Source organism: Gossypium raimondii, chromosome 8, assembly GCF_025698545.1.
Source record: "Gossypium raimondii isolate GPD5lz chromosome 8, ASM2569854v1, whole genome shotgun sequence".
NCBI classification, from domain to species: domain Eukaryota; kingdom Viridiplantae; phylum Streptophyta; class Magnoliopsida; order Malvales; family Malvaceae; genus Gossypium; species Gossypium raimondii.
The window spans coordinates 53,882,069-53,954,157 of NC_068572.1; the positions used below are offsets into that span (position 1 = coordinate 53,882,069).

General features: G+C 34.1%; 5 protein-coding genes and 1 pseudogene across 12 annotated transcripts; 3 read left to right on the forward strand and 3 right to left on the reverse strand.

Moving 5' to 3' along the window:
• The first annotated feature begins 30,172 nt into the window (after positions 1-30,172).
• LOC105792149 (geraniol 8-hydroxylase-like) lies at positions 30,173-32,003 on the forward strand (annotated as a pseudogene).
• A 336-nt stretch (positions 32,004-32,339) lies between these two features.
• On the reverse strand, positions 32,340-35,410 carry LOC105792150 (copper chaperone for superoxide dismutase, chloroplastic/cytosolic). Of its 2 annotated transcripts, none has more exons than XM_012620563.2 (6): positions 35,031-35,406; positions 34,887-34,913; positions 34,666-34,738; positions 34,421-34,555; positions 33,447-33,670; positions 32,340-32,792 (listed from the first exon to the last, which is right to left on the reverse strand). In XM_012620563.2, the coding sequence occupies exons 1-6, from the start codon at positions 35,298-35,300 to the stop codon at positions 32,529-32,531; spliced, it is 993 nt and encodes a 330-aa protein (XP_012476017.1). In that variant the 5' UTR covers positions 35,301-35,406; the 3' UTR covers positions 32,340-32,528. The 2 variants fall into 2 exon arrangements, with proteins under 2 accessions (XP_012476017.1, XP_052490887.1); XM_052634927.1 differs by having other exon boundaries at positions 32,537-32,788; positions 35,031-35,410.
• Positions 35,411-38,206: 2,796 nt separating this feature from the next.
• Positions 38,207-40,918, forward strand: LOC105792152 (subtilisin-like protease). Its single transcript, XM_052634880.1, has one exon. The coding sequence runs from the start codon at positions 38,207-38,209 to the stop codon at positions 40,415-40,417; it is 2,211 nt and encodes a 736-aa protein (XP_052490840.1). The 3' UTR covers positions 40,418-40,918.
• Positions 40,919-41,021: 103 nt separating this feature from the next.
• Positions 41,022-43,407, forward strand: LOC128043070 (subtilisin-like protease 4). The gene is given in 4 exon segments (XM_052634881.1): positions 41,022-41,026; positions 41,378-42,642; positions 42,645-43,022; positions 43,025-43,407. Coding segments are annotated over 4 exon segments (2,031 nt in total).
• A 1,121-nt stretch (positions 43,408-44,528) lies between these two features.
• Positions 44,529-49,320, reverse strand: LOC105792151 (uncharacterized). 7 transcript variants are annotated; one of them, XM_052634978.1, is made up of 10 exons: positions 48,961-49,320; positions 48,113-48,279; positions 47,080-47,273; positions 46,749-47,000; positions 46,562-46,638; positions 46,259-46,482; positions 46,119-46,165; positions 45,605-45,667; positions 44,946-45,004; positions 44,529-44,870 (listed from the first exon to the last, which is right to left on the reverse strand). In XM_052634978.1, exons 2-10 carry the CDS (start codon positions 48,201-48,203, stop codon positions 44,810-44,812), a joined length of 1,068 nt encoding a protein of 355 aa, XP_052490938.1. In that variant the 5' UTR covers positions 48,204-48,279; positions 48,961-49,320; the 3' UTR covers positions 44,529-44,809. The 7 variants fall into 7 exon arrangements, with proteins under 7 accessions (XP_052490938.1, XP_012476027.1, XP_052490936.1 ...); XM_012620573.2 differs by having other exon boundaries at positions 45,611-45,667; positions 48,961-49,319; XM_052634976.1 differs by having other exon boundaries at positions 44,529-44,886; positions 46,119-46,482.
• A 2,840-nt stretch (positions 49,321-52,160) lies between these two features.
• LOC105792153 (anthocyanin synthase) lies at positions 52,161-53,540 on the reverse strand. The gene is made up of 2 exons (XM_012620574.2): positions 52,966-53,540; positions 52,161-52,888 (listed from the first exon to the last, which is right to left on the reverse strand). The coding sequence occupies exons 1-2, from the start codon at positions 53,466-53,468 to the stop codon at positions 52,327-52,329; spliced, it is 1,065 nt and encodes a 354-aa protein (XP_012476028.1). The 5' UTR covers positions 53,469-53,540; the 3' UTR covers positions 52,161-52,326.
• Positions 53,541-72,089: the final 18,549 nt, after the last annotated feature.

Below are 72,089 nucleotides of genomic sequence, written 5' to 3' on the forward strand. Positions count from 1 at the left end.
AACCTAGCGTGCTAAGTGCCGGTGAATCTATTTAAGTTATGTGAGAATATGCAATTGATATATTTATGATTTTGATTATATGAAATTGATGAATACATAAACATTCAGATTTTACATGCTTGGTGAGTATTCACCTACATTCGGTTTTGCATTGGTTAAATATAATTGTATGCTTTCGGTATATATATAATTAATAAAAGCATATGTATATTAAGTATATGCGATTTTGAATTTATAATTACGTATGGTGATATGCGGTTGTTAAATATATATATATTGAGCCTATGTGTTTGATAATTATTTATGTATGCATTTGAGGTATATATATAAATGTGCTCATTTATATATATATATGAAGAATATGTATATATATTCGAATGTAGGTATTAGCTATGCATTCAGTATAAATTTATAATGAGTATATATATATATATATATATATATATATATACACACAAAACGATTATATAATGTGATTGGTATATATGTGTATGAGTAATTATATGCATATGATAAGTACATATGTGCATTCTGGATGTATGCAGTAATAAAGATGCATACACATTCGGTTATAAAATTGTTAAACATATGTTTATATATATGAAATCGGATATTTATGTTAAAATGTTTATACATTAGATTGTTATTTTAAATTGTTGACAATTATGCGTATGTATACTTGTCTATAGACATTTGTTAATGAAATGGTGTTTGTGAATTCATTAAGTGTACCAGAAATTTTATAATTTATATATGTATATATATATTTATGGTTATGTTATAGACTTACTAAGCTATAAAAGCTTACTTTGTTTACTTATGTCTTCCTATTTTATAGACTTAAAGATCAAGCTTCAAGCTCGGGATCGTCAAGAAGTTCATTACCCTATCTATTATCTCGGTATTTAAAATATTTAAATTCTAACTATGGCATGTATAGACTAGATAATTAGATAAATGTTTTGAAGGTCGTATTTTGTTGTATTGTATATGATTATAATAGTCATACTAAAATGGTTTATCATCTTATGGATTTGCTAGTTTGCAATATCTTTATTAGTTAGATTTTAATGTCTTTGTTTTTTCTTAAAAATGGTTGGAAGGAGAAGTTTAAAATTTTGCATTTTGTTTTATAATAGACCAAGCTTATTATATTTAAATATATATATTTAATATATATGTATTGAATTTGAGATGGTTGTGTTTGTTCAGTAATGCCTCGTAACCCTAATTCGATGACAAATATGGGTAAGGGGTGTTACATCCTATTTGAATCATTCCTTTTATATTCATATCAGCATTTCGTATAGAGGTTATTATGTCAGAAATAGTGTCATTACCCATGGTAAACTAAAATTTTTGTTGCTCCCGAATTTTAATATAAGAAATGTGGTCTTGTTTTTTTTACTTAGTAATGGTATATACGTGAGACACAATCTACTAATTAATCAATGCCATTTAAATACTCTAAATACTCTAACTATACTTGGGTCTCGTCTTATAATACCTCGGGACCTAATGAAACTATTTTAGTGAAATTCAACTGTCTCAATTTCTAGGCGGTCGCATAAAAAATTCGAGTTCCTTTTGGATTTCCTTCTTAATCAATGACAATGGCAACATTGTCATAGTAGGTAAGAATTCTCCCAATTTATGTCCTACCATACGATCCGTTATATAAATGGGCAAATGTTTTTTTCCATTATGGATAGCGATAGTATGGCCGACCATTGTGGGTATAATGGTAGATGCTCTGGACCAAGTTATTATTATTTCTTTTTCCACTTTTATATTAAGCCTTTCGACTTTTTTTAATAAATGATTTGCTACAAAAGGATTTTTTTTTTTACTGAACGCGCCATTTTTTTACTTTAAAAATATAGTTTTTTTTTTGTAAAGATGAAGAACTAATCTCTCATATTTACTCCATCGACGAAGAATCAAATTATCACTATATTTATTCCTTTTTCTACTTCTTCTTCCAAGTGCAGGATAACCCCAAGGGTTGCGGGTTTTTTTCTACCAATTGGAAGCCTCCCTTCACCACTCCCATGGGGATGGTCTACAGGGTTCATAACTACTCCTCTTACTATAAGAAGCTTACCTAGCCAACATTTAGATCCGGATCTACCCAAACTTTTCTGGTTCACCCCAACATTCCCACATGTCCGACTGTTGCTTAGCAGGTTTTAGATATCAAATGGACCTCTCCAGAATGTAATTTTAATATAGTCGTTTTCCCCGGTGCTCTAGCTAATTGTCCACGCCTTCCAAGTGTGATTTCTATGTTATGTTGGTCATCCCTAAAGGCATATCGATTGAAGTAGATTCTTCTTTTTGATCGATCAATCAAAACCCCTTCCCAAATTGTACAAGCTTCTTCCAAAGCATACGGATTTTTGGGTATAGATGATGATATCTATACAGATAGATTCATATAATTCTTATCGTATAATTCTTATATATATATATTATACAATGAAGTACCACATGAGTAGATATATAGGAATCTAAATCTGTCAAACCACTCATGTTATGATCTTCTACATCCTAAGTCTTCTCGTTCTGTCATCTGGCTTATGTTCTTCATGTAGCATTCAGATTGAATAAATCTATGAAATTACATCGATACTTCCAAATATTATGGATAACGTAGGAGACATCTCTATTTTTCCCACAAGGAATCTTTCGAATTACCACTGCTTAGCTTTCAATTCGCCTCTAACCATCAAATGAAATGTGAATAACCTGTCCTCTTCTCTTTGAAACAAAGGGTGCTTCTAGTTCTGTCGGTGCTTAAAACAATTTTGTCTTCTCCATATTACTATATCTCTAGAGTCAATAATTTTACATGAGGAACTACTGAACTCAATCACTTGTTGCCGTTACTCTTTAGTTTTCTGTTAAGGTTTATCCTGTAGAGGTACTCAAATTGGATCAATGATCGATTTTTAAGTTTCATCGTGAACCTAATTGGCTCCTTCCAATTACGTAAATCAATAGTTCAAACCGTACTCAAAGGTAGGCATTTCTCATTTTTATAGGAACTTCTGTACCAGAAACAATGGTATCTCATATTATAACCCCTCTGGGATGTAAAATATATCTCTTCTCACCATCTCCATAGTGTATGAGACAAATGTATGCATTTCGATTAGGGTTGTATTCTATGGTTATGATTCTACCATATATGTCTTTTTCATTTCATCAAAAATCACTTTTACGGTATAGACGCTTATGACCTCCCCCTCTATGCCTTGCGGTAATGATTCCTCTGGCATTATGACCTTTACCACAACGATGCTGTCCATAGATCAAATTATTTCGTGGATTGGATTTCACTTGACTGTCTATGGCTCCATTGTGTGTGCCTGGGGTAGAAGTTTTGTATAAATATATCGCCATGCTATTAAGTATTTTGATTTAAGTTCTTTTCGTTCTAAGAGGTGAATGGAATAACCCAGTTGAAGCGTATTGATCATATGCCTGTAATGCATTGTATGTCCCATAATAGGTCCCATTCTTCTACCCTTTCCGGGGAGTCAATGACTATTCATAGCTATTACCTTGACACCAAAGAAGAGTTCAACCAAATGCTTTACTTCTGTCCTAGTTGATCCTGATTCGACATTAGAAATATATTGATTTTTCACCAATAACCGAATACTTTTGTCTGTAACTACTACATATTTGAATCCATCCTTAAATCTATTTTCTTCCCTATGAGTTCGAGTCTCAACAAGAATGCTAGTTCTTACTGTTCATATATTATGATATGAATATGCCACACCAATTCGTTATGTATAGATGATGAGATTCTATTGATATAGAGCCAATTCCAATAGACTTATTGGAGGGTCCCATTGGTATGCATCCAGTAGGAATTAAACCTACGAATTCGCCAATTATGAGTTGGGCGCTTTAACCATTCAGGCATGGATGCTTAGCGGGGATCCTCGTACATAGTGAATAACCAAAATCCAATTGAAATGAAATCGTTAGGATAAATCAATGCAATTTAGGAGGAATCAATGAAAGGACATCAATTCAAATCCTGGATTTTCGAATTGAGAGAGATCAAGAATTCTTATTATTTCTTAGATTCATGGACCCAATTCAATTCAGTAGGATCTTTCATTCATAATGTTTTCCACCAAGAACGTTTTATAAAACTCTTGGACCCCCGAATTTGGAGTATCCTACTTTCACACAATTCACAAGGTTCAACAAGCAATTGATATTTCACGATCAAGGGTGTAGTACTATTTGTAGTAGCGGCCCTTGTATATCATATTAACAATCGAAATATGGTCGAAATAAAAAATCTCTATTTGACAGGGCTTCTTTCTATACCTATGAATTCCATTAGACCTAGAAATGATACATTGGAAGAATCTTTTGGGTTTTCCAATATCAATAAGTTGATTGTTTCGCTCCTGTATCTTCTAAAAGGAAAAAAATATCTCTGAGAGTTGTTTCCTGGACCTGAAAGAGAGTACTTGGGTTCTCCCAATAACTAAAAAATGTATCATGCCTTAATCTAACCGGGGTTTGCGGTGGTGGAGGAACTGGATCGGAAAAAATAGGGATTCTAGTTATAAGATATCAAAGAGAAAGATATCAAATATCTGGAGTTTCTTTTTGTATATTATATGGATGATTCGATTCGCAAGGACCATGATTGGGAATTGTTTGATCGTCTTTCTCCGAGTAAGAGGCCAAACATAATCAACTTGAACTCGGGACAGCTATTTGAAATCTTATTGAAAGACTGGATTTATTATCTCATGTTTACTTTTCATGAAAAAATACCAATTGAAGTGGAGGGTTTCTTCAAACAACAAGGAGCTGGGTCAACTATTCAATCAAATGATATTGGGCATATTTCCCATCTCTTCTCGAGAGGCAAGTGGGCTATTTCTTTGCAAAATTGTGCTCAAATTTATATGTGGCAATTCCACCAAGACCTCTTCACCAGTTGGGGGAATAATCCACATGAATCGAATTTTTTGAGGAACATACCGAGAGAGAATTGGATTTGGTTAGACAATGTATGGTTGGTAAACAGGGATCGATTTTTTAGCAAGGTATGGAATGTATCGTCAAATATTCAATATGATTCCACAAGATCTAGTTTCGTTCAAGTAACGGATTCTCACCAATTGAAAGGATCTTCTGATCAATCTAGAGATCATTTTTATTCCATTAGTAGTGAGGATTCGAAATATCACACATTGATCAATCAAAGGGAGATTCAACAACTAAAAGAAAGATCAATTCTTTGAGATCCTTCCTTTCTTCAAACGGTATGAACAGAGATAGAATCAGACCGATTCCCTAAGTGCCTTCCTGGATATTCCTCAATGTCCTGGCTATCCACGGAACGTGAGAAGTGGATGAATAATCATATGCTTCCGGAAGAAATCGAAGAATTTCTTGGGAATCCTACAAGATCCATTCGTTTTTTTCTCTGATAGATGGTCAGAACTTCATTTGGGTTCGAACCCTACTGAGAGATCCACTAGAGATCAGAAATTGTTGAAGAAAGAACAAGATGTTTCTTTTGTCCCTTCCAGGGGATCAGAAAATAAAGAAATAGTTAATATATTCAAGATAATTACGTATTTACAAAATACCTTCTCAATTCATCCTATTTAATCAAATCCGGGATGTGATATGGTTCCGAAAGATGAACTGGATAGTTCCAATAAGATTTCTTTCTTGAAAAAAAATTCACTTTTTTATTTATTTCATCTATTCCATGACCAGAATAGGAGGGGCTACACGTTGCACCACGATTTTGAATCAGAAGAGAGATTTCAAGAAATGGCAGATCTATTCACTCTATCAATAACCGAGTCGGATATGGTGTATTATAAGGGATTTGTCTTTTCTATTGATTCCTACGGATTGGATTAAAAACAATTCTTGAATGAGGTATTCAACTCCAGTGATGAATCGAAAAAAAAATCTTTATCGGCTCTACCTCCTATTTTTTGAAATCGTGCTTTGGAATTTTTACATTTTAATTTTCTTAGTTAAAATCTAGTTTTATTAATCATTTTTCTTTCAAAACAAAAGATTTTCCTTCACCAAAGTGTTTTTAATTGAATTTCATAAATATTTTCTTACACAGTCCCTATGGGTACGATAACTTGACATTTACTTGTCACTTTATTACTTGTTGCGATTGTGTACACTTGCACATTTCCACCGTTCCATATATGTATTATTTTTGTTAAAAATAAATTTTTCTGTACTTTTCTATATACTTTGCATAAAATAATTAATCTTGAGTGAATCTTTATAATAAAAGAATTGGGATAAAATATGAAATCTAAATCTTGAAAAGAAGCTAAGTAAAAGAAATAATCTAGTAGTTAAAAATTGCATTAAAATAGAAAAAAGAATTGGAGAAAGGAAAAAATGTATTTTAAAAAAAAATTAATCCAATTCAATTTGATTTTTTATAATTTGATTTTATTTAATTCTTTTAATTTAATTTAATTTAATTTAATTTTAATATACCTCCTCTAGATTTAGACACGTAGCCAACTCTCCAATTTCACTCAGGTGTCTTGATGACTAGTTGTCCTAGATCCCTCGACATCAGCATGGGACCTAGCCTACACGCTCCCCCCTCAAGGGCTTATACTACCCGTCACCTATCCACCCACTCAGCAGGTGTCTCTCTTGATTTAAGGTGTGAACACTCTTAAAGTGTGAACACACTTTTAATGATTATTAGACTCCACCTGAGCGTAACTACCTCGTGTTATCATAACAAAATGGGTCCATGATGCACATCTTGCATGCCTTACACCTCTTACATGACAACTAGCCACATCACACTAGTAGACAAGAGGACCTCCACTATATATACTCACTTAGATGATGAAGAGGGGATCTTTAGCCTCTCCAGCAATCTTAGAGCATCCTTCTTCCCTAGCCTTCTCCTTAAGTTCTCAACTTGTTCTTATCTATTTTTTAATAATATTTTGGTTTTTTTTAAATTTATATGAGCACTGAATAACTTTTTTTTGAATGGCAAATCCAAAAAAAAAAGTACTTCTACATCAAAAAATTATATTCGATAAAATGTTTGGAAAAAAAGTGATATTAGGCGGCCTTGAAAGCTTTTTCATTAGCCAAATCTCTTTCTACGGGAAATTCAAAATGTTTTTTTATGTTTTTTGTTCGACAGATAAATTTGGAGTAATCTGAATTGGTTTAACTCAAATAAGATACAAAGGTTTATATTGTATAAATTTATAGTTTTTTATTTTTTATTTTCAATTTTTATATAATATTTTAATTTTTTAAATTTATGATTATACATTTTAGATTTTTTTTAATTTTTAAACTTTTTTAATTTTTTTTGAATTATTTATATTATATATGATATTTTTACATTTTTAAACAATACATTATATATAATATTTTAAAAAAAGAAGGGTGGTGTGATAAATTCTGATAACGCCACGTGAACAGTCAACTTGGTCAACATTCGATCAATAGTGGTCAACGATGGTCAATGTCGATCAATGGTGATCAATATCGATTAACGTCCAGTCAATGTTATTATTGTAAATAAACCTAAATGTCAGTGGCACGTTTTAATTGGTTGAAAGCTGTCGCATGACACATTTTGATTGGTGCCACGTGGTGACCAATTTTTTTAATGTTAATCATATAAATAATTATGAAAGTGTGTAAAACTACTTTAATTTTTTTTGAATCCCTCTCCTATATTATTATATTATTAATAGATGTCAAAAAAAAGTAAATATTATATAGATATATATCATATATTATTAAAAGCTATGGTATTTTGGTATTTTTTAAATTTTGGTGTGTTTGGAGGTTAAGTATTTTATTATGGTAATGATCTGTTTGTTTTGATTTATTTAATTGCATTTTAATTTAACTTATATTTTATATAATTTAACACTTTTATTCAAATATAATTTATAATTTATTTGTATGCGATATTAAAATATAAACCTTTTAAAAATAATTTTAAAATTATTTAAATCGCAGGCCAAGCCAAATATAAAATAAAACACTAACTTCAATGATTGTTATTTTGAATTGTATATTTTGCTTCTTCAGAAGTTTAATAATACAAAAATAAAAATATATAAATTCAGTGTCTATACTTTTTAAAAATGATTTATCACTTTTAAAAAAATTGGCAATGAACATATATCACAATTTTAATTAAAATTGTATCAATTAATTGATATTTTCACTACTATAGTATAAATCAGATCATATCAATAAAATTATTTACTTGATATTTTTGCAATTATTAATTATAAAATCTTTAATTTTATTTTCAAATTTACATCTATGAAATCACTATGAAAATTGAAAACTTAAACTCTATGAACATCTACAAATCTTTAAAGGATTAATCTCTATGAAATATAAAACGAAATAGAATACCATGATTCCACTAAATAAAAACTAAAGCCTATTATCTTTATCAGTCAATATTTTATAACATACTAGTCCTAATTTATGTCAATGAAATATTCATTAACTTTTTTTCCTTTATTAAACAACTAAGTTGCTTAAATGAAATATTAATTTATGTCAACTAGTTTTCTTAATAGATTTTTTATTAAAAATAGTTATCTTTATTTATTAATAAACAAATATCATGTTATTCAATACATGATTCAATATAAAAACATAATTATATATAGTAAATATATTATTTTTAAATCTTACAAAATTTTTAAAAATATAAAAATTATTTAATAAAATTTAATTAATACATATTATTAACCGTGCATTGCATCGAAAAAATTAATTTATACTATTTTATTATAAAATCCTGGGAAAAATGGTACAATTAAAGTACACCATGTAAATAATAATAGCAATTGACAAAACATTTCTAAAATTTCAAGGAGTTACATCAACAAGCTAAATTGAGCATAAATTTTATCTTCTTTTTTTTTAGCACAGCTCAGCTACCTGTTTAGAATGTTGTAGACCATAGAACTGGCTACTACATAAATTATGAGATTCCATGAAAAACAGCAAATATGTATGAAATTCCAGAAATAGGTATGGTTTTCCTTTTTGTATGCTACCGATATATGTTGAGTATGACTCCTATTTCAGTCAAATTTGAGAAATAATGTTTTAGTTAAACTTTGTTTATTTGTTTCAATCAAACTCTGATTAGTCTAGATTATTTTATTATTATTTGACCTATGAATTTAGCCTATAAATAGGCTCTTCTACAACCTTAGAAAATACACCTTATAGATTAGAACTCATAACACATTTAGAGAATTTTGTGTTTACGTTTTTAGAGTTCTTTATTTTCGGGTTTTCGGGGTTTAGTTTTTATCTTCATCTTTTGTACTTTTCGTTCTTTTTCTGTTATAGTAAAATTATCTTTGCCCGTAGTTTTTTATCCTTTTTGGAGGGGTTTTTCCACGTTAAATTTGTGTGTTCAATTTCTCAATGTATTTTGCTATTTTTTTACTTATTGCTTAATCGGGTCGATCCCAACAAATTGGTATCAGAACAAGTTCAATTTTGATAGATCAACCCATTCAGAGATGGCAGCAACAAGGTTTGAAATTGAGAAGTTCAATGATGAGAAAAATTTCAATCTGTGGCAAGTTCGGATGATGGCAATTCTAGTTCAAACCGACTTGAAAAAGGTTGTTACCAAGAAAAAACCTGAGAATCTAAATAAAACAGAATGGGAAGAACTTGATGAAAAGGCCTTGTCTACAATCCAGTTGTGCCTCGCGAATATGGTGTTGCAAGAGGTATTGATGGAGAAGACCTCATTCGCCTAGTGGAAAAGGTTAGAAACTCTTTATGCGACTAAGTCTCTGGCTAACCGTTTAGTGTTGAAACAACTTCTATTTACATTTCGCATGAACGAACGTGATCTTCTTAGAGATCACATCAATCAATTCATTACTCTTTTAAATGATTTAAAGAACGTTGAGGTTCATATTGACGATGAAGATCAGGCTATGCTATTATTGTGCTCTTTACCCCCTTTATATAAGTCTTTCATGGAGACCCTAATTTATGGCAGAAACAAACTCTCGTTCGAAGATGTAAAGGGTCATTTGTTGAGTGGAGACAAACTTGACAATAAGTTTGGTTTGGATAGTAAGGCAGATAGGCAAGCTTCCATTTTGGTAGCATCAAAGAAATGAGACAAAAGGTGTCATTATTGTAAAATGTTAGGTTACGTCAAAGCATATTGTTATAAGCTGCGAAATAAAAGAGCTGCTGAGAGTAACGAGGAAGATGTAGCTGGTGCTAATTTGGCCAATGAAAGCAGTGCTGATTTCTTGTTAGTGTCAATTAGCAATAACTCCAAGCTCACGTCCGAGTAGATCCTAGATTCGGGATGTTCTTTTCACATGTGTCCCAATAGAGAATGGTTCTCCACATACAGTTCGGTTGAAGGTGGAGTTGTGCGCATGGGAAATGATTCATCTAGTAAGGTAATTGGTATTGGTACTGTTAAAATTAGGATACTTGATGGGACGATTAGGACACTCTCAGATGTCAGGTATGTACCTGATTTATGAAGGAATTTCATCTCCTTGAGTATTTTAGACTTGAAAGGATGCAGAATAAACATCGAGGCGAGCGACATTAAAGTATCTCGTAGAGCTCTCATTTTGTTAAAAGGTAAAAGAACCTGAAGTCTTTATATTTTGGAAGTTTCTACAGTAACCGGTGAAATTGGATGTCCCTTGTCCGTTATAGAGTCGAAGTCAACTCGTTCAGAGCGGAGGCAACTTGGTCATAAGAGGGAAAAAGGTATGACTGTTTCGTTGAAGAAACGTTCTCTTTTGGATGTAGGTTTTGAAAAGTTAGGGCACTGTCTTCATATAAATCAGACTCGGGTTAGTTTTAATTTGGCAATGTACAAGTCGAAGGCTAGAAGTCTTCTAGTTTCAAAGCATAGATTCGACTCAATTAATTCCTTACATAGTTCAAGATAGGCCCGTGGCGGGCTTTGGCAAAGATGGCATTATGGAAATATGAGTCAAGGTGGAGATTTGTTGAGTATGACTCATATTTCAATCAAATTTGAGAAATAATCTTTCAATTAAACTCTGTTTATTTGTTTCAATCAAACTCTGATTAGTCTAGATTATTTTTTTATTATTTGACTTAGGAATTTAGCCTATAAATAGGCTCTTTTACAACCTTAGAAAATACACCCATTAGAGATTAGAACTCATAACACATTTAGAGAATTTTGTATTTATGTTTTGAGGGTTCTTTGTTTTTGGGTTTTTAGGGTTTAATTTTTATCTCCATCTTTTGTACTCTTCGTTCTTTTGCCATTTTATTAAAATTATCTTTCCCCGTGGTTTTTTATCTTCTTTGGAGGGGTATTTCCACGTTAAATATGTGTGTTCAATTTCTCAATTTATTCTGCTTTTTTTTACTTGTTTAATCGGGTCGATCCCAACAATATGCATAAACGAGGAAAACCAACAAATATATAGATTAATATACCCAACATAAATACAAACCTTCACACTTCATATCCACCATATACTTGGTCTGATACCAAAATTAAAGACCCAACTTTTTAGCATGTCAACAAAATACAATAACCATCCAATTCATGCTCATGGAAAGGGGGATCCAATTTATGGGAGAATATTAAATGAATTAGAATAATCAAGATGTTAAATTACAAGGTCAGGCAAGGACCCATGTTCCTACAAGTCCAAGACAGAAAAAATCAGAATTTATAAAGATAATAGGTGTAACGACCCGAAAGTCACTAGTGTTAAAAAGTGTAATTTCAAGATCTCGTTTTTGTAAACAGTACTCATAAATATTTTTATTAAATATTTAAAAAATTATATTAGGAGTGAATTGAATTGCGGTCATGTGATTTTGTCGAATTACTGCTTAATTAGGCTATAAGGACTAAATCGTAAAAATGTCAAAAGTTTAATTTTTAAAGAATCTTTAATTAAACTATGACTAAGGGATTTAAGAAACAATTAAACCACTGCCCTAATGATAGTGGACAGTAGGGAATGTTAATTGATTATTAATGTTATAAAATTTTAACTTAATTAAAGTTTAATCTTAAACTAAGGTTAAAATAAAACAAAATGGAAATACTTGGGTGAGTGGAGAGAAAGAGAAAAACTATATTCTATCCTTCTTCATGCAAACCGAATGGGAAATTAGGGAGAAGGAGGATTCAGCCATTGAAGTGGATTTTTGAAACTTAAATCCGTTAGTATAATTTAGTTTTTTTTTCTAAAATTATGTTTTTGAAATTTTGGGAGCTTGAGTTAGCTGACGCATATAGTATTTTTTGATATTTTTAAAGATTGAGAATGTTTCCATTGAGAAATAGTTGAAGTTTTAGGGGTTAATTTGATAGATCTTAAGTTTAGAGTTGAAAAGGATTAAATTGTAAAGTTAATTGATGGTTTTGTTTAATAGGGACTAAAATTTATAAATTTCAAAATTTGTGGTAGAAATGAGAAATAGGAACTTCAATTAGGACTATAGTGAAATTGGCATAAAAGATTGAGGCTAGATTTGAAAGTTACGTTATCCCCGATTTTAGGGACTAAATTGAATAAAATGCAAAAGTTACATAAATTAGCAATTGAATGTGAAACTAGTTGTATATTGATAATTTTGTAAGCTTGTCTTGATCTGTAGCTAACGTCGACCCGAATTCCTCGAAAAAGAAAGGAAATGGCAAAGTCATCAACGAATAGCTCAGAGTACTGTTTGTATTTCTATAATTCGAACTATCTCAATTGTTTCACTTTTGCATTGCATTGTATGGTAAGTTTATAAGGTGAGTTATAATTTATTCAATGATTTGAAATGATTTGTTATGAATTGGTTGTCTGTGAAAGGACTGAATTGAATAGATTTAAAAATATTAAATATTATTTGAAATGTGGAATTGTAATAATGTTTTGATGAGTATGTTGTTAAATTTGAAAATTATTGATTGGTTGATTGGGACTATGATATGGAAATTGTGAATCGATTATAAATTTGAAAATTATTGATTGGTTGGGTAAAATTCGCATGTCATAGCATAGGAAGAATTCAGGGATATACGACTACGTGTTTTGGAGTGCTAGGTACCCCATATTGTCGATTATACCGATCAATACTAGGCACATCTATTTGTCAGTTTTATTGGCCAGTGTAGGGTGCAACTTATTATTTTCAAATTTATCCGACAGACACTGGGTGTCAAATTGGTGTGTTGGTTGGATCCGCGTACCCGTCTAAGTCTAATTTAGATTAATAATGAAATAAGAATGGGAATTAGAATAATGAAATGTAAAATGAATAGAGTTAAAAGATGGATATGTTCTTTAAATTCATGATGTGGATATTGAGATAAAATGAGATACTTAATGTTTGATATTTCAATTGGTTATGAGATGGAAATGTTATACCTCATACTAGTGCCTTTTGTTATATTAGATAATGAAACAATGAAATAGTAAAAGTTTACATGATAACTTGCATATCATTAATTACTTTTGACTTATGCATTTGAATAAATTATATTAGGTTTTAATGTTAGGATTATAGAAATTTCACTGAGTTCTACTTAGCATACGGTTTTGTTTTTTTTGCGTAGGTTAGGTAATTTTTTATTCGATCGTCAACTTCAGCATCCAACGATAATCCAGAACTCAAGTGTTGTTGATATTTTTATTTTGGTCATGACATGTACCTAAGGTGTCATTTGGTTAAACAATGTTCTATTTTGGATTTTTGTTGGCATTTTGAGAATCATATATATTTATGTGTAGGTGTTGGCAAAGCTCGCATTTAGTGGTGATATTATTGAGTAGCTTAGGCATGTATGTTTATTTGCTTAAATGATGATCTTGTGATGTGCCATGAAATTTGTAATAAAGGTGGATGGTATGCCTATATTGAGATGAAGTAAATTGGTAATATTAGTGCATGCTTATAAGGTTGAATTTGAAATTGCTTGAATGGCTAAATTGATGAAATTTTGTTAGTTGTATTGCGGTGTCTTGGAAGGCATATTAGAATGGATTGAATGTGGTGTTTTGGTTGAATTTGAATTGTTGAATTGAGGTGCTAATTGTGGCATGTTGGTTAGGTACTTAGGTTGATTGTTATAAATGATGTTTGTGGTATAATTTTGATTCTTTTGAATTGGTTGAGAATTGGTATAATGTATTTATTGCTTGTGGCATAAGTAAATTAGGGTTAGAAAGTTTGTTTTGAAAAGTTTCTTCAAGTATACACGGCCAAATACACGGCGTGACACACGGTTGTGTGTCATACACGATCATATGGCACAACCGTGTTGTCTGTATGTTTAAGTTGATTTTTGGTGCAGACGACCACAGTATGTTACACGACTCGGCGACACAACCATGTGACATCTTTTGAATATTTTCACTTTTGACTCACTCGGCATCAATGAGTTACACGATTTGTTTGCACAGTCGTGTGACTCCAACTCCACATAGCTTGCCCACACAGTCTTAGCCTTTCAAACGGTCGTGTGACCCCTTTTTACAGAATTTTCCTATCTTTTTATTTTTGTTTCAATTTGATCCATGATTGATGTTAGGTTAAATTAAAGCTTTCGTAACCTCAATTTAAACCCGAAATTAATTGAATTACATGTTATACTTGATTATATATGGTGAAATGATATATCGTATTGACATTTAGAAGTATGAATGGTATGTAGTTACTTTGTATTTGTTTGTAGCATCCTATTACTCGGGTTCGGCATCCGGACCAGATAAGGGGTGTTACAGTAGGAATAGAGAATAGTAAGATTTGATGAGAAAATATATTAATTAGTGAATTAATTTCTTATTAATATACTATCACCTTAATTAATAGTTAATTAAATGAGTGGTAAAATTTTAGGATATTATGATGAAAACTCTATCATTGCATTATTTAATGCGAAAGCTTATTTGTTTTCTTTTTATTAATTTCAATTTTACTTTCGATATTTTAATTACTTTAAAATCATAATCATAATTATTTACTATAGTAAGACTTTATAATTGTTTAGAAATTAATTTGAATATACTAGAAGTGGATGAGTTGAATATAAGGTAAGTAAATAATATATATTAATCATATATATTTATATTTATTATAAAATATACAAAGTATTAAATAAGTTAATATAGCTTAATTATATTCAACAATTGAAATAAAAATATTATTTATGTTATAAAATAAATACACGTAAGGTAAAGAACAAAGAGAATAGGAGAGCAAAGAGAAAGCGTATTTTATTGATCAATCGAGAATGATTACAATGCTTCATCGAAGTCTCTATTTATAGGCATAAGAAGTATAAAAGAAGTAGAGATCTAATTCTAATAACTATTAGAATTTAAAGTACATTAAAACTTTATCTTGATCATGATGGACATCCACTTAATAAGATATTCATAACACTCCCCATTGGATGTCCATTGGTAGATAATGTGCCTCGTTAAAACCTTATTAGGAAAAACCTTGTGGGATAAAAACCTAATGAAGGAAAAAGAGTACACAATATATAATATGAATAATATGCTGCCTCATTAAAAACTTTACCAGGAAAACCCAATGGGACAAAACATTGATTAAGGGAAAAAGAGTGCAATGCGTATTTACTCTCCCTCATGAAAACATCACATATTTTCTCATATTCTATGTATTCAATCTTGAATAATAGTTTTTCAAATTACTATTTGAATGTATTTTCTAAGTATTTATATTACCATTCTTTTAAAAGTCATGAGTGAGAGAAATTTGGGGAAATATATTTTGATCTCTTGAGGAGATTCAACAATAATCATAACAAACTTTAATCATGATTCTTTTATAAAAACACAAATAGGTATTTGGATCATTTTATAATCCTCCTTCTAGACCTGTCCATGGGTCAGGCCGGGCCAGGTTTGGGCCGAGCCCGGAAAAAATTTTCGGCCCGCCTCCTAGTCCCAGGCCCGACCCGACCCGAAATATAGGCCTAAAATTTTTCCCAGGCCCGGCCTGAAAAAATATCATAAGCCCGGCCCGGCCCATTTTTTAATAAACATTAAAAAACTATTTTAAAAATAATAAAAATAAAAATATTTTAAAAGTATTTTAAAATTAAAAAATAAAAATAAAAATATATATTTATTATATTGGTAGGCCCGGCCAAAAAAGTGGTGCTCGAGGTCTACTGCTTTTTTAAACAGGCCTCGTTTTTTTCCCAAGCCCATATTTTAAGCCTATATTTTTACTCGAACCCTCCCATATTTCGGGCGGGCCGTCGGGCCGGGCCGGGCCGTCCGGCCTATGGACAAGTCTACCTCCTTCAACTACTATTCACTAAGTCAAATTTACCACATATGTTCAAATTATTTCAGTTCATATAAATGAACAATTTCTCAAGAATTTCAATATGCTTCTAGTATTCTAAATCTTTCAAGTATTTTAATATAAACTTTACATTGTATAGTGATTCATAAAAGGTTGTAACAACAACCATTAGGTCGAGTTAAATCTTTTATGGATTGTCAGTTTAATAATATATCTAAAGGTTATTACATCCACCACAAAAGAATATTATATATTTTCATAATCAATGTCAGGGCTTAGCAAAAACATCATCACTACAGCAAAACAGGATTTTAGCGGCGTTTTTTTAGGCCTATAGCGGCACTTTTTAGCACCGCTAACAGTATTTGCAGTGCTTTCAAAAGCACCGCAAAAAATGCTACTATAGATCATGCCGCTAATTTTGGTGGCGTTTTGTCCACATAAACGCCACTAAAGAACATGACCTTTATCGGTGCTTTTATCACAAACGCCGCTAAGGAACATGACCTTTAGCGATGCTTTTAGCAAACGCCGCTAAAGAACATGACCTTTAGCGGCGCTTTTATAGACCTTTATCGGCGCTTTTTTCACAATCGCCACTAAAGAACATGACCTTTAGCGGCACTTTTTATCACAAAGGCTGCTAAATAACATGACCTTTAGCGACGCTTTATTAACAAACACCACTAAAAGTACCGTTCTTTAGCGGCGTTTTTACAATAAACACCACTAACTTTGGTAGATTTATAACATCCAATTTTTATCCATATGCAACCCTTCCTGTAGCATAGAAACCAACCAAAAACAGCAAATCTAAATGATACTTCAAATTCAACGAAAGATATATGATATAAATTGATAAATGAATACAATAATGTTAAAAGTTAAAATGTTAAAAATATTCATACAATAGTCCAAGATGGCGGATTTTGCAACTGCTGAAACATCTTCATCATATTCTGAAGCTGTAGTTGGAGTGCGTCGTACTTTCTGCTCTGCTTCATTTGCAAAACTACTTCATTTTCACCCTCACTGGTTTTATATCTTTAGATATTTGGATTACTAGTCCAAAAACTCCACGAATTTATTTGTACTTGAGTTGTGTCTTTCTATTTTGATCAATTTATTTCATATCTATATTTCTCAATAGATTTATTCAAGATTCACATTTTGTTTCATTATTTCAATAATAATATTGCATGCAAAATCATTTTCGACCACTTTTATTATTCGGTTCCACATTTTCTCGAATTGATATACTTATCGAGATCTCTTATTTTTATTATTTTAAAATTCAGTTTTAGGTACCTGAATCTTTTCTGAATTTTTACTTATTAGTTATGTCTTGGGTCTCTTATGGAGCACCTGCCTCCACTATATGACCATCTAGAAGAATTTTCATTTTTGGAACTGATCAATCTACTATTTGTTCTAATTGATTATCCTATTAGTTATTCTCATTAAGTTTGTAAATACATCTAACAGTTAACTTGTAATGAGTTATCCTTATTGAACTTCTGGTTCAAATTACTCTCCTCCTAACTCATTACAAGTTGTTATTTCTCCACCCCTAATGTCGGGAAAACTATCGAATCAAAATTGTAATCACAAATCATGTCATAATTGAATCTCGAATACATTCAAAACATCTAATAATATAAAGAAACTTGTAATTAATATATATTATAACCTTTCTTTGAGGATTCACTCATCTTTGTGCATTATGGTGAAGCAATTGGAACATATACGCACATACAAAAATTCAAAGATGAGAAATGCTCTTGATCATAAACCAATTGTAATGCGGAGTATTTATAACTTATTAGCTTGATGCATACAATACATAAATCAACGTAATCTCATGTTGAAATAGGAAGTTTAGTTCTCATAAGTAATGGTTTAGACATTAATCAAATGCGTTCAATCAATAATTTCTCTAGACCATTATGCGCATAAATAACAAACTTTTACATAATTTTTTCAAACTCAATCAATAAAAGACTGAGATATAAACTCATCAGTATTAGCAAGATGAATTGTCTTAATTGCATGATCTGAAATTAATTATTTAAACAAGTAATCTTGCAACCGACAAGTTGCAATTTGATAATACATACGTGATTATTTTGTAGATGCATCTACCAAAATCATATAATATCAAAACCATCCACATGATGGATGAATGGGCCCATATTCGTTTCATAAATGCAAGACACTAAATCTCAACTTTAGCTAGTGAGTTTCTAATAATCAATTTTCATTGAGAACAAACAACATATGATAATTCTTTTAAATTAAAGAATCTTCTAGTTCTTTAATGAATGTCCATTTGAATTCTTAATTAATTTTCACATCATATATGATCCAGGATGGTCTACCTAGTCACGTCAAGTAGTAAATGCATTTGTATTAGTAAACTCTTGGTTTACTTTAACATGTGTTTTAATTATACTAAATTGTAACAAATTAATTTTATTATCATTCATTTTACTTTGTATCCACATATAAGTGCTATTGTGACATTTGCTAATGGAAATGTCTAAATCAATGTGAATATTATAATGTCACTAAGTCAACAAAATAAATATAATTTCCAAACAATTATATGCAATATTTGTTTCAGAAGTATGTTAAAATCTTCAAATATCTAAAAAATATTTGCAACTTCAGTGAATCTAACCATAACGTGCTTTAGATAGAATTATCATATTTTATTGTTTATAAATAGATGTTTCACAGTTAAATATTTTGCTTCCAACCCTTTAATGGGGATGATCACAAAAATCACAAAGATTATAAAATAAATATAAATTAATAACCCAATCCTCTCTTTTTCATCCTTTCAAAATAGATATTTATAGCAATAGTGATTTATATGAAATATAATTTTTTCCCGATTCAATATCTCAATATAAGATCCATTATAAATATTTTTAAAACCAATGGATTAACTACCACAAGATATTAATATATTAGCTCTTCTAGAGCTTTCATTAATTTTGTACTATCAAATATTGGAATAATATTTGTTTGTTTTAGTATCAAATAAGATAAATACTTTCTATCTATAATGATAGATTTTATTACTACATTCTCATATCCTTACTCAAAGAATATTAATGAAACAAATTATTTAGGCGTACACCATATATGTGGCCAATAATCTTTCATATCACATTAATTACATAAGTTATCTTTACCCTTTGAAGAATTATCTTGAGAACTCTCATTGTTTTCTTATTTATTACTATGTTCCCACTTTTAGTGGTTCATGATTATATCTTTTATTTTCTTTATGTTTGCATTCACTTCAGAGAATGCAACAAATCTAGTAGTGTAACGCCCCAAAATTTCTAATTTCGTTATTGTGGAACTTTGACACAAATAACTATCAGCTTTAGTGGTTATGTGTTCTGGGAGTGTTTGGGAGGTCCCAAGTTCAAGCTTTAGCTTGGGCAAGTTTTGGTATTTTGAATGAATTAGGCCTTACTCTTGTTCAGTAGACTTTTATTTGATTGTTGGGTAAATTACATCAGAATGGGTCTGCTGGTCTGGTGGTTAAATAGTGTGTTATCATGGTGGAGGTCTTGTGTTCGAATCCCTATGCAGGTAAGGGTATTATTTTTTGCTCAGATTTCGGGATAGAGTTGTGTAATAGGGGGATTTTAAGGGTTATCGAGATTTTATTTTATTTTTTTCTCATAACAGAATTTTGACTCTTTTTTCCAAAACATTCTGCCGTCTATTCTTCTCCCTCTCCTCTTGCCAAAATTCTCTGAGTTTTTTCATCTTTCTCTTCTTTTTCTTCTTCTTGATTTTTCCCAAATCCATTTATTTTCCTTCGTTTTCGCACACAGTTAGTGCTCGCTCAGTTTTGGTAAGTGTTTCTCTTCGTTTCTATCATAAATCTCTTAGCGACTAAAGTGGTAATGTTTTTTCTCTGCAATTTGGGTGTAGAGGGGGGCTCGAACTAGTGAATTTAGTGTTCTCGTCTTAACAATAGTTAAATAGAGGGTGATCGTTGGGGGTAAGTTGGGTTTTTGTTCGTTCTTGGTTGTCAATTCACCTGTAAATCTGTTAAATTGATGTTGACTATCTTGATTTTAGGCTATGGAGTGCTCGAGGACTGTTCTAGCATCAAACAAAACCAGGTGTGTACCCGAAACGCAAAAAAAAAAGGATTTGGCGAAAATTCGAAATTGCTTGTTGTTTGGACAGTGGCAGTAGACTAAATTTGACAAATCACCATAAATTGTGGAAATCGAATTAGAGTTGAAAAAAATATGACATTAAAGCTTATTGAGTCTAGTTTCTCATAGAAGAAACGGTATAAGTAATTGAATTGTAAATCGTGAGGTATACTAAACTTTGTGAGACAAGGTCAGAATAAATTCGGGTTCCCCTGTTCTGAATTTGGAAAATCATCAAATATTGAAAAAAATAATTAGGGGTTAAAATTTACATTTTTAAATTATTAATGGGTTAAATAGAAGCAAATGGAAATATCATCCAAATTTTGTACTAAGAGATAATTAATTTTTAGCAAAGAAGGGTCGGAACTGTCACATAGCAGAACAGGGGTAGGTTTGAAGATTTTACTGTACTTATTAGCTGGACCAAAAATTCTAAAAATTTTATGGTCAAAAGGTATTTGAGTCTAGTTTCAAAGACATCAAGTAGATCTTAATTCGGAATTCTGTAGCTCAAGATATAAATAATTTAGTAACAGTGACTCAAGTAGACAGCTATGAAGGAAAATATAAGTAAATAGTTAAAACATATATGAATAATTAACTAGCACGAGTTACATTAAAAATGGATCACGCGGCCAGGTGCAATTTGGGCCGAGTGGGCCACATGGGCGTGTGAGCCCATTTTTCTAAAAAGTTCTGTAAGGTTGCACGGGTCACCCAAGTCGACTATGGACCTACTGTAGGGTTAGTAAGCTTTACTTAGACCCCTATGTGTGATCTGTCTATCTGATTTCTATACCGAGTATGATTTATAATATATGAATGTATGTACTATTAATTGCATAATGGCATGACATATTTTATATGTTGCATTGCATCAGGGTAGGTTGATGATATTTGGAGGAAGTGTCTGAAAGGCTATTAAGCATGTTATCTAGCAGCTCAGCTACACCCTTCTAATTATGTGCCGCATTTCGGTACAGCGTGGTGTGTAGGGATGGGTGGGTTGATTTAATCCCCACATGGTGTGTAGGGTTGCACGGAGATGGTGTGTAGAGGCTGGTGGGTAGGATTCTAATTTACTGTATCTGATGTGGGTCAAGTCCCTAATGTATTTCAGAGATTGTATCTGAATGGGCTTAGGCCCAAACTGGTTCTGTGATGGGCACAGGCCCCAGACTGTATCTCACTAAATTCTGTTGAATATCTGTGGGGGTTACACACTGATTTTACGAAAAATCACCCTTTTTTTGTTTCATCTAAACAGGTAATCCCCAGACTTGATGGGTCTGCGCAGCGGAGGACTCAACAATGGCCACACGTAAATTTTAGATTGTTTTCCGTTAATGCCTAGAATTTATTACTTATTTGGGGTTTTTTATGTAACTTTTGGACTATGGACTGGTTGGTTTTAAATTTGGGACTTTAAACTATTTTTATGGATTTAAAAAAAAATTTAACTCAACAAAATGCGATTTTCTAAAAAATAAAGTTTTCGTAAATAGAAACAATTTTCCCTAAGTTAATTGGTTACAAAAGCTTCCGCTAAGAGACAAGTTTTAAAGCATATCTACTAGTATTTTTTTCGAATTAAATAAAAGCTAACTTACTGTAACAATTTTTAAATTTAACGATCTTATCTTCAAATCCCAATCACATCGCCAAATTAGGTCATAACGTCTAGGCCGGGTTTAGGCGTGTTACATTTAGTGGTATCAGAGCCAGGTTACAAAACTCGGTTGTGGATTATGGGTTTTATGAAAGTTGAGCTTTCGAAAAATTGATTGATTTCCAAATGGTTTGAAATGTTTTTACTGAGTAAGTGGTATATCAAGTCTCCGGCGCCGCTCCTGTAAGTATTCTAAATTGTGATTTGTTTTAAATTGAAACTATTATGGATAGTATATTCTGAAACTACTATAGGTAGTAAACTGTACTGAAAACATTTTAGTTAGTGTATACTAAAAATTGTAGAGAAACTAGAAACTGTAGTGAGAATGTGATTTACGAAAACGAACTCTGAATAACTGATACTGTTTTACATAAAACATTTGTTAATAAACACTGAAATTGTAACTGATTCATAAAACTTATAATAGCAGATAAATCCGATTAGATATGAGCACATGAGGTATCCACGGATGGGGTACTCGAGGTCAAGGTAGAGGTCGTAGAGGGGTTCGATCTGAGTCATCTTCCCTAGATAATATACCGAATTTAGACACGAGTGAGAAGTCAGTGTCGCCTGCTACTGATACTGAGTCTCATGATCGCATGGTTGGGGACGACGCATTGTCCTAGGCTATGTTGAGGATATTGGAGACGGTCGCTGGGCCTAATACTGGATCTGGAGGTCGTGGGTCAATTACGGAACGACTCCAGTTCAACAGAGCTGAGCTCTTCAGGGGTGTCACTAGGGTCTCCCCTAATGCAGCTGAGTACTGGATTGAGGCCACAGAGAGGATCATCGATGACCTAAATTGCACCTCCGAGCAGAAATTTAAAGGTGCAGTCTCGCTGCTGCGTGATGAGGCTTATCAGTGGTGGCTTACTGTTAGAGAGGGCACTCAGCCCGAACATCTGACCTGGGCGTTCTTTAAGACCGCCTTCCAGGGGAAAATATGTCAGAGCTAGTTATGTGGATGTACGTATAAGGCCGAGTTTTTGAGACTGAGCCGCTATGCGCGAGGTATTTTGGCATCTGAGTATGAGCGATGTGTCCACTTTGAGAATGGCCTCAGAGATAATTTGATAGCTTTAATAGCCCCGCAGAGGGAGTGAGATATATCTGCCCTAGTCGAGAAGGCGAAAATCACCAAGGAGGATATGGAGGTAGTTAGGATTGGAGAACACCAGAACTACTTATCTAATGTGATATCTGCACTAGTGGCAGAGAAGTTGGTTCGTAAAGGATGTGAGGCATTCTTGGCCTATATAAATGTTTCGGATTCCGGGAATTCTATATAAATGTCTTTTTTGAGGAGCTACTGGGTTTACCTCCGAATCGTAAAGTGGAGTTTGGGATAGAGCTCCTTCCTGGTACAGCTTTGGTGTCTATCGCCCCTTACCAAATGGCACCGAAGGAGCTTACGGAGCTTAAGGCTAAGATTTAAAAGTTATTGGATCGTGGGTTCATCCGTCCTAGTATGTCTCCGTGGGGAGCACTGGTATTGTTTGTAAAGAAGAAGGATGGATCCATGTGGATGTGCATTGACTACCGGTAACTGAACAAGATGACCACTAAGAACAAGTACCCCCTATCGAGGATAGATAATCTATTTGACCAGTTTCGAGGAGTTTCAGTTTTCTCTAAGATTGACTTGCGTTTTGGGTATCATCAGTTGAGGGTTGAGGAGGCTAATGTGCATGAGACGACATTTAGGACTCGTTGTGGTCACTACGAGTTCCTAGTGATGCCATTTGGACTGACTAATGCACCGATAGCTTTCATGCATCTGATGAACCGAGTGTTTTAGCCCTACTTGGATCGGTTTGTAGTGGTGTTCATCGATGACATATTGGTTTATTTGAGGACTGAGGATAAGCATGACAAGCACCTTAGGATTGTTCTTCAGATTTTGAGGGAAAAGCAGCTATATGGTAAGTTCGGCAAATGCGAGTTCTGGTTACGTGAAGTAACATTTCTAGGTCATGTGGTGTCTGCTGAGGGGATTCGAGTCGATCCTCAAGAAAATTGAGGCTGCATTAGATTACAAATAGCCTAAGAATGTGTTTGAGATCAACAGCTTTTTGGGGATGGCAAGTTATTACCGACAGTTTGTGGAAGGATTTTCACTTATTACAGCACCCTTGACTAAGCTGTTACGTAAAGGTGTACCGTTTAATTGGACTGATGCGCAGCAAGAGAGCTTTAAGAAGCTTAAGACTGTACTGACTGAGGCCCCTGTTCTGATACAGCCAGAGCCTAGAAAAGAGTTCACTGTTTATAGTGATGCATCTCATGTCGGTTTGGGATGTGCATTGATGCAGGATGGTAAGGTGGTAGCCTATGCGTCTCGTCAGTTTAAGACCCATGAGGCGAATTATCCGACGCATAACTTGGAGTTGGCCGCTGTGGTATTCACACTGAAAATCTGGAGGCATTGTTTGTATGATGAGAAGTGTATTATCTACACTGATCATAAGAGCCTCAAGTATCTCCTCACTCGGAAGGAGTTAAATCTTAGGCAGTGTAGATGGGTTGAGCCACTTAAGGATTATGATTGTGCCATTGAGTACCATTTCAATAAGGCCAATGTGGTGGCCGATGCGTTGAACCGTAAGGCTATAACCAATCTGAGAGTGATGTTCACTCGACTTAGCCTATTCGACGATGGAGGTCTCTTGGCAGAACTTCAGGTCAAACCGACATAGATTGAACAGATTCGAGGTAAATAGTTGGGGGATAAGTCTCTCAGGTTGCGTTTTTGTTAGGTTAAAAATGGTGGCACTACTGATTTTGGGATAAACAGTGATGGGGTACTTTGTTTTCACGATTGGATTTATGTACTGAATTATGAGGATTTAAAACAGTCGATTCTGAAAGAGGCGCATGGTAGTTCCTATACTATGCATCCCGACTAGAATAAGATGTACTAAGATCGTCAGGAATTGTACTAGTGGCCAGGGTTGAAGCGTGAGGTTACTGACTTCGTTGCTCGCTGTTTGACTTGTCAGTAGGTTAAGGCTGAGCATCAGTTACCTTCGGGTTTGTTGCAGGCGATTAAGATACCGTTATGGAAATGGAAGCGAGTAACGATGGACTTCGTTAGTGGGTTGCCTCTAACACCAACTAAGAAGGATTCTGTTTGGGTCATCGTGGATCGATTGACCAAGTCTGTTCACTTCATCTCGGTAAGGACAGACTTTTCTCTTCAAAAATTAGCTAAGCTCTACATATCAGAAATAGTGAGACTATATGGGGTACCTGTCTAGATCATTTTGATCGGGATCCTCGTTTCACATCTCGGTTCTAGAAGAAGCTTCATAAGGCTCTGAGTTTAAGATTAAACTTCAATACTGCTTTCCATCCTCAGACAGATGGTCAGTCGAAAAAGGTGATTTAGATACTAGAAGACATGCTGAAGAGCCGTGTTATTGATTTCTGAGGCAATTGGGAGGAGTACTTGTCGTTAGCGGAGTTTGCCTACAATAATAGCTTACAGTCTAGTATCCAGATGGCACCTTATGAGGCACTGTATGGTCGTAAGTGTCGCATTCCTTTATGTTGGACTAAGTTGGGTGAGCGACGTGTTCTGGGTCTTGAGTTGGTCTCTGAGACAGAGGATAAGGTTAGATTGATTTGGGATCATTTGAAAGAGGCTTCTGATAGGTAGAAATCGTATGCAGATTTGAAGAGGCGTGAGATCGAGTATTCTGTGAGGGACTTAGTTTTTTCTCAGGGTCTCACCATGAAAAAAGGTTCTGAGGTTCGGTCGCAAGGGCAAGCTAAGCCCTTAGTTTATTAGACCTTACTGCATTCTAAAACGTGTGGGACCTAACGCTTATCAGTTGGAGTTACCTCCGGAGTTGGATCGTATTAATAATGTTTTCCACGTCTCGATGTTGAGCCGCTACCGCTCTGATCCCACGCATGTTGTTTCTATTGAGGAGACTGAGGTTAGACCAGACTTGACCTTCGAGGAGGAGCCAATTCCGATTCTGGAGTGTGATGTAAAAGTCTTTCGAAAAAATTCTATTCCCTTAGTGAATGTTCTATGGCGTAATCATAGCACTGAGGAGGTTACATGGGAGCCTGAGAATGCGATGCGTCAAAATGTCCTCATCTGTTTTGATCAGGTAAAATTTCGAGGACGAAATTTTCTTTTAGGTGGTAGAGTTGTAACGCCCTAAAATTTCTAATTTCATTATTGTGAAACTATGACACAAATATCAGTCAGCTTTAGTGGTTATGTGTTCTTGAAGTGTTTGGGAGGTCTCAAGTTCAAGCTTTCACTTGGGCAAGTTTTGGTATTTTGAATGAATTAGGTCTTACTCTTGTTCAGTAGGCTTTTATTTGATTGTTGGGTAAATTATATCAGAATGGGCCTGTTGGTCTGGTGGTTAAATGGTGTGTTATTATGGTGGAGGTCTTGTGTTCGAATCCCTATGCAGGCAAGGGTATTTTTTTTTTTGCTTAGATTTCGGGATAGAGTTGTGTGATAGGGGGATTCTGAGTAGTGGATGTGTAGTAGGAATTATGGAAGAAGATTAAGGGATTTTGGGGGTTATCGGGATTTTATTTTATTTTTTCCCATAACCAAATTTTGACTCTCTTTTCCTCTTGCTGAAATTCTCTGAGTTTTTCCATCTTTCTCTTCTATTTTTTCTTCTCTATTTTTCCCTAATCCATTTATTTTCCTTCGTTTTCACACGCGGTTAGTGCTCGCTTAGTTTCGGTAAGTGTTTCTCTTCATTTCTGTCATGAATCTCTTAGTAACTGAAATGGTAATGTTTTTTCTCTGCAATTTGGGCGTAGGGTGAGGCCCGAACTAGTGAATTCAGTGTTCTCGTCTTAACAATAGTTAAACAGAGGGTGATCATTGGTAGTAAGTTGGGTTTGTGTTTGTTCTTGGTTGTCAATTCACTTGTAAATTCGTTAAATTGATGTTGAGTATCTTAATTATAGGCTTTGGAGTGCTCGAGGACTGTTCTAGCATCAAACAAAACCAAGTGTGTACCCGAAACGCAAAAAAAAAAAAGATTTGGCAAAAAGCCGAAATTGCTTACTGTTTGGACAGCAGTAGTAGGCTAACTTTGAAAAATCTCCATAAGTTATGGAAATCGAATTAGAGGTTGAACAAAATATGAAATTAAATCTTATTGAATCTAGTTTCTCATAGAAGAAACGGTGTAAGTAATGGAATTGTAAATTGTAAGGTATAATAAACTTTGTGAGACAATGTCAGAAAGAATTCGGGTTCCCCTGTTCTGAATTTGGAAAATCATCAAAAATTAGAGAAAAATAATTAGGAGTTAAAATTTACATTTTTAAATTATAAATGGGTTTATTTTCAATAGAAACCAATGGAAATATCATCCAAATTTTGTACTAAGAGATAATTAATTTTTAGCAAAGAAGGGTTGAAGCTGTCAGATAGCAGAACAGGGGTAGGTTTGAAGATTTTACTGTACTTATTGGCTAAACCAAAAATTCTAAAAATTTTATGGTAGAAATGTATTTGAGTCTAGTTTCAAAAACATCAAGCAGATCTTAATTCGAAATTCTTTAGCTCAAGATATAAATAATTTAGTAACAGTGACTCAAGTAGACAGCTTTGAAGGAAAATATAAGTAAATAGTGAAAACATATATAAGTAATTAAGTAGCACGGATTACATTAAAAATGGATCACGCGGCCAAGGCCAATTTGGGCCGAGTGGGCCACATGGGCGTGTGAGCCCATTTTTATAAAAAGTTCTGTAAGGTTGCATGGGTCACCCAAGTCGACTATGGACCTACTGTAGGGTTAGTAAGCTTTACTTAGACCCCTATGTGTGATCTGTCTATCTGATTTCTATACCGAGTATGATTTATAATATATGAATGTATGTACTATTAATTGCATAATGGCATGACATATTTTATATGTTGCATTGCATCAGGGTAGGTTGATGATATTTGGAGGAAGTGTCTGAAAGGCTATTAAGCATGTTATCTAGCAGCTCAGCTACAACCTTCTAATTATGTGCCGCATTTCGGTACAGCGTGGTGTGTAGGGATGGGTGGGTTGATTTAATCCCCACATGGTGTGTAGGGTTGGACGGAGATGATGTGTAGAGGCTAGTGGGTAGGATTCTGATTTACTGTATCTGATATGGGCCAAGGGCCTAATGTATTTCTGAGACTGTATCTGAATGGGCTAAGGCCCAAACTGGTTATGTGATGGGCATAGGCCCCAGACTGTATCTCACTGAATTTTGTTGAATATCTGTATGCATGTTTTCTGTGAGGATTACACACTAAGTTTACGAAAACTCACCCTTTTTCTGTTTAATCTGAACAAGTAATCCCCAGACTTGACGGGTCAATGTAGCGGAGGACTCGACGGTGGCCACACGTAAATTTTAGACTGTTTTCCGTTAATGCCTAAAATTTATTACTTATTTGAGGTTTTTGATGTAACTTTTGGACTATGGACTGGTTGGTTTAAAATTTGGGACTTTATACTGTTTTTATGGATTTAAAAAAAATTGCAACTCAACAAAACGCGATTTTTCTAAAAACTAAGGTTTTCGTAAATAGAAACGATTTTCTCTAAATTAATTGGTTACAAAAGCTTTCGCTAAGAGACAAGTTTTAAAGCATATCTACTAGTATTTTTTTTTCGAATTAAATAAAAGCTAACTTACTGTAACGATTTTTAAACTCGACAATCTTATCTTCAAATCTCATTCACATCGCCAGATTCAGTCATAAAGTCTAGGCCGGGTTTAGGGGTGTTACAAGTAGGACAAACTTTTAAACGTCCGATTAATTTTTTATTTCATAATCACCATCGTAAACATGCATGGATTTCAAATCAAAATCCATCTATTCATGTTGTCATGATTAGTCTCCAATTATAATAAACATGATATAATAAATAAATCATAGTAATATATATCTTAAGATCTGAGTGGTTAAAGGCTCTAATGATTACACATAGTGCATGGGCCTTAAATAAAAACTGAAATTGCAATAGCTCTAGAAGGCAATCGTCAACAACTTGAGCAATAGATTTGGAGTGACCGTATTATAAAATAAAAAAGAATCGTGCTAAAACGTGTTATAAAATAAATACACATAAAGTAAAGAACAAAGAGAATAGGAGAGCAAAGAGAGAGCTTATTTTATTGATCAATCGGGAATGATTACAATGCTTCATCGGAGTCTCTATTTATAGGCATAAGAAGTATAAAAGAAGTAGAAATCTAATTCTAATAACTATTAGAATTTAAAGTACATTAAAATTTTATCTTAATCATAATGGGCATTCACATTAATAACCGCAATTAAAATATAAATCTGTAAAACATGAGAAACTAGTTTAATCTAAAATCATATATTTGATTTTTATCAGGTAAATAAATGGATGAAATTAAATGAGATTTAATTGGTTTCACAGTAGTAGAGGTGTTCATGGGCCGGGCCGGGCCCGTAAAAAAATTCAGCCCGCATACTAGGCCCAGGCCCGGCCCGGCCCGAAATATGGGCCTGAAATTTTGTCCAGGCCCGGCCTAGGAAAAATTTCTTAAGCCCGAGCCCAGCCCGGCCCGTTTTTTAAAAATAAACACCATTTTTTTAAAAAAAATTTAAAAAAAGTATTTTAAAAATATTTTAAAATTTAAAAAATATAAAAAATATATTTTTTATTATATATTCGGGCCGGGCCCGGGCCAAAAAAGTCGTGCCCGAGGCCCGGCCTCATTTTTTTCCCAAACCCATATTTCGGGCCTATATTTTTACCCGAACCCTCCCATATTTCGGGCGGACCGTCGGGCCGGGCCGGGCCGCCCGTCCCATGAACACCTCTACACAGTAGTATACATTTGTCGTTTTTTTAGCAATTCTTTAAAAGGCAACGCCGTCATAACTTGGAAGAAACTTTTATTGAAGCTGGTTGACTTTTGTATCGTTCTTTTTCCCATTATCAAACTCCACCAAGATAGTCATGGGTTGATGCAGAGCTTGAGAACAAGCAATTAAGATGGATCTCTTGAGTTGGTTAATGTACCCTGTTTCCTACATGATCTTGTTTCAAGCCCTCCTTGCAATCACAAGAAAATTGGGAAGAAGGGCCAAGCTTCCGCCTGGTCCACCACCAATTCCCATCTTCGGGAACCTCTTTCAGCTTGGTGATAATCCCCATAAGTCTCTTGCCAAACTTGCCTCGGTTCACGGGGACATCATGACTTTGAAACTTGGGCAAATAACTACTATAGTTTTCTCGTCTGCAACCATGGCCGAAGAAATCCTCCAAAAGCATGATGCCGTATCTTGTAACCGAACCGTTCCTGATGCCATTCGTGCCCTTCGACACCACGAAGTCGGATTGCCTTGGATGCCTGTTTCAACCACATGGAGAAATCATAGGAAAATCTGCAAGTTGCACATTTTTGCTAGTCATAGACTTGACGCTAACCAATACTTGAGGCGCACCAAAGTAGAACAACTCCTCGCTGATGTTCGTCAAAGTTCCCGCGTCGGAGAAGCTGTTGAGATACGCCAAGCTGCTTTTTAAACTACGCTTAGTTTTATGTCAAATACTATTTTCTCTATTGATTTATCCGACTCTTCTCAAACTTCTGAGGAGTTCAGAGAAATTGTGCAGGGTATCTTGGAAGAGTTAAGGAAACCCAACTTTGGTGATTATTTCCCTATTGCTAATCTTGACTTGCAGGGTAATAGGCGTCGAATGACAATTCATTTAAGAAAGATTATGGATCTTTTCGACAATGTGATCGATGAGCGGGTGGAGTTGAGAAGGATGAGTGAATATGTATCAACTAATGATTTATTGGATACTCTTCTCCAACTCAGTCAAGAAAACAACCAAGAGCTTGACAAAAATCAGATCAAACATTTGATTCTGGTTGTAACTTTATCTCCTTTCTGTTTTTTCTTAATTGAAATTTTAAGTCCATAACTTGGTAAGAATTTATGAAACAGGTTTTATTTACAGCGGCAACTGAGACAACTACAAGTACAATAGAATGGGCAATGGCAGAATTACTCCATAGCCCCCAAGCTTTACTGGAAGCCCGGAGAGAACTTAAAAAAATAATTGGCAAAGGGAACCTGGTGGAGGAATCCAATGTTACTTGTTTACCTTATTTGCAAGCAATTGTCAAGGAAACATTGAGGTTACATCCTCCAGCTCCTTTTTTAATCCCTCGAAAAGCTGAAGCAGATATTGAGGTTCATAACTTCGTGGTTCCAAAGGGCGCACAAGTGTTTATCAACGCATGGGTTATAGGTCGAGATCCCAATTTTTGGGAGGAGCCCGACTTGTTTCGTCCAGAAAGGTTCATAAGATCAGAAATGGATGTTAAAGGAAAAGACTTTGGACTGATTCCATTCGGAGGTGGGCGACGAATTTGCCCTGGATTGCCATTGGCCATGAGAATGTTGCACTCAATGTTGGGTACACTTATTCATTCATTTGATTGGGAACTTGAAGATGGAGTTGCACCCGAAAACTTAAACATGGATGAAAAGTTTCACTTTGTGTTACAGAAAGCTAAACCATTAAGAGCTATCCCACATTCAATTTGATCCTGGTTTTATCTGTTTCCTGTTATTATCTCAAGTACTGGAAATGAATAAGCTTGGATCTATTCTGTAAAACCTCCAATTGTACATCAATAAGATCCTGAGAATCGATTATAATGTCTGCTACGGTCTTTTTCTTGGATATGAATAAGCTTGGATCAATTTGATCCTGGTTTTATCTGTTTGCTGTTATTATCTCAAGTACGGGAAATGAATAAGCTTGGATCTATTCTGTAAAACCTCCAATTGTACATCAATAAGATCCTGAGAATCGATTATAATGTCTGCTACGGTCTTTTTCTTCATAAAGCTCAGCATCCCAATTTTATTTTAACAACAATATCATGTTGATTATTTGTATCTATAACTACTGAAGACTTGACGACAAAGTTATTATCGATTTATTTTATATTATATTTCATGTTTTTCAAACATAGTGGGCAATGCTAGCATTCATCATCCACATAAAAAACCATGCGTACCTATTCACTACCATGTCATATGCGGGAGCCAATATTGACATTTGAACTCAACAAAGGTTCATTTCGTCAACAACCATAATATCACTGCCACAATACATCTTCTATATATATATATGGATTAAACAGCTTTTTCCATTGTCATTGAAGCTTAGAGCTCATAAATTATGTGAACAAGAATCCTGGTACCAAGGATACAAGTACATATACCAACTTCGACAAATCCTTAGACCTTACTGGTGACAAAATCTTTGTCACTTGCTTCCCAGATGGTGGTACCGTCACATGCACATATCTTCTTGTAGTTTTCACCAACCCCAGCACTTCGGGCTATCACTGCAGCCGTCAGACCTGGATCCGATCTATCTTCAGTCTCATAAACAGCTATTGACCGCCCAATGAGATCAGCAACCCTGAGCTGCTGTTTGACACCAGTGTAAAAGGACTCACCGTTCTTATCCACATCAAGAGTTCCCAGGTCGCCAACTGGCTGTAATGCAAAGACAAGATTAAGGAATGAACAGCAAACATGATGGTATGAAAGAATGGATATCAAGATCCTGGCTTTTTATAATTAAATAAATATGTAGTTAACAAAAGAGAGAACATTCCATGTTTATTAGAAAAACACTACGTATTGGTAACTTAAATACTAGCATCAATTTTTTTACAGCAAAGAATAATCTTCCACAATTTTGCTTTAATATATATATATATACTTTCTGTTTCTCAACAAAGAAGTCTGCAGGCAAGATTAAAAACACTTGGGTCTTCAAGCATATATTCAGTCATTACAGAACTCTAAAAGTTATGAAAAGAACAAATTCGCTATCAAGTAAATCATTTGAAAAAATCTTAAGGCAGCAGTGAACCATGTCCTTCATTATAGTTGTGCCCTCCAGATAGCATTGAGATAGGTCCATCAACCAGTAAGTTGCATCTTTAACACAAGTAAGTGCTACTTTGAATCTCACACTTGCACTTTATACTTACTAAATGAAATTAAACTGACATGCACGCGAACTCACAGTCAGAAAATGAAATATAAAAATGCACAGGAAAAGGGTCGCATGTGAGGTCACTTCATGATTTATGTGAAAAAGAAAAATATGAAATCCGGGATTGCAGAAGTTGGGAAAATAACCTGTTTAGCAGTTCCTTCATTTGATGGATTAAACACTTTCCCTGTACTTGCAGCACCTCTTGTCAGATCACCAAATTCATTAATTGACCAACCGTGTTTTCCAGGTGACAGACCACTAAAACTGGCTTCAATCCTAGCCAGTTCCATACTCACTTGAGCCAATCGAACCACACCAAAAATTTGTGGGCCTTTGAACTCAGCAACAGCTGCAGAAACTAAAAAGTCTGCAAAAGAAGGGCGAGGATAATAATTTGAGAAATTGCAGTTTCATTTGCTGAAATGGGGTGGAGAATTCCATTATATGAATAGCATGCTCAATAATGTGCCTCAAAAAATCGACTCCCATCAATATATTTATGCTCTGTTTGGGAACATGGCTTTGAGAATTTGAATTTCATTTATCATATAAATGGTAAGAATGAAATGGATATCTTATGGACAAATTAGTTGAGATTCAATATATTATATATTTAAAAAGGCATAAAAACAAGGATTTGTCAACTCCAAAAATATTTTAAGAAGTTCAAGTTCATTACCAAATAGACATCTAACAATCCATGGATTTGAGAAATTATCATGAATGTTACATTTCTAAATAGTTTACTACTCAATTTACACTCTTTTTGAAATCCACATCCAAATTCTAAAATCCTAGTTCCCAAACGCTACCTTAGAAAATTGGTACAATTTAAGCACATCATATAAATAACAATAGCAATTGACAGGACATTTCTAAAATTTCAAGGAGTTCCATCAACAAGCTAAATTGAGCATAAATTTTATCATTTTTTAGCACAGTTCAGCATCTTGTTTAGAATGTGGTAAACCACAGAACTGGCTGCTACATAAATTATGAAATTCCATGAGAAACTATGCCTTTCCTTTCTGTCTAGTACCAGCATGCATAAATGTGAGCAAACAACAAATATACAGGTTAATATCCCCAACATAAATACAAGGTAGATTTGACAAACCTTCTGGCACTCCTTGACCTATTAATCTAGCTTTTCGACCAGTCTGCTCCAATGCTTCATTCATAGTTTTCACAGGCGAATTACCAAGTATTCTCACCACTTGATTGCTCAAGTCAACTTCCACACTCTTGACTCCTTTGCATTTATGAACAGAAAATAGACACGAAATGAAAGAACGTTTAAAAAATATCCCTTCAAAGCCTCAAAAAGATTAGTAAATCACAAAATTATCACTATTGCCTTACCATCAACTGTTTGCAGCTTATTCTTGACCGCAGTAACACAACCTTCACACTTCATATCCACCATATACTCAGTCTGATACAAAAATTAAAGACCCAACTTTTTAGCATGTCAACAAAATACAATAACCATCCACTTCATGTTCAAGTAAAAGAGGGAGTGGGGGGGACTCAATTTATAGGAGAATACTAAATGAAATAGATTAATCAAGATGTTAACTTACAAGAAGGTCAGGCAAGGACCCATTTTCCTGCAAATCCAAGATCGAAAGAAGCAGAATTTATTAAAGATAATAGTAATAGAGAAGAGCAAGATTTGATGAGAAAAGAACTGGGCAGTGCTCAAAATTGGGAATTTGATAAGAAACCTGAGATGGGTTGTGATTAGATGAGGGTGAATCCATGTTAAGAGCAATGGGAGAGGTCGCGAAGTTCCTTATAAGGCCTAAGCGATTGGGTGGTGAAGAGAGGAAAGGGAGGCTTTTTGCGTTGGGGAAATGAGAAGAATTGCGAGAAGAGGAGGAGGAAGAAGAAGAAGAAGAAGAAAAAGAAGAAGAGAAAACAAAGGCGGCAGGCAGAGCAGAGGCAGAGGCAGCGGCTATGGCAGTGGCAGGGGTCAGCGACCTTAAAAATGCCATAGCTTTTGTTTGGCAATTTTGTACTTTTTGATGGTTAGGTGAAGGTGCGGTTCGTCGAGAGCCGCGAGTTGGCTCGCTTTCCAGATGCTTCTAATCTCAACTTGTAACTTGGAACTAATGCATAATAAATTTAAGGAGCTAATTCTGCATGTTGTGTAAAGTAAGGGGACTAAATATGAGATTTTACCTATTTATATTATTAATAAAGGTATCTTCAATTAAACGTCAACTAATCAGAGTGGCGCAGCGGAAGCGTGGTGGGCCCATAACCCACAGGTCCCAGGATCGAAACCTGGCTCTGATATTTTTGAAATAATTTCTTAATTTGGGCGATCCGTTTTCATATTTGTTTTGGGCCAAGAGCAATTATTTTTTACTCAATATCCTAATTAGATTGAAATTATGACCATAAAATTGAATAAAAAAAACTGCACATATTTTTCAATATAATTTATTGTTATTATAGGGTGTGATAAAGAAAATATAAGATATGTTTATCAAACTTTAACAAAGTATAATTGAATTGATATGTAATTAATAATATTTTCCTAAATATATTTTGTATTAAATTCATTGCTCTTAAAAAATAATAATAAATCATTTGTAGAGCAAAATCATAATAGGTAGGATAATATAAAAATAAAGTAAGATTGTTAATTACTCATGCAACTATGAGAGATGTTTATTTCATTGTATATCAAAAATAAATTATGTATACCTCCCATTTCTTTATTTATTAATATGACTTTTAAAACTTAATATTTTCAACTTTAACCTCCTACTCTAACTATTTTCATTGTTACTAATTTCTATCAAATTTTGATAATTTAACATATTTATTTTCTATAAATCAATATGTCAACAATCTAGTCAAGATTTTAAGTTGTCAAATTTTACAAACAATACTTCCAATTTTAATAGTAGGGCTGAGATTTTTAAATAATAACAAGACTACTTATTTTTAACTTTTAAGTATAAGGATTAAATCTTAAATTTTGTCAAATTATAGGGACTAAGAATAATTTTAACTTTTTAAGGGATAAGTTGCTTGGTAAGGAATTCAACTAGTGTTTGTTTTTTTCCTTTATTTCATAGGTTGAAATCGCCATAGCGCAATGGCGAATTTTGTTTTTATTTTTCTTTATAATTTTATTTAATATTTCAAATTACTATTAAAATAATTTAATTGTTTCATAAATTCAAAAATTAAATGTTGAAAATTTAATTATTGAATTTTATAAATACTAAATTTATATTATAAATTTGTTTGATAAGCCAAATCTCAAATCTTAATTTTAAATTTTATTTTATTTTATTATTCTAATTTTAATTTTATTACTATAATATTTTATATTATTTTAATAAATTTAGATAAAATTTAAAAATAACACTTTGAATTTTTTTTTACTTAAAAGGGATAATTGATTTCATTTATGTTTTTTTTTAGATAAAAGAACTTAAAACTTTTTAAATTTAACATTGTTCTGAAAGGAAAATTTTATATGAGTTATTAACACATTTAAAGCTTTGTGCATTTAGAATCTTTACTTTTATTTTTAAGATTTTAATTTATATACTTTTAAATTTAAAAGATTCAGCATAATTAAAGTTATTCTACTAAATTTATTGATGTGATTTTAAAAAAAAATTATTCACTTAGTAATCATATAATCAATAAAATGATATTGTAATATACATGAATTTAATAGAAGAATTTTAATAATATTGGCATCGATATTGTTACTAGTATTAGGTTTGAGCACGCTGAAGCGAGATTCTTCTTGTAGTAAAGGTTGGGAGGGGTTATTCTCAATTCTAGGTATTGTATAAAAAAAATACTTAAAATGTCTAATTCTGCACAAAATTCTTGTACGTTTTAGATTTTTAAAATTTAGTCCCTCGGATTTTAGTTCTAAAATTTAATCTCTACTTGTTTCATTGAAAATTAAAATCCAATTGATAACATGGTTATATTGTCGTATGACTTTTGTTAAATCTAAAATGTGCTATCAATTGTACTTTGTTTTTTAAATCAACTATATCAACTTACCTAAAATTTAACAAAATTATCAATTGGACTTTAAATTTGAAATTAAAAGGACTATATTTTTAGAAATAAAAGAAAAGAAGTAAATTTCAAGGTCCAAAGAGTTAGGTACTGAGAGCATAATTAAACCTGCCTAAGAATAGGACATAGATCATAAAACAAGAAACTAAAAAAATGCTAACGTATATATTCAGTCAGAACTTGCATTAATCAAGCAAGAAACTTAAAAATAAAAAATCAAACGAACTCTTGATTTCCTTTCTCATGATCCTCGTGGCTCATTGTTCCTTGGTTCTGCATCAAATATTTAGAATATACTCTTCATGATCCTAGTTTGTATCCTACAAATCAAGAAATTCTTTGGTAATATTTGGCGATAATATACAGGCAAATATAAATATATATTCCATGTCATAGTAAATATAAATGTTACCTTAGACATTGTCATCATGCTGCTTCCTCGTCACAACTCAATGTCCTATCCTTTGTCATGAGCGTGATCATCATAGCAATTCGTCCCAAAAGACTTGGCAAAAATTTCCTTAAACACTTACGTAAAATGACCATTTTTTACATGATAAACAATCAAGTAAAACCAAAAGTAACTACCAGTTTCACTTTGCTGAAGCAGTTCCCAATGTTCAAATGTGTCTGTCATACACAAGATCCATCAACATTTTGTTTTCTAACTGGATACGGCAGCGGGGAATACCAAGTTCCCTATGAACCGACCAAGAGGAACTATCTACATAAGGATATGTATGCATATGGTAGTGTACATACAGAGTAATTCAAAACATTAGGATTCTCTGTTCCTTTAATCAATATGAAGAGAAGAAGTACTAAAGTGGTGCCAGAAATGGGTGCTATTTGTTTAGTTACTCTTGTTTTTATGTTTATTGTTCCTCTAGCAGTTGCTAGCAAAGAAAATGGGAAAAACAGCTTGTCAACTTACATTGTTCACCTTAAGAAACCAAAGGGAGTCTTTGCTCAAGCAGTAGATTTGGATGGTTGGTATCGATCATTCCTTCCGGTTACCATCCCCGGTCAGAGGACACGGATGGTTTTTTCGTATCGAAATGTGGTTACAGGATTTGCTGCAAAGCTTACAGCAGAGGAAGCAGAAGCAATGAAAAGAAAGGAAGGGATCAAATCTGTTTGGCCTGAGAAAGTATATTCTCTACATACAACACATAGTCCTGACTTCATGGGTTTGCAGCAAAATCTTGGCTTTTGGAACCAATCAAATTATGGTAGGGGAGTCATAATTGGGGTTTTAGACACTGGAATAACCCCGGGTCACCCTTCATTCAGTGACGAAGGAATGCCGCCCCCACCAGCGAAATGGAAGGGGAAATGTGTGTTTGAAGGGGGATGCAATAACAAGCTGATTGGGGCAAGAAGTTTTGTAGAAGGTGAGGTTGGGCCACCGGCTGACGAGGAAGGTCATGGTACTCACACAGCAAGCACAGCTGGTGGCAATTTTGTGAAGGGTGCAAATGTTTTTGGCAATGCCAATGGCACAGCTAGTGGGATGGCACCTTTAGCTCACTTGGCAATGTACAAAGTATGTGGAGCGGGTTGTTCTGAAAGTGCAATATTGGCTGCAATGGACGCCGCTGTTGAGGATGGAGTGGATGTCCTCTCACTTTCATTAGGTGGTGGTTCAATTCCCTTCTATATGGACTCAATTGCCTTGGGTGCATTTACAGCTATTCAGAAGGGTGTATTTGTGAGCTGCTCAGCTGGAAACGAAGGTCCTTCCTATGGTACCTTATCAAATGAGGCTCCATGGATTCTTACAGTCGGAGCGAGCACCACTGACAGGAGCATAGCAGCTGTACCAAAGCTAGGGAATGGATTAACTTTTGATGGTGAATCCCTTTATCAGCCTAATGATTTCCCTTCAATGTTACTGCCTCTTGTATATTCAGGGGCAAATGGCAAGGCAGCATCGGCATTTTGCGCCCCGGGGTCATTGAAAGATGTTGATGTCAAAGGAAAAGTGGTTCTGTGTGAAAGAGGTGGCGATATAGGAAGAATTGACAAAGGCCAAGAAGTAAAAGACAATGGTGGTGCTGCCATGATTCTCATGAATGACAAACTTAATGGTTTCAGCACCATAGCTGATCCTCACGTACTTCCTGCAACCCACGTGGGTTACGAGACTGGTTTGAGCATCCAAAAGTATATAAACTCGACCATGAATCCAACAGCTACAATCATATTCAAAGGTACAGTACTAGGAAAGCAAACTGCTCCTGAAGTCACTTCTTTCTCCTCAAGAGGCCCAAGTTTGCAAAGCTTTGGGATCCTGAAACCAGATATAATTGGTCCTGGTGTAAGCATTCTAGCTGCATGGCCAGTTTCAGTGGAAAACAAAACAAATACAAACTCAACATTCAACATGATTTCTGGCACTTCAATGTCTTGTCCTCATCTCAGTGGCATTGCTGCTTTACTCAAAAGCTCTCATCCAGATTGGTCTCCAGCTGCTATAAAATCTGCGATCATGACTACAGCTAGCTTGGTTAACCTGGGAGGTAACACCATTGTTGATGAAACAAACACTACTGCTGATATCTTCGCAACTGGTGCCGGCCATGTTAACCCATCTAAAGCAAACGACCCTGGCCTTATCTATGATATCCAACCTGATGATTATATCCCTTATTTATGTGGCTTGAATTACACTGACGAGGAGGTAGGAACAATTCTGCAACAAACGGTGAACTGTTCCAGTGAATCAATAATAGCTGAAGCTGAGCTAAACTATCCCTCATTTTCTATATTATTGGCAGAATCTGGTGGTTCTCAGACATATACGAGAACGGTGACGAATGTTGGACCAGCAAGCTCATCCTATACCTATGAAGTGTTTGTGCCAACAGGGGTGGATGTTAGTGTAAAACCGGAAGAGATTGTTTTCACAGAGGTGAACCAAAAGCAAACCTATTCGGTTACATTTAGCAGGCAAAAGAACATCTCCTTGCCGTTTTCCCAAGGACTTTTAAAGTGGGTTTCTGCTCAACATGATGTTAACACCCCAATTGTTGCCATATTTGAATAAGTAATAGTTCCAGCAGCCCCCATGCAAGGCCAACTTTTCATGCAAAAAACTTGTTACTGGTATTTATTATTCCTAGTTCACAAATTACAATCGTCTCTCTTCTATATGTTTTTCCTTCAATAAATGTTAAAAGTGAAACAAAATCCTGGTTTGCTTTCATCCACTCGTGATTTCGTGTTTCAAGTTCCAAGTTTTTTTCTCATGTTCTTGGTTTTGAGTTCATATGCCATTCTTGCAATTGCTATTTATGAATAGGGATTGAAGTTATATTGCAAGTTGAGATTATATAGTGAAATTGAATGAACTGACTTGGACCATTTCAGCCAAAACACGATGGATTTCAAGCCACGTCTGTTCGCACCATATGCATGAATATTATTATATTATCAGCAACTGGCTCAAATATAGAAAACAAAGGAGTCTTTGAAAGGACTCAGTCATGGTAGTGAAGAATCTTTAAGAGAAAAAATGTAGAGAGGCAAGCATATAAAACAAGGATGGTTCATTATTCCGTTGTACCCCTGAATCAACGCTCAAATAAATAAAACACTCAAAGGCGGCATCACAGTTGCCGGTTAAACTATGATTGGATAAATACAAACTAATGGGGTGAATAATAGTCCAACACTGGATGTCAACATATATTGAGACTCACATGAGAAACCGGCCATCTTTGTCCCTCTTGATTTGTATATATAGGCAGAGTAAGGAAGCTTCGGAAACACAAGAAAAACAACTAAATATTCTTAGAACTTGATAGAGAAGAGCCATTTCCCATCCAAGATGGATATGAGTTATTTCATCTGTTTCATTTTCCTGTTCAACTTTCATTCCTTTATTGTTGAGGAAGTAAATTTTCTTCTGCAAAAGAGATTGAAAAGAATAAGTTGCAGACTTACATTGTCCGAGTTGAGCAGCCTGATGTAGGAATTCTTGGACAATCAGACAATCTGGATGTAGGAAGCTGGTTTATTCGTACAAAACGGTCATCAGCGGCTTTGCAGCTAGACTGACAGAGGAGGAAGTGCAGGCCATGAGAACGAAGAAGGGGTTTATCTCAGCACATCCTCAAAGGATACTGTGTAAACAGACAACACACACTCCTCGCTTCTTGGGGCTGCAACAGGAACTGGGAATTTGGAAAGAATCAAATTTTGGAAAAGGTGTGATAATTGGCGTGCTGGATGGTGGAGTTTTGCTTGACCATCCTTCATTCGGTGATGAAGGAATGCCACCTCCACCGGAAAAATGGAAAGGAAAATCTGAATTTACAGCCTGCAACAACAAAATAATTGGTGGAAGGTCCTTCAATATTGATGGAAATATGACCAAGGGAAAGGGGGTTGAGCCACCTAATGATGAAGATGGACATGGGACTCACACAGCTAGCACTGCTGCAGGTCGGTTTGTAAACTATGCTGATGTGCTGGGAAATGCCAAGGGTATGGCCGCAGAGATGGCACCACTTGCTCACCTGGCAATTTATAAAGTATGCTTCGGAGAAGACTGTGCAGAGAGCAACATACTAGCTGCATTAGATGCTGCTATTGAGGAAGGTGTCGATGTGCTTTCACTTTCTCTCGGGGAAGGAGGAGTTCCCTTTTTCCAGGACAGCATAGCCATAGGCGGATTTGCAGCAATGAAGAATGGAATATTTGTTAGTTGCTCAGCTAGAAATTCTGGCCCTTCCAACACCACATTATCAAATGAAGCCCCATGGCTTCTCACAGTGGGAGCAAGCACCATAGGTCGAAAAATCGTAGCCACGGCAAAGCTTAGAAATGGAGAAGAATTTGATGGAGAATCCATTTTCCAACCCAATGACTTTCCTTCCAAGCTGTTGCAACTTGTTTATGCCGGCATGAATGGTAAACAAGAGTCTGCACTGTGCGGGGAGGGAACATTGAAAGGTATAGATGTCAAAGGCAAGGTGGTTTTATGTGAAAGAGGAGGTGGAATAGCAAGAATTGCTAAAGGACAGGAAGTGAAAAATGCTGGTGGTGCAGCTATGATTCTTATGAATCAAGAAACCGATGGCTTCAGTGTTTCAGCCGATGTTCATGTTCTTCCAACAACCCATGTAAGGTATTGTGCTGGGTTGAAGATAAAAGCTTATTTAAATTCAACAGCAGCACCTACAGCAACAATCTTATTTAGAGGAACCGTCTTAGGAGACCTGTCATCTCCCTCTGTTGCTTCCTTTTCGTCAAGAGGCCCCAGCCTGGCGAGCCTGGCATCCTGAAACCGGACATTATAGGCCCTGGCGTGAATTTTCTGGCAGCATGGCCATTTCCTCTTGACAATAACATTAACTCAAAATCCACTTTCAATATAATGTCTGGCACATCAATGTCATGCCCTCATCTCAGTGGCATTGCAGCCTTACTCAAGAGCTCTCATCCTACTTGGTCACCAGCTGCCATTAAATCTGCTATGATGACTTCTACTGACCTATTCAATATCGGAGGCAAACTCATTGTCGATGAAACACTTCAACCAGCCGATGTGTTTGCTACCGGTGCTGGCCATGTTAATCCATCCAGGGCAGATAAAACAGGATTGATTTATGATATCCAGCCAGATGATTATATTCCATATCTTTGTGGTTTGGCTACAAAGATGAGGAAGTTGGTATAATTGCACATAGATCAGTCAAGTGCTCAGAAAAACCAAGTATACCGGAAGGAGAGCTAAACTATCCTTCATTTTCCATCAAACTCGGACCATCTCAGACATACACAAGGACTGTGACAAATGTTGGTGAGGCAAATTCAGCCTATGAAGTTAAGGTTTGGGCCCCAAAAGGGGTTGATGTGATTGTGAAGCCTAGTACACTATACTTCACAGAGCTAAACCAGAAGGCAACTTACTCGGTAACATTTACTCGAGTTGGTTCAACTTATAAAACAGGTGAATACACTCAAGAGTTCATCAAATGGGAGTCTGCTAAATACTCTGTTAGGAGCCCAATCGCAGTAATGTTTGAGTAAGACATAAAAGCAAGCAATCAAATGTATTCTCATAGAAATCTACAGCTACTACAAGATGCTATTGCAGTCTTGTAATATCTTAATACTTTTCTAATTTTATTCAACAGGTTCTTCCGTTTGCAAAACAAGCAAATTAAGTCCATTCCAAGTGAAAAGTAGATTTGGCCCCTCACTTTATTCCTAATGGTTATAAAACAATAAAATTATCAAATAGAACTGGCCAACATGAACTTATAACAGTTGCTGAAGAAGATTTTGAAGGATAAGTGGGCATTAAGTTGAAGTTTTTCTTTCTGGATTCATATTTTAATCGTCAACTACTGCAAATTTATCCTAAATATTCCAAATCTTAATCCCAAGACCGAAGATTTTAATAACGAAATTTCTCATACCAAACATACTATAAAGAAATACACCTACATCTTAATCCTGGAAATCACATGATCTCAACTAACAACGCCATCAAGCATTCTTACTCTTCAAATTCTTGTACTAGTTTTCTTCCCAATCCCATCCGACCATCTAAAACTCTTTAACCATTCATACATAATCCATCGATCGAAGTTCTATAATCATAAAAAGTAAAATTTTAAATTCACTTCCTTGTTTGACTTCGCTTTGTTTTCAAACTTTTCATAATTTTATTTCTTTTTAACTAAAAATAAAAAAATTATCTATTTTTCGTTAAAGCTTATATATGTTTTTTCTTCAACTTTCCATGTTAATCTAACCAAAAAATCAACCGCTTATTATTTCTATATGTTTTTCTTCAATTTTCTTTTGAAATACACATTCAATAAATGCTTTCAACTTATATCCTAACATGAATATAAAAAATAATCCTTTAAAAAGCTTTTCAAATACATGAAAATCTTGAAATTCACATGAAACACATACCTAAGTTCGAGTTCAAATAGCATAGTAACAAAGAATATCATGAAAATAAAAAGGATTATAAATCAAATTCGAATTTTGGAATTAATAAATCTAGTGTTATAGCATAAGTCAAAACTCAGGTTCTTGTTCTTCCCATAATAGAAAAAGGGTAATGCAACTACTCTTTATCTATTAGGCGTGTGTGTGTGTGAGAGAGAGAGAGAGAGAAAGGGAGAGAGGGAGGATGCTAAAAGTTGGGGCATGACATTGCCATTGATTTCTATACAAATTTGCAAGTTGCCCCTTGTAAAAATACTACAATCAGTTCATAGAATAGAGTACATTAATGCGTACAACATGACAAAATTATGTGTCTAAATTGTATCTGAATTCTCAAGTATCGTATTCAATTAACAATTTTTACTTACACTTAATAACCACCTTGAGGTAAATTTGAGCTCCACCAGATGATAATGGACAAGAGAAAAAAAACCACGATCTCTCAAGCACTGGAGCTGGAAACAATCTAGGACGAGTTATGTGTCCTCTTACGAGAATGGCGCCGGTCGGTTACCAAACTTGAGTTTCTGCAAATACATGAAGCTAAGCAAGTAAAGATAAAATCAAATTGAAATATTCAGTACTAAATTTGAATTACTCACGAATCATCTCCATGCTTTCCACTTGTTGACTCTTGTACTGTCGGAGATGGTATCATCACCTACCAAAGATACATTACTATATTAAAAACATGAGGTTCAGCATGTATGTCTGTGCTTGTGCCACACTGCTAGACCAAGCTACAGTGTATAACAAGTCAAATTTCCTAACTCCCATGGGGCAGATAAAACTAAGTCCATCCATTCATTCAGTTTCTTTTCCTTTATTATTGTTACCTCTCTGGTCATGGGAGTAAGTTCAGCATTAAAAATAAATTAAAAACCAATCAGAGAAACATGCACAGATATTCATTCGCTGCTACTAGGGCAATAAAGGGTACAGGCCGAAGGCCAGACTTGGATGAAAGAATTTCTATGAGTACACATTTTATTTTCATTCAGAGATGAGCTACTTGTCTGCCTGCTAGTGTTTCATAACTCTAAGACAATAGGCCAAACTATCCCAAATAGGAACCCCGGACATCTTGGCAGATGCAATTAGCCGGTGGTAGCATGTCATAAAAATAAGCAACTTCTATTAAATTATTTACACAATTAATTGACCAGGAAGCTGATACAGTACTGCATTGCATTGACAGGTACAGGTACAGGTAACAGATATAGTATACAAATAACCAGTCAGAGTTATTAATAGAAAGTACACTGACAGGGCGGCATAGTTGTTTGCTGGTTCTGCCATGGGCTTCTAGGTACTCTTCATATGTCTGCAACCATAATGAGGAGTAAGACATTTAGGGAAAAAAAGAAGAAGAAAAGGTTAAGATATAACTGAGCAAGACTATTCTGAGAGAGAAAGAGAGGGGGGGTTCTTTTGTTGATAAAGCAGAAACTGCGGCACTTCATCTGCAGATTGGTCATGCATCGGCCAAAAGTTTAATAAAGTGTGCCAATCTTTATGTCCACAGTTGATCAGGGAAAAACAACACATTCAGCACATGAAACATGTGGCAGGATTCACTGCGCTGAATTCTTTGTAAAGAAAGAGAAGTGGAAAGTTTGGGCGAAAGGGCTCTTGGTAAATACTAACCTGAGAAATCTAGCTTCTCTGATTAATCACATTATATATGACCACAAGGAACATATCCGCTTAGCAAAAGAGCATATAAATTAAACTTCAACAGAATATAAAATAGAGCTTAGACAGGTTCCCAATACCATTTCAAGGAAATCATCCTCAGTCAAGGTACTAGCAAGTGGGCTTTCTGCACATAAACCCCAAGCATCAAATTGAGTAGACATATCATGGTTTATTTGTAGATTGGTGAGATTTCTGTTGATGCGAGAATTTTTCATACTTGCAACCTTTGATGCTCCCATACTGGTAGGAAAATACTCAGTAGCCAAAGTATACGGATGTGTTAAATGGAATCTATTTGGGTCAGCCTGATGTTGATAGAAGAAGGGATTGTAAGGCATGGGTGTACCAGGCCAAGGCACATGCAGCGGAGGCACACTATAATCTTGATCTCCTAAAGAATATGGAGGTTCTAGGCAAGGCCTCTTTGAAGCTAGATCATCCCTGGTATAACCATTCCAGCGTGAGTTCACAAAATCCAACAAGGCTCATGATTTTAATAGAACATGCAGCTTGGAGATACCTTTTCAGCAAAACATCCACATCATTACTCACATCAAGGAGCTCGCAAAGAGCTTCCCCTATATCTTGAGGTAATTCCTAAAAAGAAAACATGAATAAAAATATTACTGTGAAGGAAAGGATGCTTAGTTAAAAGAAGAAGAAGAAGAAGAAGAAGAAGAAGAAATAATTGTGAATATAAAGGACACCTGGCAGTCCCTGCTGATTTTGACAGGTTTGTAGTCATTCAATGGGTTCTTAAGGTGTAGAGTCTTTTGGAAAGGCAGGTGATTCAAGCAGAGCCATTTGACCTTAAAACTGCGGCCCCAAGGATTACCTTTACCACTTCCTTGGCTCCAAACATTATCTCGCCTCCATCCAACAGAAGACATCATTTGAGCATAACCTTGGAAGAAACCACTCATGTTGACACTAAATATTAAAATAACACAACCGGAATTCTGCAATACAAGAAAATCCCCCAGTATAAAATATCTAGACATAAATAATTGCATAAGATTAAAATAAGAGGGATTTTACATGAAAAGCATCTTCTAGAATTGGTTCATTCATGACTTGAGTAGCCCAAATTCCTTTGTCAATTGATAGTTGAATATTTTGGTGGTTCAAACTCTTAATGATGAAATATCTTTTATTACACAATTTGCCCCTTTTGTCTGCCACATGAGAATGCTCTAGGTCTTGTGCCTTAAAGGGATAGCCATCCTCATTCTCTGACATAAACCAGATTCATACAATGAATAAAACTTGAAAATACATATTAACAGAGGCTGTTACCATGTAATTGATTCTGTACAATACAAGAACATGAAAATCAGTAAAAGCACAAACCTGCACTTTAGTACATATCTTAACTCACTTCATCACTTTATCATAGTGTGTGAATATATGCATGTATATATATTAGAGAGAGAACTCAATGCCGATGTCAGCATAAACTAGATGGACTGTAACAAAACTTGGCCACTGGAACCAATTCACCAAAAATTAAGAAGAAAAAGACTAAGTAGTTTATAACTCCATTGACAATGTATACTTTCCTAAATACTGTATCACAAAGTGAAGTGAAAAGATTTCAACAAAGCTGGATCTCTATGCTGCTTGTTTCCTGTTTAACGTCTTATCTTTACACAACCATTAGCCAATCCAATGGAAAAAAGGGATCACTTCTTATGGATTCACATGCAAGAAAATATAGTTATGATCATACAGCCATGATAGAACCAATAATGCAAATATAGGGGGCTACAACTCGTACACATATTCAAAACCTGATAAACAATAACTGCTCTCATTATTTATAGCATAATAGGACTTCAAAATTATGTGTCCCAAAGTGCGATATGTAGGTTCTGAGCAAGTTAAAGAGAGAGGGAGATCATAAAACTTCTTTTTCTTGTCTTAAAATAATTCTAGGCCTACAACCAATGAACTAAAATCATGTTCAACATAAGATGCAAACATATACATGGGAAAGATGAATTTCAGATCAATTAAAGGTAGAAACATATAATGATGTCTTAAACAAGAAGAAGATGCGCCATAATTTTACCTAAATCATCTGAATTTCCCATGTCATTTTTCCATTCAGTCACCGATGAATCAACTACAGATGCATTTTCTCTTGCAGTATCAGAAGACATATCCTTATTCACCTCCAATCACAATGCAGATTAATGAAAAAGAAATCAAGCCAGACTCTGCGGCAAGACAACGCAACTGTATTTGAAATATATATATATATTTAGCAATCCAATTCAAAATAAACAGTGATCAGTATCCAGAATCTCTACCATCAGCAGCAATAACCGGATATGGACTTTGGGCAGAAGGAAAGAAGTATTAAAAGTAAAAGAAAACACAACTTTTCTAGGCTAAACATGAACTATTACTCCAAGTTACCTTATAGCAAAATTAGACATGGAGAATACCAAAAAAAAAAAAATATCATACAGAAAAGCAATTGAGTAAATAAAGAAAGAAAAAAGGAGGATATAGTTACAGTAATAACTAATAAGTAAACACAGTTTCTTTTGTTAATCCCATTTATAGAATTTTCAAGGAGAATGTTTGGAAATGTATTTTGCATCACAAGTCTATTCTATTCTGTTCGTCCATTTAATTTTTTAGTATACCATTAGGGCCGAACGCATAACAAATAAATTCTCATGAATAAATAAAAGAATTAATACTAAGGTAAATTATAGCCAATTCCTTATATTCATAGGCGAAATGAATTTTGTAAAGTTCATATTCAACATTAGGGAAATTTCAGAAAACAATTCACTAATTATGTAAGGGAATTCCTCCCATTTTCGTTCTACTATTGTTTCTCAGCAACCACGCAGGAGGTAAAGCGGAAAAGAAAATAAGAGAAAAGAAAGAAGTGAAAGCGAGTACCTGTTTAAGAGGGAAAACCAAACAGAAAGCAGAACAGGAGTGTTGAAGTTGAAGCTGAAGTTGAAGTGGAAGTGGAAGTCCCAAGTGATTGGCTATGTATTAGTGTCTTGGCCTTGCCTGTAGTAAATGAACCCTAACTTTTGTTTCCCTTTTTTGTTTTTCTTTTTTTTTTCGATTTTCATTTCTTGGAATTGAACCTTCCAAATTATACGCCGAGCATAGGTAACTTTAGCTCTTTATTTTTTTTTCCATTTGCGGGTCTTGAGATTGGCGATCCAGCAGCTGCTTTAGGTTGGTTTCGGCTGAAGGTGGACTGATCGGACAATGTTGCGTGTGTTCGTGAATCACAGACAATGAGCGCAAATTAGATTTAAACTGGGCCTTCTCAGTTCCAGGTTCTATATTTGGGCTGTCATTGCCCTGAGGCCTAAGCCATGCACTTGGGGCAAACAGTTTAATCGGTTGATATCTTTTTGGAATTGATTTAATCAAAAATTGATTTAATTGATTTTAGTTAAGAAAATCGATTTCAAATCAATTTTGATTCGGTCGATTATTTTGATTAACTGATATTGAGTTATTAGATTGGGTTTATATGGTTAGATATTTATTTTGTATTATAAAATATAAATATATTTTAAATAATTTAAAAATAATATAAAATAAGTCTATTTGTTTGATCGGTTCAATTACGGGATTTAAAAATTAATAACCGATTGAATTAACCGATTAAACCAAGATCAAAACCGACCAACCTGCTCCATCTGACTAAACCGAAACCAAAAAAATCGAGTGAACTGATTTTTCGATTAAACTTGAAAATTGCTCTCCCTATCGCTATTTTTCAGATTTCAAAATTCAAGTTTAATTGTTAACACTATTATTCTTTTTGTTAAATTTACTAGGGTTGCATTTTAAAATTTAAATAAAGACACTTAGTAGTAATATAATTGAAAAATGTTGTAATTAGACTTATCCATGACTTGGGCCACAGCCCAATTCTTAAGCCCAAGCCCTTTTTCTACCCGACCCAACCAAAAAGCCTGTCTCACTGTTTAAAAATTAATGATTGAATTCGAGTCAAGTTGACCCACAACATAGAAAACTTTGTCTAAGTCCAACCTAAGTTAGCTCACCTAACTCATGGACAAGTTTAGTCGTAATGAATCTAAATTTAACAAAATAATTTTAACATATTAAAGGCTAGATTTAAATTTGAAAATATCTCAAACAAAAAAATTAAAATTTTCAAAATAAAAATAAAAAATTAAATTTTAAATTTATGAAGAATAAATATACTTATTACACATTTTAGCATTAAATTAAGGGTAAATTACACCAACAGTCACTCAACTTTGAGGTAGGTTACAAAACAACCACCTAGGTTTCATTTTAGTCACTCAACTTTTGAAAAATAACAAAACAGACACTAACGTTATAAAAAAGTGACAAAATAGTCACCGATTAATAATTTCCGTTAGTGTCTTACCGGACCGCTGATATGGCAAGTTAACTGCTGATATGGCCAGTTAACTTGTCACGTTGGATGTCCACAATGGAAACCCACCTAGAGGTGCTCATGGTAGGGGCTGGCGGCCTGAAAAAAATTTCTGCCGGGTCCTAGGCAGGCTCCCTACCAAATATGGGCTTAGAATTTTGCCCAGTGCCCGCCCGAGAAAAAATCATAAGCCCGGCCCGCCTGTTTTTAAATAAATACCAAAAATTTATTTTAAAAATTAAAATAAAATTAAAAAATTATTTTAAAAATATTTTAAAATTAAAAAATTAAAGAAGTATTTTAAAAAATTTAAAATTTAAAAATTTAATAAAAGTATTTTAAAAGTATTTTAAAATTAAAAATAAAAATAATAAAATAATTATATTCTAGGTAAGTGTCATAAGTTGCCCGCAAAAAAGTTGTGCCGAGGTCTGCCCATTTTAAATCGGCCTCGTTTTTTGCCCAAGCCCATATTTCGAGCCTATATTTTACCCAAACCCTCCCATATTTCAAGGGTTGTCGGGTTGGTCAGTCAGCCTACCCATGAGCACCTCTAAACCCACCCAATTTAAAAAGAAATTGAAAAAAAAAAGAACCCTTAATAACAAAGGAGAAGAAGAAGAAGAGACTATAAAAAACAAAAAGTCTTCTTTGCTTAATTTGGCGGGTCTGATTCTTTGCCATTGAAACACCATGTCTTTGCTCTTCTTCTTCTTCTTCTTGGCTCTATTCTTCTGTAACCTTCCACCATTGAAACACCAAATAGATAAATTTCAGCTTCACTAAAACACCCAAAAACAAAGACAGATAAAATTTCTTTCAGACCCGAATTAATAAAAAGGAAAAAAATTTGACCCATTATATTGATTGAACCAGCAAGGGAGTTGAATAAATTTGGAAAAGACCCAGAAAAGAAAATCTTGCAAAAAGTGGGTCATTTCTTCAAAATTTGAAAATTTAAACATTACTTGCCATTATCAGAAGTGAGGAGAAGCTTGGGTAAATTGCCTTCCCCTCGTGTTACTGTGACCCCCAAGGTAACAACATTCTGGTTTGAAGCTGCAACAGCCATTCCTAAGTAACTGCAGAAGAATATGAAGCAATTGGGTTAAAGCTTTGGCCTTAGATTGTTACCTTTAAAGTTTGGAGGAATCACTTGAAGAGATGCAGTATGGGACTGATTTGAAAATTGGGGGCATCTCAATTTTTTCTCTTCTTCTCTTTCTTCTTCTTCTTCTTCTTCTCCTCTTCTTATTCTTCTTTTCTTCTTTTCCTCTTCTAAACCCAAAATTGGTACTGATGAGGCTATTAAATTGGTGGTAACCGGTTAGCTGAAGGGTTTTTTTATACCAAGCACGACGTCATCTATCATGTCACTTTACCATGACGTCTGTGATGGAAAATGGTAAAAATGACTGTTTTGTCACTTTTCTAAAGTTGAGTGACTGAAATGAAATCGATGTGATTATTTTGTCAGCTATTCGAAAGTTAAGTGACTGTTGGTGTAATTTACCTTTAAATTAATTATATGGACCGTTTAAGTATGAATCAAAATAATAACTACCAGAACGTCACTTGTGTTCTGCATGGACACCACAACCTCCATTTGGGATTGGTACTGAATAGGTGGTTAGAAATATCACTCTGCTACTTTGAGAAATTAAAAAGACAGAATAAATGTTAATTTTCACAAACAAGTAGCTTAATAAAAGAACCAAATCAGTTCTCATTATTCAAATAAAACAGGTAAAGAGGAGCCAAGGAGTGGAGACAGACGCCACAACCAAGGGTTTAACCCCCCAACGAAATATAGCATTCATCAGAGTACAGAAAGAAATAGGTTATCGCGACAAATAAAAATACTAGTTTCAGTTGGACAGATTATCCTGGGTCTTCCTGAACAGCTTATGCTCGATATGCTGAGCAAAGGTACGAGGAGGGAACAGTGGAGGGTCGGTCTCAGAGACAGTCTCCGGGAGTGGCTTAAGGATGATCTTATCCTTCGGTGGCTCACAGAAAACTGCCCATGAGATCCTAACCTTCTCCTTATTAACCAGACCCCTGTGGAGAATGCTCTTGAACTTTCCATTGCTGAGGATCTCGATGGTGTCTCCAATGTGCATGATGATGGAGTTGGGAACACATTTAGCGGTCACCCACTTGCCTTGGTAAAAGAGTTGGAGGCCAGGAACCATGTTGTGGAGAATGAAAGTGAGTGCACTTATATCGGTGTGAGCTTCGACACCGAGAGCGAGTTCTGGTTGTGGACACTTGGGGTAGTAATTGATTTTCAATTGAAGAAGAAGCTCTTCCAGGCCACCAACTTCCTTCTCTAGCCTTCCTTCTTCTAATCCCAAGCAAATTGATAGTGCTGAAAGTATTTTGCTCGCTAGGCCTCGCAGTTGCCTTGCATACTCACTTGTAACTTCACTACAAGACAAGTAAATGATGAATCAGTACCAATTAACATTAAATATGTAAGTAAAAACAAGCTAAGCTAAACTCACGTGTACTCGCTGGGGATTTTAGGCCAAATTGACAAGTCTCTCTTATCCTCAGGAAAAATAAGATGGAAGAAGTAGTCCTCCCACTCAAGCTGCCCACTAGCATTGTTAGCAAGCTTGCTACCATAGCCCTGAACATTCCCAGAGCTCTGGTCGTTGGCATACTTCTCTTTCTCCTCCACAGGGAGTTCAAAGAATTTCTGCCCAACTTTCCTAACACGATCCATGAGCTCCTCGGAGATGCCATGGTTAACAAGGTGCATCACACCCCATTCCATGGCAGCATTTTTCAGCTCCTGCCGACATCTTTCCCGGACCTCTTTGTCCTCCGACTCGATTTCTGTCAAATCGATGGTCGGAACCTGAGGCCCTTCCTCTTTTTTCTCTTCTTCAAACACGTTACCTATGCTTGTAAGCTCTTCTTGAGGCCTGATATATTCTTTCGGGATTGATTGAATCCCACTGCTTGCCAAGCTTTCTACTCTAGGTAGCACTGAGGTCACCATTTGTAGATGTCGTAAGTTTATATTTTAAAAACAAAAACAAATTTTTTTGCGTACTGCAGTATATATCGGATAGTGCTGGGCATTTTATAGGGCAGCGGTAGAAGAATAACGTTAAGCTAAACAGTAAACAGTGATGAAAATAACGGAATGAATTTGTTTGATGGAAAGCTGTATACACGTGAGTGATAGTAGGCAGGGTCAAGGAAAAAATGATTTGAACTTTGAAAGAAAACTAAATGGTAAGTTGTACACGTGAATGAGAGTAGCCAGGGTCAAGGTGGGTTGACTGGAAGATAAGGGATTTGGCCTTCCGTTTTTGGTGACTAGGACATTTCAGATTTGGCTTAAATATTATAAATAAGGAAATTGATATGAAAATTCATACTCTGACAATTATCAGCCGTTAGGTCTGTTTTATTTATTTTTTAATTAACCTTAAAATTTAAAATTTAAAGTTTTATAAAAAATATTAAATTAATTTTTAAATATCTTAAATTAAAATAATAATAAATTAATTAAATCTCAGTTCAGTTGATATCAAAAAATGCCAGTAAATCTACGGATTGTGAACAAAGCCCCGCACAAATTTTCTATATAATAAAAATCATGAAATAGAGAAACGAACAAAGATAGCGAGCCACATAATAATAATAATAATGTCATAGGAAAAATATATATTAACAAAAATTAGCGTGAAGCCAGTAATAAATTAATGGATGGGAGGTTTAGGATTCCATAATTGTATTTGTAAATTTGTTCCCTTTCCCGTTATAATATACTTACACCAAGGAATCCTATTTAAATTAGAGTCGGTGGCGTGAAGGAAATTTGTTTTTAATGAAAATCTCAACTCTTACTGCAAGACGTTTCACTTGTATAATAGAAATAGCGTCAAGGTTTCGGTAAGCTAAATGCATTGTCAAACTGCCAACTACCAAGCCAGTCCTGCACGTTTCATCTAACCCAATCTTTCCCTTTGGATTAATGCATGTCATTCAACTTATTATGCGGTATTATTGACCTTCAAGTGGATAAGAGTAATAATTATATAATAGAACTTAAAAAAATTCAAAAGAATATTAATTTAGGGTGTTTTTATAAATTATTGAAAATTTTCATTTTCAACAATTAATATTATAAATGTGTTTGATAATCATTTTAATTTTTTTATTTAGTATAAAATTTTCAGTAAAAGGTGTTGAATAAGATAAGTAGATAAGTAGTTACTTATCACTTAATTTAGAAAATATTAAGTTAATTTTATTTCATTAAAAATTGAAATAAATTATTAAAAAGAATGAGATATTCAAATTACCATATTTATCTTTCATTCAAAACCATTATAAATGATATAAAATATTATATTAATAAGAAAAAATATTTTAAAAATCAATATTTACTTTTATCGAATAATATAATTATATTTGGTACTTATATTTAAATTCTACATTATAAAGGGTTTTTTACTTAAATAATATAAAAAATATTCAAATAGGATGATAGGGCCATTATTTACGAATATTGGCAAATTGCAGAGTGAACTCACGGTGTCGCCTGAGCAATTGGCGGCATCAACCTCCTTTGGCAGCAATGATTAAGCTGATGATTTGATTTGAAAAAGAAATTAATTTTCATTTGGTGCCACCTGAGCAATCGGCAGCGTAACACCCTATTACCGAACTCAATCGCTGGGTTGAGCAACGAGATATCACATCATTGTCGGAGCAACTATCATCATTCGTTCCATAATAAATTCAAATCGTACATTTAGACCCATAGCCATGTCTTGATTAATATACCAATATCTTAACCATTAACCTATTTATTCATTGCAATTCATGCATCCTCTATTCCAGCTATATACATACAACAACATTAATTCGGTACTAAGCAACAATATACAGCAGCATTCAATCCACCATACAAAGATATTTCAGGCATCAAATCACTCACTCATTAACAGCAGCAATTTAACTGAATTCTTTCATGCAGTTCTTCCAACCCGAAACATCAAGGTTAAACCACCAAGAATTGAGCATTTTACGTGACAAAGACCAAGAAAAGCTCACCAAAATATCTATTCAAAGTGTCGAGACCTTCACACTAACTTAGATTTTCCCTTGTCGTTTGGTCTTGTTAAGTATGACTCATATTTCAGTCAAATTTGAGAAATAATCTTCCAGTCAAACTCTGTTTATTTGTTTCAATCAAACTATGGTTAGTCTATATTATTTTATTATTATTTGACCTATAAATTTAGCCTATAAATAGGCTCTTTTACTGGTTAAGTGCTAAAATTACATATTTTATGTAATTAAACCGATTAATTTATGAGAGTGCACTATTGATTTTTCCATGCTTATATTGAATTTTGTGCAGGGATGCAATTTGGGGCTAAATAGAAGAAAAATGAAACAATTGGGCTAGATTGAAGAAAGAAGCAAAGAAGGAGGACCAAAGCAAAAATTTTCCAAGATGTAATTAGCTGAAATTTTTGTTGACTTAGTGGGAGATTATGTTGAAACTTTTTATATCATGGAATATATTATTTCCTTGATTTTCTATGGCTAGTAGCTCTTAATTTAGCAAAGCCACTAGTATAAATAGGGGGCTACATTATTCATTTATTCATCAAGTCATAAATCAAGCTTTCATCTTTGAATGCAATCTCTTCTTCATTCTCACGAAGCTATTTGTTGTTTTTGGTTTCTTTTTCTTCAATTTATTAATTTCTAGTTTGTCACCAACTTAAACCATTTACAATTTCTTTTTCAAACTTCCTTTTCATTTCTAGTAGCTAACCATCCCACTTTAATACTTAACCAAAATTCCAGCCCCCATACTTAATCACGCCACCCATTATTTTCACCCATTTTTTACCTTATTTAATTTATCCAACTCTAATATGCCCCAAACCTTAAGTTAACTAAATCCACTTTTAGCTTTAGGTCAGAATTAGCTTCGTCAAAACCCGTGAGTTACGAACCCGAGCAATTTAACTCCTAAATTCTAGTACTTATTATTTCTCTGGACTAAGAGTATGATTTTGTCGACTCACAAAGTCAGATCAACACTAAGTCAAAATAGACATCGTTTGAGTTAGTGTGGTTAGACGTACAGTTGGAATTCCTAAAGGATCGATTGTCTGATTGGTTTTCCGTGAACACATTGGCGTGCCATGTAACAGCCCAATTTTGACCCTAATCGGACAGAGTGGTTTTGGGACCACAAATCCGAGTCAAAAAAATATTTTAATATTATTTAGAGAGTTTATTATGTGTGAATTTGATTGTGTGAAATTTCCATGTTTAAATTTTATCGTTTGAATGATCGATTAAAGAAAATGACTTAATCGTGTAAAATTAAAAATTTAAGGGTCAATCTTAAAAGCACCTAATTGTTGTTGTCTTTTAAAAATGGGGGATTTAAATGACAATTGGGCCATTTAGATGATAGTGGGTGGCAATGGTCGACATTGCCCTTGTATTATATGTTTTATAATTAAATTAAATAAGGTTAAAATAGTAAACCAAAAATATATATGTTATTATATGTTAAATAAAACCTTGTATGTTGTGAACAAATTTTGTGTATTTTGTGTTTTATCCAATAGTGACTAAATTGTAAAAAGTGTAAATGTTAGGGGAAAAATAGTAATTTACCCATTTATGTGTTTTTGGATTAAATTGAATGTAATTATATTTAAACTAGCTTATTTTGAATATAATTAGATCAAGAACCGAAGAAATCAGAGTTGGATCGGGGAAAAACTAAAGTTGTCGATTAATAGTCTGGTTTCGACTTTTCAACGTACGAGGTAAGTCCATTAGCAATTTGAGGTTATTAAATCAGTATATATGCATGAATATCTATTTTATTTTGATGAGCTGAAATTGAAAGTATATGGATTGAATTTGGTTTAAGTATGAATGATATATATATATATATATGTATCATGTTCGAATATATATATGTATAAATACTTGTTTTTAATCAAAGGTATTTATATATATAATATATATGTATACATAAGGTCTAATATATATATAAGCATATACATGTATAAACCCTTAGACTTGGTTAAAGGTATGAATGTGTATATATATGTACACGTGAGTTGTAATATATATGTATACTCATGAATAAGTCTTGAATATATTTAAAGGTATGAATCTTATGTATGTATATGTAATTTCAATACGTGTGTATATACATGTACAAATTTTTGTATTGAATTAAAGGCATGAAATTGTTAGCTTAGATTATCTAGAAGGTATTAGAATGTATGATATATATTTTCTTTGAATTGATTTTTTAATGTTATGAAATATATATATGTATTTAAGTGATTCGATTAGTAAATGTATATTAAGGTATGATAAAAGTTAAATGATAAGATTTTAATAGTAGAATTTAATTTATTAAGTTATATGTATATATATATATGTGTGAGTGTACGGATGTATAATTAAATTATTTAGCTGAATTTGGTATTTGATCTTTATATATCTATGTGGTTTAAAAATATAGTTTATAAATTATTGAGCTAAATTTTTATGTAAGGACAGTATATACAAATATAGTTCGAACATGAGTAACAACTTCTGTGAATTGAGATTTTCAGGCTCAGTGCCTATCAGGTTTATTGTCAGTGAAATAATTCAAACTTTATGTCTAGCAGGCCTGATGCCAGTGAAATTATTCAGACTACAAGTCTAGCAGGCTTAATGCCGGTGATACATTTCGAACAATAAGTCTATCAGGCTAAAAGCCGGTGTACTGAATCTGATTTTAAAACCTAGCAGGCTAAGTGCCGGTGAATCTGTTTAAATTATGTGAGAATATGCAATTGATATATCTATGATTTTGATTATATGGAATTGATGAATACATAAACGTTAAACCTATTTTTCGATTACATGTGTTTGATGAGTATACAAATGTTCAGTCATATGATTTTGGTTATATTAAATTGATGAGCATATATATATTCGGTCTAAGCAATTATTAAATATATATATGTGTTACGGTATATGCATATATTAAATATATATGCAAAAGGTATATGCATTTGCTAAGCAATTGATAAATATATATTAGGCAAATGCATTCAATAATTATATATATATATATATATACATGTTTGGTTAAATGCATTCGGTTATAATGTTTATTTAGTATATATATATTTATATGATCGGTTATATGCATATGATGTATCTGTATACATATATTCGAGGTATGCATTCGACAGGTATATATATATTTGATTATAAATAAAATGGTTTAAGGACAGCAAATGCTAATATAATAATTATTTGTGTTATTTACGATTTCAGTGAATTTGATTTGGAAATTATATGACTTTTATATATATTTTTAAGTTATGCTGTAGACTTACTAAGCTATATAAGCTTACTTTGTTCGTTACCTCTCTTTGTTTTATAGACTTTAGATCAAGCTTCAAGCTCAGGGATCGTCAGCAAGTTCATCACCCTATCTATTATCTCGGTATTTAAAATATTTAAATTCTAACTATGGCATGTATAGACTAGATAAATATTTTGAAGGTCGTATTTTGTTGTATTGTATATCATTATTATAGCCATACTAAAATGATTTATTGCTTATGGATTTGCTTGTTTGCAATGTTTTTATTAGTTAGATTTTAATGTCTTTGTTTATTAGAAATGGTTAGAAGAGAGAAGTTTAAAATTTTGCATTTTGTTTTATAATAGACCAAGCTTATTATATTTAAATATATATATATATAATATATATGCATTGATTTTGAGATGGTTGTGTTTGTTCAGTAATGCCTCGTAACCCTAATTCAGCGACGGATATGGGTTAGAGGTGTTACATGCCAAGTGGGGATTGTTGTTTGGTTCCGTCAAGGGAAGTAGTAACCGGATTTAAATGTCCCACGCGGTTGAGGACATTGGTTCAAGCTAGGCTCTTCTAGAACGCAAAGCTGCCGAAGTTCTAAATCACAAACGTGTTGTGGTTGTTCGATCGGTAAGGGTTAGTTATAGGACGTTCCATAACTAATTTACACAAGGAAGAGTTGGTGTCTGAGGCGTCCTTGGTAGCTATAACTAGCTTATTGGAAAAGAGGAGTTCATCTAATTTCGAGGACCGATTCAAAGATGAGAAAAAACCCGTGCCTAAAGCTGAGCTTAGTTTAGTTCATTTTTCTTCAGATTTATTTAATTGTTTTTATTATTTTATTTTCTCCTTTTACTTTTCATGCATTTTTTCCCTATTCATTTCAGGTTCTAAGTTTTCAATTTTATCCTCCCCAAAATTTCTTGGGCATTTACAATCTTAGAAAATACATCGATTAGAGATTAGAACTTATAACACATTTAGAGAATTTTGTGTTTATGTTTTGAGGGTTATTTGTTTTCGAGTTTCCGAGGTTTAGTTTTTATCTCTATCTTCTGTGCTCTTCGTTCTTTTGCCATTATAGTAAAATTATCTTTGCCCGTGGTTTTTTATCCTCTTTGGAGGGGTTTTTCCAAGTTAAATTTGTGTGTTCAATTTCTCAATTTCTTCTACTATTTTTTACTTATTGCTTAATTGGGTCGATCTCCAACAAGTGGTATCAAAGCTAGTTCAATTTTTGTAGATTAGCCCGTTCAAAGATGGCAGTAACAAGGTTTGAAATTGAGAAGTTCAATGGTGTCACAAATTTCTGTGGCAAGTTCAGATGATGACAATTCTAGTTCTAACCGGCCTGAAAAAGGTTGTTTCTGGGAAAAAGCCTAAGAATCTAAATCAAATAGAATGGGAAGAGCTTGGTGAAAAGGCCTTGTCTGCAATCCAGTTGTGCTTCACGAATACTGTATTGCAGGAGGTATTGATGGAGAAGACCTCATCCGCCTTGTGAAAAAGGTTAAAAACTCTTTATGCAACTAAGTCTCTGGCTAACCGTTTAGTGTTGAAACAACTAATATTTACGTTTCGTATGAATGAATGTGAGCTTCTTAGAGATCACATCAGTCAATTCATTACTCTTTTAAATGATTTAAATAACGTTGAGGTTTAGTTTGACAATGAAGATCAGTCTATGCTATTATTGTGCTCTTTACCCCCTTCATACAAGTTTTTCAGGGAGACCCTGATTTACAATAGAGATAAGTTTTCATTCAAAGATGTGACAGGTCATTTGTTGAGTAGAGACAAACTCGACAATGAGTTTGGTTCGGATAGCAAGGCATATAGGCAAGCTTCCATTTTGGTAACATCAAAGAAGTGAAACAAAAGGTTCGCTATTGTAAAAAGTTAGGTCACATCAAAGCATATTGTTATAAACTGCGAAATAAAAAAGCTACTGAGAGAAACGAGGAAGATGTAACTGGTGCTAATTTGGCCTATAAAAGTGGTGATGATTTCTTGTTAGTGTCAATGAGCGATAACTCCAAGCTTACGTCTGAGTGGATCCTAGATTCGAGATGTTATTTTCGCATGCGTCCCAATAAAGAATGGTTCTCCACATACAATTCAATTGAAGGTGAAATTGTGTGCATGGGAAAAGATTTATTCGGTAAGGTAATTAGTATTGGTACTGTTAAAATTAGGATGCAGGACGAGACAATTAAGGCACTTTTAGATGTCAGGTATGTACCTAATTGAGGAAATAATCTCATCTCATTGAGTATTTTAGACTCAAAATTATGCAAAATCAACATCGAGTCGAACGACATTAAGGTATCTCGTGGAGCTATCGTTTTGTTAAAAGGTAAAAGGACCAGCAATTTTTGTATTCTGGAAGGTTCTACAGTGACTGGTGAAATCGAATGTCCCTCGTCCGTACGGAGTTGAAGTCAACTCGTTTGGAGCGGAGGCAACTTGGTCATAAGAGGGAAAAAGGTATGATCGTTTTGTTGAAAAGAGGTTCTCTTTTGAATGCAGGTTTTGAAAAGTTAAGGTACTGGTTCGTGAAAATCAGACCCGGGTTAGTTTTGATTTGGCAATGTACAAGTCGAAGGCTAAAAGTCTTCCAGTTTCTAAGCACATATTTGAATCAGATAATTCCTTGCATAGTTCAAAATAGGCCCTATGGCGGGCTTTGGTAAAGATGACGTTGTGGAAATATAAGTCAACGTGGAGATTTGTGAAGTATGACTCCTATTTTAGGCAAATTTGAGAAATAATCTTCCAGTTAAAATCTGTTTATTTGTTTCAATCAAACTCTGATTAGTTTAGATTACTTTATTATTATTTGACCTATGAATTTAGCCTATAAATAGACTCTTTTACAACCTTAGAAAATACACCCACTAGAGATTAGAACTCATAACACATTTAGAGAATTTTGTGTTTACGTTTTGAAAGTTATTTATTTTTGGGTTTTCGGGGTTTAGTTTTTATCTCCATCTTTTGCACTCTTCGTTCTTTTGCCATTATAGTAAACTTATCTTTACTTGTGGTTTTTTATCCTTTTTGGAGGGGTTTTTCCACGTTAAATTTATGTGTTCAATTTCTTAATTTCTTCCACTATTTTTTATTTGTTGCTTAATCAAGTTGATCCCCAATAGGTCCCTCCACCTCCTTGCTAGCTAAACTGTAACAGCCCGATTTTTTAGTGGTGTCGAAAACAGTGGTTTTGAGGCCACCAAATTCAGCGAGTAAGTTTGTAAATATTATTATTTAATATTTACGAGTTAAATATGGTTTTAAAAAGGTTTTTGATTTGGTAATTTATATTTTATAACGATTTATTAGGTTTAAGTGGTAAGACCCTAAGGTCAAGTGGTTTCAGAAAGTGAGGTATCCGGACCTCATTTCTATAAACCGAGCCATAAATATTTTTATAAATATTTACAGAGTGTCATTAAGGTGGTATTAAAGTTTTGTTGAAAAATGTTAACGTTTTGATAGTTAATTAATTAAAAAAGACTAAATCGTAAAAGATGTAAAATTTAGTCACTATTTGATTTGAGTGATTAAATGGTTTATTGAATAAGGAAAAGGGACTTAGTTTGCAATTAGACCATTGTTAAAAATAATGGACAAAGGTGGATATTAAATGGGTGAATTTTAATATTATAACAAAGGTTAATTTAGTAATTTAATAATTAAAAGAAAAATAAAACAAATAAAACAGGGCATCATCTTCTTTAACCTTTGTTTTCCTCCCGAAATTGTTAAAGAAGGAAGCCATAGCTAGGGTTTAGTATTCGGCCAACTTTGGTTTGATGATTTGGTAAGCAAAATTTTGCCCGTTTCTTTTAATTTTTATGTTTTTGATATCGTTGCAACTAGGTCCAGCTAACCCATACCTTCGTTTCTAATTCTGTTAAAAATTTTGCAAGTTTCCATTGATAAATATTAGAAGCTTTTTGCAAGTTTCCATTGATAAATATTAGACGTTTTTTATGAATAACATGAATTTGGAGTTTTTTGTGTTGTGTGATAATTTTGTAAAGTGATTTTTGTTAAATTTTGATTTTAGGATTAAATTTTGAAAATGTCAAAATATTAGGGTTTGATAGTGAATTTTGGTTTATCGAGGGCTATATGAGGGCCTAGAATATTTGGATAGATTATTGATTTGATAAAATTAGTTAATTTGATAGATTAACTAATTAAGGGATTAAATTACAAAATTGTAAAAGTTTAGGTAATTGCATAAATTCAAAAAATAAAAAGGGTATTAATTGTAAAATAGATTGGAAATGAAATATATGCTAATAAATGTAATTTTATATTTTAGATCAAGATCCCTTAGATACTGTGGGAAAGGAAAAATAGCGGAATAGTCTCTAAACTTCTACAATTACTACAATTCAATACAGGTAAGTTCGTACGGTTAAAATTTAACATTTGTATAAATTGATGATTGGTATTATGCATATATTATATTGTTGGAAATGAATTATTGTTTGAATTATAATATGGAATTGGATATTTGGTTTGAATTGAACACGGGATTTGAGTACATTCGTGATTTGGTGTATGACGGGGGTTTGGAGTGGAGATGGTATTGGAGGGAGATATCGACATTTAACCCAAGTAAATCGGGGTTCAGCATTTGCTACGAACTCTCATGTTTTATTTTCTATTTGGCTTGATTGGGTGAATCAGCTCTTATGAGCTTCTGTTCAGCTCTTACGAGCTTCTGATCAGCTTTCGAGCTTCTGTTGGCGTATTTGAGAGGACCAGCTTTTATGAGCTTCTGATGACGATGTACTATTATCTGTAAGTCATTCTTTAAATGGAAAAATCTCAGTAAAGTGATTTATTTAATTAATTTGAAAGACATGTTATTTATTTTTGTATTGATTTGAATAAGGATGTATTTATCGATTGAAGTTGTGAATGACAGGGAGTTCTCATAGATGATTTTTATTCTTTGATTTATTATAGTTAGTTTGGCAAGATTTTTGTTTATCTCGTCGAACTTACTAAGCTTCATTAAGCTTACTTGTGTTGTTTAATGTCATTGTAGATTTTCGAAAAGTTGGATGATCGGATCAACACTCAAGTCACACTATCCGGTTTATCTCGATAGTTTTTGAAACGTTAAATTTGGATTATATGACATGTATAGGCTCTTGTGCTACTTTGGTTAATGTTTGGCTTATGTAAATGTTATGAATGATATTTTGTGCAAATAACCAATTTGAAAGGGTATGAGAATAGGTATAGTTATTATTCTAGTATGTGTGGCTTACCCATATTTGATTTGTTGTGGCTGTGGTCGTCCTTTTGTTCGTATCCAGGGTAAGCCCGCCAGCAGCTCTTTTAAGCTCTGTCCCTATGGTTTGCTCATCTCTCGATACAGCGAGATAGTCTATGAAGGAGAAAAACTTTCTAGTAAAGAAGAAAATGAATTAAGGAATAAGATAAGAGATGAATGGATGAAAAGAGGAAGAGGAGCTGCTTTCTCTCTCTTTCTCCTAAGTCCCAGTACAGCAAAGCTTGCCCTCGTTTGTTAGGTATTTTGATTTGGTATTCCTTAAATGAGTTGATGAATTGAATTAATGTGTATTTTGAGATTAAATTGTATATTGTGGTACCAATGAGGGTACATTGGTTAGGCACATGTTAGATTGGTTTTGATGTGTTTTTTACTCGATTAATGTCATTTTGATTTTGTATTTTGGTTAGTATTTGAATTTCTTAAATTCCAAGCAATTTGATTATGTTTGTATTAATGTATGATTTGAATGATTTATTATTCTGTTGTCCTATACTCCGTAACCCTGTTTTGGCGACGGATACGGGTTAGGGGTGTTACATAAACAACCAACCATGATAATTAGAGAGGAAAGAAAAATGTTATCACAAGATTAATCGAACTTTACAACCATTAAAGAGTTTAAGCTAAATAAAGAGGGCTTCATTTCATTTCCACTCCCGGTTTTACCTCCCACTATGAGTCTCCATTGAAATTTAACATTATTTTGATATAGAGAATAGATGTGAGAGGTTACCAAGCTTGAAACTTCCATTTGAGAAACCTAGTTGCTAAATTCCATCCACCATGCAGCCGTATCTCACCCTATCTCCTCCAGTCGGACCAGCCAAGAAGAAAAAAAAATGAAAATTCCTTTCTTTCCTTCTCATTTGGTTTGTTTGCCACTAGCTCCCCACTCACAAGTTTTTTCCCAATTAAGTTAAAGTAAGCCCTTCTCAATTGTAATAATTTGGCCAACTTATTCCAATAGCCGGCCACACATTTCCACTTACCTCCATAACTATATTATATGGTTATAATATATTTAACCCTCATAACTTATATCCCTTAAGCTTTACTTAATTAATTAGTTTTTATAAGGGTTCCATTTACATCTTTCTTAACTAATCATTACTAGTAACTTAATTTACAAAGTCATTCCAAAACAACTAAATAATTAAACATCCTAGGTCCAATATTACTTTAAAGTTAATCCATAACAAATAAATTGGGATGTGATAAAATTTTTTATACAATTATAAAATTTAATTTAATTATCTTATAAGTTCTTAAGTTAACTTTTGTAATTTTTTCGATTTAGTCCTTATACATTGATTAGTTACTTTTCAATAAAGTTACCTATCAAAAATTCGGTTCACATATATAAAAATTCCGTAAATATTTAATAAAATATTTACGGGTTTGGTTTATGGAAATCAGGTCCCGATACCTAATTTTTTGACACAACTGACCTTAGGGTCAATACACTTGCACCTTAATTAATTAACCGTTAAATAAAACCTTCTAACTAAAATTCAATATAATTCAAAATAAACTCGTAAATGTTAATTAATATTATTTACAGTTTCATTCATCGAAAATAGGGTTCTAAAACCACTGTTTTTTGACACCACTGAAAACCAGGTTGTTATAGGCGACACCTATATCGTATTGATACTGTATCACGTAAAAAAATTTAACGGTGTTGATGTCTCTGATGACACCCAAATAATTTAATAGTTAATGTGTTTTTTATTAAAATAAAAAAAAGCTGGAAATCAATTTTTGGGGGCTGAACCCGTGACTGACCAATCACATCGGTGGCAAGCCGTCAAACCAGTGCCGTCAAACAACTTTTTCTACTTTGTAAAATTATATGTATATATATATTAAAAATTCATTATAAAAGGGGTTGGTTTGGTCGCCCAACCCCCACACAAACATTCTATTAAGGAAAAAAAATTAAGAATCTCCAGCTACCCATAGCCAAAAAAAAAAAAAAGAAGAAGGGTCCCCGCTAGAAAAAAAATATTTTAATTTTTTTGTAGTATTAGAATTATTTAGATATTAGATTTGTAATAGTAAATTTTTTAATCATTATTATAATTAGTTTAGATTTGTGTTAAAAGTTTATTTATTAGTATTAAGGTATTTTAATTATGAAAATTATTAGAATTGTGTTAGTTTAGATATTTGTAATATTATTATTTTTGAATTATTAGAATTGTGTATGTTTATTAAGATAGTCTTAGTAGTGCATGTTTATTTTAGTAGAATTAATATAATTGTTAGAATTATGTATTAAGATAGTTTTGGTAGTGTATGTTTATTTTTTTATATTGTAATAATAATTTGTATATTTTAAGATATAACATTGAACATTATATGTTTGTTTGAATAATTAGATTTGTGCTGAAAACAATATTAATATACTTTATATATATAAAAATATTATATGTAAAAAGTTAATTACGACAATGGGCTTCGAAAAAAATAATTATCGCTATAAGGCAACGTCTGTAAGTCAACGATAGTCCCTAGAACGTACTTTCGCATTGTGGCTATCCACCCCTAAAGTTTGTTGTACAACACATCCTAATCTTCGTACAATTGATCCATGGTCATTTGCTTAGCCACCCATGCCTTCCGGTATGAAACGTGGTACTGGAACCGTTCGTATATTCCGACAATCGGTACCGATACAGAAATGGTATGAATGTCTTTAACCATTGGAGGGATACAGTTGCAAATAGTTTTTGAATCAAGCTTGCGGTGGTCCTGCGTCATACGTGTAGGCGTGCATGTATAAGGCGCAACATATTTCTGTATCTCCCACCATTGGGACCTCTGGATAAATGCAGCTTGTACTCGTCACCTGCACCCTTCTATCGACTTCCAACACTCACCAAAATAGATTGTTGGTTTAGAGTCAGCCACTTTGTAGTCGATCTATACCTTCATACTATACCGCTTGATGGCAGGGACGCACTTGTCTTTCCTCGCAAATCTTTGACCCACGAACAACTCTTTCGATTCGGGATCTGCTAACATCAGGTGAACAGATTTTATGTTTGGGTACTCGAGGATATCGGAAGCATGCGCCGCACCTGGATCAATGATCAACATGTGGGCCTTGGGACCATTGCGTATGACGATGTCACGACTTGGGTTTTCGACCAAAGGGGTGTAATCATTTTCATCATCTACTCCTTCGTCGCTGATATATCCGAGACATCATCTACATTGAGGTCACTTAAATCTTCACATTCGTGGTCAAAATGACCATTATTATCAAATCCATCTTCACCATGCACATCAGCCTCAAAAATGATTGAATGTATTTGTAAAGCAACAAGGTGCGGGTTTTCAACCCATGTCGAAGTGGATCCACCACCATACTGGTATAAACATCCAACGTTGAGATCGATGTCAAAATCGTACATAAACGACCTCTTATCAACAGATACTCTAGGAACCTCTGTACGCGGGTCTTCCACTCCATATTGTTGACTTAACAGAGTTACATCTTTAATGGGCTTCGCATCGGCTAAGTCAACAAACAACTTAATCAATTTAGTGTTCACCCTCTGTAGCAGGTGTACAGCCCAAATTTACCCGAGGCCCAAAACACAAAATACCAACCCACCTAGACCTAACCCACCAGCCCAAACGAGCCCAATTCAGCCTACCCAATACCCTAAGCCCAAAATGCACAGGCCCAACTGTCTAAACCTAGCCCAAAAAAAACCAACTCAGAAACAACCTGCCCTAGTCACTGTCGGGGTTCCTAGCTTCTGCTGCTGCATGTCCAATCACCACCTGCCCTAGTCACTGTCGCCGCCACTGTCACGTCGGCCGCCCCCATCAATTACCTGCAAACACGCAATAAAAGAGAACCAAGCAGGAAACAATCAAAAAAGAGGAAAAATTATGTTCAAAACGGCTATAAAAGCCGAGATCTAAGGCTTGTAGAGCTCCTCTCATTTCTTTTTTTACGAACACTTTCAAAAAATAATAAAAGCAAGAAACATTCAAGGTGATTTTTGGTTTTTCAGTTTTATAGATATATATATATTCTGTTGATTATCTTCTTTTATGCATATATATAAACAAAAGTAGCAAGTAAATAGAAAGAAAGAAACAAAACTTTACCTGTACCGCGTCGGAGGAGGAGAAGACGAGATATTTCTCCTCGTTTTTCGGGTCTTGAGCTCATTTTTTACGAAATTCGGCCTTAGATCCATGGCTTAAAGGCAATCGGCTTCAAAAAGAAACCAAAAAAGCCTGATTTTGCGCCTCCAGCCGCCATCCACGGTAGCGCTACGGCAGAGGTGGGCTGGAACCCTAGGCCAGACCATGGCCGGATTTGAGGCCTAAGAGAGAGAGAGAGAGCTTTTGCTCTCTGTTTGTTTTTTTTTTTTTAAATAAGATGAAACTGAATTTTTTGGGTTTTTTTTACATTTATACTAAGTATAAAATGGCGTCGTTTTGCTATTAAGGGTCAGGCGCTAAAACGACGCCGTTTTGGCCCTGACCCACGCGGTGACCCGACCCTGGGGGGAGGATCCGCGTGTTTTTGTTTATGGGGTTATTTGCGCAATTGGCCCCTCCGATTTTGCGGCATATTCAATGTTATTTTTTTATTTTACTTAATTTGGCCATAGAGTTTTGCTTCTGTTTCAATTTGGTCTAGAGATCATGCGCCTAGGCCTTAGCAGGACGGCACCGTTTGATCAACAGGGGATAATTTCCTAGTTAGCCCCTTCTATTTTCGCGTGCGTCACAATTTAATCCATTTCTTTGTTTTTAGTTTTGATTCCGCCCCTAAGATTTAGTTTATTTTCAATTTAATCATGCTTTTGTTTTTTTAGCTATTTTATTTTTAAATTAACTATTTTAATCTCATTACTACTATTATTATATTATTATCATTATTTACTCATTTATGTCTTGTTAATTTTAAATTTTGTTTTGTATATATACATGCATACATACATTTTTATAATATATATACGCATATAACCTTTTTCTTAATTTATATAGATATACATACTTATATATTAATTATACTTTACACTTTATATATATATATACGCATATACATACATATTTTTAATTTATATCTATATATGTACATACATATATATATATATATCCCTTTACATTTTTAATTTTATTCATTTTCTTTATTATTATTTACATGTTCATTATGATTTGAAAGAACGTTTTAATTCTATTCGTTTATTTACTTGCTATTATATATGATTGATTTGTCTCTTATATTTATTTACTTATTTCATTATTGATGATTGTTCATATTATTCACACTTGCATTATCGAATTCATTATTGCTTTGTTACGAGTATTAACATCGCGTTTTATTCCTACCATTTCGTGTTAGATTAATTTTATTTAATACATAAATCATGATTTTTAAATAAGTAAAATCTCGTGTTTAGATTCGAGAAGGTCGTACCCTAACTTATTGGGTTTCGATTTTCCCAATAAATCTAAATACACGAATCTTTTCAAACTCAAGTTTTAAACGATCTCGGGAATTAAGAAGAGATCGTGTCCTAACTTACTGGGCATGATCCTTTTTTTCTCAAGTTTTAAATAATCTCGGGAATTAAGAAAAGTTCATGTCCTAACTTACTGAGCATGATCCCCCTTTTTTTTAAATCCGAGATAGCTAAATATCTTTTAAATAAGTAAATTTTTGGCATTCATTCGCGCATCGGGAATTCAAGACATTGTGTCCTAACTTACTAGATATAATTCTCTTTCTCGATTAACGTTAAATATGCTCTTTTCCCGAAAATTTTTAACATTTCAATAAAGGATCGTATTTTAAAACTCTTTAACATTTTCAATCTTCGACACTAAGACATTAATTAATCAATTAGGTACCAATTTTGGGTGTTACGAGGGTGCTAATCCTTCCTTGTACGTAACCGACTCCCAAACCCGTTTTTCTGAATTTCTTGGACCAAAATCGTTGTTTTCAGAAAATTAAATCTTTTATTAAAACAACCAATTTTATAGGTGACTCGATCACACTTCATCAAAAATGATTGGTGGCGGCTCCTGGTTTTGTTTTCGTTTTCAAAATCTAAGTCGACCCCGTTTTGTCAAAAAAATGGTGTGAACAGCTTGGCGACTCCACCGGGGAACCAAAATAAAAGAGTCAAGCCACGAGTTGATTATTTTGTCTTTTTGTCAAAAATTGAAATTTTGATTTAAATATACTATCTTTTTGTTGCATTTCATCTGTCTTTATTATGATATTCATCATTGTGGTTTATAATTGCTGTGTTAGTTTAAGTTTTGGTATCTTTCTGCACATTGCATTGCATGACCATTGGTCACACCTTTTTAAGTGGGAATGAGAAGCTACTCCTTCATGAGGTTTTCACCTCCGTGTAGGATAGTGGATCGCTTTCGGGATACATCCGTACCTATGTCTTCGTGAGATTTTCATCTCCGTGCAGCCATAGGGAAATGTATTCCCCTAACCGAACTCTGTCCGTATGAGCCTATAATGGGTGATGATCGAGGAATCTACTGGTTCAGTTACCTCAACTTTAGAACCAAACCGCATATAGAAGACTTTAGGAGCCCACCTTAGGTAGAACTACACCAAACCCTAGAAGATACCCGAATAGGTGTTTTATTATTTCTTTATTGTAATTGGTTTATACATGATACTTACTTTTTGTGTTTTACTTTGATTACATGACACTTCAACTACATGGCATTTCATCATAAAAGGCATTGGTTCATATTCGGTTTCTAGATAGAAAGCTTATCATGGAAAGGGGGTTTCTTAATAAGGTGGAAAATAATGCGGCTGTCCAAATTTGGTCAGAAAGAACACAACTCGAGAAAGGTGATAGTTTGTCTGAGGGACATGTATTAGAATTATAGGATTTTACCCGTGTTAGTGTAACCCAGAACAATTTGCAAAAGTTGAAGGAAATCTGGGATCAATGGAGCGAGGAGGTCAAACAACTATTCTATGCTAATTATGGGGATTTACCTTACCTGCTCGATATGAAGGTAGACGAGCATCTATTTTGGGCTCTCGTACAATTCTGGAACCCCACCTACAGTTGTTTTACATTCGAAAAAGTCGACTTAGTGCCTACGGTAGAAGAATACATGGCTTTACTTCAGTGTACGAAAATTTAAGTCGACAGAGTTTACTCGAGAGCTGTAAGTGCACCGACCTTTTTGAAGAGGTTGATGAACATAACTGGGATGAGTGAGCAGTGGGTTGCGGCTCGACTTAAACAAAAGGGGGATAACAAGTGCATTTCTTGGAAAAATTTGAAAGATATAGTTCTAGCACACCCAGATGCGAAGAAGAGGGTAAATGTCTTTGCTTTGAGCATATACGGCTTAGTTGTCTTCTTCAAGGCTTTGGGACATGTTGATGAGATAGTCACTAACTTGTTCGACTGACTTGATATAGGGGTTACACCAGTTCCGACGATTTTGGCAGAAACATTCAGGTCACTAAGCGCCTGCCGGAGAGCGGGTGAAGGAAGATTCATTAGATGTGCACAGCTATTACTCGCATGGTTCCACAGTCACTTTTGGAAAGTCGATAAGGTTTCGTATCGGCTCTTCTCTAAAAACTATTCACCGGTAAAAGAGATAGTAGCTACATCGAGGAGGGACAACGTCTCGGAGGAGAAGTGGATGGCAATTCTTTAGAATCTGCAAGAAGAGGACATTGAGTGGAAAGCTCTGTGGTTGCTTCCGGATGAAATTTTGTACCGATGCAGTGATTTTGATTAGGTCCCTTTGCTTGGAATTTGGGAAGCTGTCGGTTATGCCCCATTGCTAGTGCTTAGACAGTATAGATCAAGGCAGTTTGTACCCGTAACTCAGGGACTAGCCGAGTGTGAATTCTCGTATAGGGGTGATGG

What these genes read in the sequence shown, in the direction of transcription:
- LOC105792150 (XM_012620563.2), bottom strand. Translation starts at nt 35,300, where the DNA reads ATGGCATTTTTAAGGTCGCTGACCCCTGCCACTGCCATAGCCGCTGCC. An exon ending in GGTCCTTGCCTGACCTTCTT is followed by an intron (nt 34,739 to 34,886) that starts GTAAGTTAACAT and finishes TTTTTGTATCAG; the next exon opens with ACTGAGTATATGGTGGATAT. An exon ending in AGGTCAAGGAGTGCCAGAAG is followed by an intron (nt 33,671 to 34,420) that starts GTTTGTCAAATC and finishes CTTCTTTTGCAG; the next exon opens with ACTTTTTAGTTTCTGCAGCT.
- LOC105792152 (XM_052634880.1), top strand. Translation starts at nt 38,207, where the DNA reads ATGGGTGCTATTTGTTTAGTTACTCTTGTTTTTATGTTTATTGTTCCT.
- LOC105792151 (XM_052634975.1), bottom strand. Translation starts at nt 48,203, where the DNA reads ATGTCTTCTGATACTGCAAGAGAAAATGCATCTGTAGTTGATTCATCG. An exon ending in TTCTAGAAGATGCTTTTCAT is followed by an intron (nt 47,001 to 47,079) that starts GTAAAATCCCTC and finishes CTTGTATTGCAG; the next exon opens with AATTCCGGTTGTGTTATTTT. An exon ending in GTGGATGTTTTGCTGAAAAG is followed by an intron (nt 46,483 to 46,561) that starts GTATCTCCAAGC and finishes TGGTTATACCAG; the next exon opens with GGATGATCTAGCTTCAAAGA.
- LOC105792153 (XM_012620574.2), bottom strand. Translation starts at nt 53,468, where the DNA reads ATGGTGACCTCAGTGCTACCTAGAGTAGAAAGCTTGGCAAGCAGTGGG. An exon ending in AAAATCCCCAGCGAGTACAC is followed by an intron (nt 52,889 to 52,965) that starts GTGAGTTTAGCT and finishes CTTGTCTTGTAG; the next exon opens with TGAAGTTACAAGTGAGTATG.